Raw genomic sequence first — 69,725 nt, forward strand, 5'->3', positions numbered from 1 at the left:
TATCTTATCCTGAGTTAAAAAGTAACACGTTCATTATTAAGAAACTTTTTTTTTTTTTTGAGGAAGATTAGCCCTGAGCTAACTACTGCCAATCGTCCTCTTTTTGCTGAGGAAGACTGGCTCTGAGCTAACATCCGTGCCTATCGTCCTCTACTTTATACGTGGGATGCCTACCACAGCATGGCTTTTGCCAAGCGGTGCCATGTTCGCACCTGGGATCCAAACCCGCAAACCCCGGGCTGCCGAGAAGCAGAATGTGCGAACTTAACCACTGCGCCACTGGGCCGGCCCCCAAAATTTTCAATATATATGTTTATATATATATATACACATACCTGAGAAACTGAAAACCATCATTCCTTCTCAATTTTTCTCCTCCTACATACACCATAATAATATAATAAATACTCATCTTTAATCAAAAGCATAATATCCCTGAGGTCTAGTCTATGAGATATACATCATGACCACAAAAGCCTCCACAGTGAATAAGAAGATACTCAAATCTGTTCTTTATGAAAGAGTTTTGGACCGATAGGAATGGGAGAAAATCATCAGTGACTATCTATAAAAGAAACAGAAGTCAAGATTTAGCAAACACTGCTCAATATCTTGAGAAAGTACTTATCAAAGATACAATGCAACTAGCAAGTAGACGAACAGAAATGACAGGAAAATGTCTCCAGGGCAGCCAACTTAATCCCCATTCAAGTAAAGACACTTCATAAAGATACGCTTCATATTCTTGATGGGACAGTCTTTCTTGACAATATCAGAAAATTACTGCGAAGCACTGTACTTTCAAATCTTTCTGTTAAAGTCGATAATTACAAAGCACAGAGTTGAAGGCTCTATGAGGATGGATGCCTTCCACCTAGTGATTGGACACCTGCTGTGTTCTAGGCCCCAGAGGAATGAATACACAGGACAGCGCTGTCTCTGACCACAAAAGGCTAAATATCAAGTGTGACCCGACATGAGCAGACCACCAGGTGGCTGGCTCTGTAGAGACGCAATCAAAGCCAAGGTAAACACTCTACCAAAATCTACAGTAGTGGGGACGGCAGTAGTGCGATACATACCGGGCTTCCCAGCACTCTGAGAATGATCATAGACAGCAAAGCCCTGAGGTCTGAGGGTGTCAAGGGAGCAAAATGTGAAGCGATGTCATCACTGTTCTGGTTTTCAACCACATCCTCCTTGGGCCCCCTCTCCTGGTCCTCCGAGGACTTTGCCCAGACTTGTGTAATCCCACTTTGGGGACAGTACTGCAGATTGCTGTGCATGCATCAGCCTCCCTGCAGGTCCTGAGTTATGGAATTCTCCTCATTTAGCCCAATCAAGCATGTTGTATACTGAGTAAATGACACAAACTCATTAGTAAAATTCAAGTCAAAATAATAAGCTGAGCACTGAGCGATTGGGACTGTCACTGATTGGCAGTCCACCCTCTAGCACCCTCACCAAAATCAAAACAAAACATCAAAGTACCGCCAATAATACAATCACTAAGTCTTCCCTTTAGGGTATGTCCCTCAACTTCTGCTGGCATTCTTGTGTGGAAGAACAGAGCTGCAAAGATGAATAAGAGACAGACCCTGCTCACAAACCAGCCAGAAAGATGCAGGGTAAAGAAATAACTCTGGGTCCACGTGCAAAGAGCTCTAAAGAGGGGCAAACCGTCAGGAGCAGAGAGAGCACACGGTGAACCAGCCAAGGAGGAAGCGTCAGGGAAGACGACGGCATCACAGTGGGGCCTCAGAGGTTGAGTAGGAGGCGACAGGCACAGTCTCAGTGGTGAGAAGAGAGATGCATGTCTGAAACATCCAGATTGACAACAACGAAGACCCGAAATACTCTAGCAGCCAGGATGCTCAGTGTCCATCTTATGACACTGAGCTGTGACATTTTTCCTGTCAATTTAGCTGGTGTTACCAGACATTACCACAGTGCGTGTTTGTGTATTGGGGGATTCAGATGTCATTAGCACATTAGGCTGTGATTTGAGCAGCGCGGGCTCTCCACATGTCACTGCACATCTCCCGTAGAACTGCCCGGCCCGGTCCTCGGTGTAGGTTTCCACCTCGGACCCTGTTTTCTCAGGACACAAAGCAGCCATCCCAGCTGCTGGCTCAGGCTGTGCCAGCAGACACACATCCTGACAGGAGAGAAGCGACATGTCCTCCTTTTCCTTCCCTTTACATCCTACGGCGCCGTGATAGTTGGTGCGTCCTTCCGGGCTTCAGAAACAGTTCAGACCTTCACCGAGCCTTTCCAATCTAAAAACTTCTTGCCTTTCCCCTCACTTTCCACCAAGGGGGTCATCTCCTGCTATGTTGATGAGTTAGATCATTACAAGAAATACTTGAGCTCACTGCCGCAAAGTCTACAAATATCCCACCATTCTTAACCATCAATGACTCCTCTCCTGATTCCATTGAAAATTCATCTTGATCCTTGGTTTAGCCTAATTGTCTCCCTTCTTCCTCCTCTCTAGAGAAGTTTTATTATTGATTCCAAAGGTCATGTTCTCTGCTAGCAATCTCCCCTCCCCTCCCCCATCGAATTCCTTTCACTCATTCAATCTCTTCATTGTTGAAACAACAGCCTCTCCTGAACCCATTTCTCTCTAGTTCTCGCCCCACGTCTTCCTTCCCCTTCACAATGAAGCTGAAAGATCAGTGTTCATGGAATTACCAGCTCCTCACTCCCCCACACTTCAGACAATGGTCTGTGTATTAATCAATCTTGATAATATCACAGCTATCTCCCCATAATTAAATCCAAAGAGTGTTTCTGCATCTTTCTATTACTTGGAACAAACGCAGAACCGGGCCACGATTTTCTTTTGGAATGATTCCCTGTCCTCCGTTTCTCGACATCTCAGGCTCCTGACTGCCTGTGAACCAGCTCACACTCCCTGGTGTCCTTCACAGGGTCCTTCTCACACAGCACTATTGCGAAAGCTCAGGACTCAATGTGAGCCCTATTCTCTCCATTGACCCTACGTTGTCTCAGTACTCTTGTGCATTTCTTCTATTGCTTCAATGCCTTCCACTGTTATCTCTATGATGGCGATGTCTAAAAACCACGTCCAGATCTTATTTCTGAGCTATAATGCTCCAGGTGTATGTTATAGGCACCTTAAGCAAACATATTTCCAACGGAAGCTGTTAACTCCCCCTCGCCAACTAGACACCCCTTCACCTCTCGGTCTCCGATCTCGTCTGATGACTACAGTTGACATCCAGGGAGTGATGTTTAACGCAAACTCTCAGAACCACCTGACAGAACAAGCACTGCTGCTGCCAGCACACTGAGCAGTCACCCTTCATCTCCGCCCCAGGATCCACACACGTATTCCTACTCTATACTCCGTTTCAGTTCAAAACGTCAGGTCCTCCGAGATCCCTTTGTTCAAACTGCTGCTGAAGTAAGCCTTCCCTCCCCGCCTGTTGTCTGGTGACTTTCCCTTCAGGCCACTGTGGAACAAATTAGGACATTCTTTTGATTGCATATTGTGTAACCTTTGAAATTGTCTCAAATAATAGTAAAATGATTATAATCACAGTGGATATTTGACAACCGAGATATGAAAGTAGAGAGCAGAATCCTGATTTTATAAAAACAAATGCATGTTGACCTCTGCAGGGAAAGTTCATCCTCTGTCGCACCAAACAGCATCATCCCAGGGGATGAGACAGTGAAGCACGAGGCCTGTGCTCACTAAAGAACAAGGTTCCTGCCAGGAGGCCAGAAAGTTTGTTTTTCCATTGTTTCACCTCACAGTTAGACGCTTTGCGTGCCCTACGTGAGCAATTCATTTGATTTTTTTTGTTTCTTTTCCAGATTGGCGCCTGAACCAACATCTGTTGCCAATCTTTTTCTTCTTCTTCCCCTTCTTCTTCTCCCCAACCTCCCCTCCCCAGTTCATAGTTGTGTATCCTAGTTGTAGGACCTTCTGGTTGTGCCATGTGGGATGCCCTCTCAGCATGGCCTGATGAGCCGTGCCATGTCCCTGTCCAGGATCCGAACCCTGGGCTGCTGAAGCGGGGCACGGGAACTCCACCACGTGGCCGTGGGGCTGGCCCCCCAACTCATTGAATTTAACATGTGCTCTCTCTCTCTCTCTCTCTCTCTCTGGGTTGTCTTGTTTCAGTTTCGATGGGCTGGGGAGTAAGGTGAACATCCCTGAGGACTCCCCTTGCTGAGTGGACATGTGTGGTCCTGGTGAAAGCCCTCACCCAGTGGGGCTCCTAGAGATGTGACTCAGGGCCACTAATTCCCTTTTGGTGCCTGGCAAACTGGGACTCATCTTCCTCTGTCTGCTATTTGCTCTGTATTATGTCTGCTCCTTTGGAAGACAAAAATTTGTGTCCAAAGGGAAAGTTCCAGAAATGCTTCCAGGGATGATGATGGGACTTTGATTTCCAAGTGAGTATTTCTGGCATCTGATTCAATTCCGTTGTCCTTAATCAAAAGCTGGCTCGTTCTGGATTGGTTCCATCCTTTCACAGCGATAGCACCATCTTCTACGGTCATTACCAAAAATGATCATTTCGTTTGAAAGCTCTCCCCTTAGAAGCCACTGCTGTGTTAGTACTTTATCAAGTTAAAACACTTAATTTTACATGCCTGGGTTTCTGTTTTGGTTTTTTGGTTTTTGAAAGCAGCTGAGCATGTTTGAACTGAAAATGAAAAGTATTTATTATGGAAGTACCCATGCTACCTCATTAGGATAGAATAGGACATATCATTTATTTGTTATAAGATGCGAAAATTCAGAAGTTTTCCCTTGATCGGTAAAATTGCCCCTCTCAAGAAAGGTTTTTTTCTTTATGTTCAGTAACTTATTTTGGAGACCCACGGGGTCATGTCCAGTGAGATAGTTCTGTTGGAGTGAGGATAGTGCTGCTACAACCTGTCCTTCGTGCCACCTGCGACATGCCCTACTCTGCACCAAAGACCAAGGACGGTCCTTCTGAAGACAGGGCTATGTTTGCATTATGAGTTGAGAGATGCTGAAAAGACCTCCTATGGTTTCCCTTATACCCTACACTACACAAATAGACACTTATGCTTTTAAGTCTTGACATTTCATCTCGAGTGTCTGTTAAAACGTGAGTATCTAGGATAGAAAGCGGCTGTCCTCCAGAATCTTACCAGGGTTTCCTGCTGGCCACTTTGGAGGACAGAGCAGAGTGACCCACTAGGGGAGGGGCGCATGACTGCCGGGCCTTGGGGAAGAGCTGACCGGAAGCTGACTCACCAAGGACTGTCCATGCTTGTCTTGGTTTGCAGTGACAGCAGCTGAACGCAACTTAAAGGATTTTAATTTGCATGCAGCTTTGCACAACAACTTTCCATCTTACTTCATCCTCCTTGCTTCCTGTGACATTTGGGGATGGGATAGTTTCAGGGATTCACTGAACTCGTTTACAATGTTCAAATAGTCTTGTATGATGTGTGCGCTTGTTAATTGAGGTATAATTGACATATACTTTATATTAGTTTCATTTGTACAATATAATGATTTGCATGTATCGTGAAATAATCACCACGATAAGTCTAACTAACGTCTGTCCCCAGACGTAGTCAATATTCATTTTCTGGATGAGGACATGTTGTGTTTTAAGGTGCAGAAGAATCGGTAATGATGTCATACTTTTCCGTATGCAACTTGATGAATTTGAACATAAGTGTCCACCCATGAGACCATCACCACCATCGAGGCCATAAACATATCCATCATCTACCAAAGTTTTCTCCCACCCCCTTTACTATTATCATTATTTTGCTTTAAGAACACTTAACAGAATATATACTCTGTTAGAAATTTGAAGTACAAAACACAATACCGTGAGATTGCTACATTATACGCTAGGTTTAATTTTTAGAGGAACCTCCAGACTATTTTCCATCATTACAGTATTAGTTTACGTTCCCATCAACAGTTGCAAGGCTTCCTTTTCCTCCACAACCTCACCAACATTTGTCACCTCTACTTTTTTTGATAATAGCCGCCCTAACCGGTGTCAAGTGATATCTCCTTGTGGTTTTGATTTGCATTTCCCTAAAGATTAGTGATGCTGAGCACCTTTTCATGTGGCTGTTGGCCATTTGTGTGTCTTCTTTGGAAAAATGGCTATTCTACTCCTTTGCCCATTTGTTAACTGAGTGCCTTGGTGTTTTTGCTATTGACCCGAGAGATGAAAGAAGAAAAAAAATGTCCAGGCATTATGGATGCTTCCCAGTTGATGCAGATGATTTTGTCTTTATGGTGATGACAAAATATCGTGTTGTGTGCTTTTTCTTCAGCAGTTATCATAAGACTAGCAGTAGAATGGCAAAGCAGATAATCAGGATCTCCCGGGTTTCCAGTTTTACAACACAAATAAGACGAGTGGTAAGGAATTTTTGATTATTTCAAGGAAATTATTGAGATCACAGTCCGTGGAATGTAGGACTGACAGGTCCACGAGGAAATTAAAGTGAGGACATGGTGATCTGGCATCACTTCCGATCTGAAGGAACAGGTATCTTCTGTATGAATGTTTGAAGACATATTGGAAATCAGGAATTTGTGGTGGATGAATACATTTTCTGAAGGGTTTATTTCTTTATTTAGGAGGAAGATTACCCTGAGCTAACATCTGTGCCAGTCTTCCTCTCCTTTGTCCGTGGGATGCCTCCACAGCGTGGCCGATGAGTGGAGTAGGTCTGCACCTGGGATCTGAACCCGCAAACCTCAGGCCCCTGAAGCAGAACACACGCAACTTTAACCACTCAGCCATGGGGCTGGACTCTAACTTATTTAGTTGTGAACATGATCGTTTGGGTTATGTAAATGTCAGGACCTGGGAGTGAGTCGCTAAGAGTGGGGTAGTTGATAATGTCACAATTGATTTAGACCCTAAAGAGGCTAAGAGCAACAACTGGCCAATGGGTTAACCAAAGGAATAGTCAGAAAACACAGAAAGGATGGGAATTGGGATCTATAGTAAGCTGGGGGATCACGTGTCCTCAGAGAGAGTGCCAGGACTTGCACAGATGAGAATGGCAAGAGCAATAAAAGAGAATAAAATCACACTGAAACAAGGAGGGGGTGTTACGAGACGGGGGAGGAAAACTGATCTGGAGCAGTCCTGAGTTTTGACCTTGAGCTTTCTGTCCTTGACCCAAATCTGCTTGACGATGTCCTGGGACACAGGTCAGAAGAGCTCCAGAGGGAGAGAGGAAGGGTGGAAGTACAGGGAAACTGAGATAATTGTCCTAAGAAGCCATGCTTCATTTCTCATTTGGGTCCAGTTTCATGATTACTTTTACAGGATGAGAGGAAAAGAAGTGATGATGGTCAAGTCTTCGCAGAGGAAGCTGCGTGATCGTGGGAATCAACCCAAACCAAAGCCCGGATTAAGAATTCCCATCTCTTTGAGGATGCGCAGTTACATATTCAGAAGGCCAGTTACTAGAATGCCATCCCACCCAGCAGTGAGGGGTCACTGGGAGAGCACGTGGCACCAGCCCCAACAGGTCTGCTGGCAGGAGAGAAGTGGCAAGCCCTTTGGAACTTGCCGTAGCCTTGCAAAATTGCACCTTGCAGCAGAGGTGAATTCCTGCGGGGTGCGCTCGCATGGGGTGCCCCGTCCAGTCCCATACACACCCCTGCCCTTCCTCAGATTTGGCAGAGATGATTCTGGGAACTGGTCTGGGCATCCCATAGCTCCACGGCCAACAATTGCTGGTGACTGTGGAAGATCTGAGCAAACAGGAGGGGACGGGGAAGAGGGCGGGAGAGAGCGATTGTGGACAGGCTCAGCAGCCAGGCAGAGAAAGTGAGCGCCCAAGAAGGATGTGCTGACAGCACCAGGAAAGAGAGGAGACGCTGGTGCCCCTGAGATGGAGCCCGGCACTTCACTGACGTCTCCTTGAAGGGTCCCACGTTTTCTTGCTTGAGCTCTTGCAACTTCAAGACATACCAATCCTTTTCTTTTATTAAACTCCTCTGTGGGACGTAGGAAGCATAGACAGGGATTTCTTGTGGAGGAGAGACTGGATTTCAGCTGAGTAGAGCAAGGAGGGCTTTCCGTTTCACGGTGCTCTCGCATTTTCCTTTCCGAAGTATATTATTTATCTGCGCTTGAAAGTCACAGAGAGTTACCGATTCGCGGGATGATTCCGTTGTCGCCCTCACAGCGACACAGTAAAACCTACCTAGTCGGAATGGATCATTCCTTCTGTGCAATACTCCGGTAGACTCCAAAGATCATTTCAAAAGCGCTGGTATATCTCTGTTCTCAAATAAGAGGTCTGCTTCCAGGTCTCCATTTTTCTGCTCTTTATTGCATGTTAATTCAGAGTTGCAAGGAGGAAAGACCACATTTGCCTCAATCTTTAGATCTCTATGTGCTGGAAATTGGATTCACAGAAATGGACAAGGCCTTTGAGGGATCGTGCTGTCAACAGAGACCTTTTCCGGCATCAGCAACGTGACAATAAACCGCTGCTTGTTAGGACTTGATTGTCTATTGGAGGGATGGAGCTTGCAGTATTATGGAAATCCTCTTTAGAATTGCTTACCTTCACGTGACAGATTTATCAGTTTCTGAGAGTGATGTGTTAAAATAACCTAGGGTGGCGCAGGGCTTAAACTGGCCCACTCCACTTTGGAGGCCCGGCATTGGCACGTTCGGGTCACGGTTGTGGACATTCACACCGCTTATCGGGCCATGCTGTGGCAGACATCCCACGTGTTAAATAGAGGAAGATGGGCACAGATCTTAGCCCAAGGCTAGTCTTCCTCAAGGGAAAAAAAAAAAAAAACCGAGGAAGATTGGCAATGGATGTTAGCTCAGGGTGAATCTTAGCCCTTGGGCATCTTCAGCTGTGGTCATTTGCAAAATATGTAGACCATGCATGTACTGGGCAAGCCCAGGCAGGACAGCGCAGCCGGCCTCCCGCCTGGGTGCTTGGGGCTGCTTGTTGTGGAGCCTCTGCTGGAACCGTCTGGGTGGATTCAGTGCAGCGAATGATGACAACGGACTGCCTTGCTTCACCCTCAGAGTTTCCCCTGAGTTTTCTCCATCTTGACATGCAAAGCAGACACTGTCTGGAGCCCTCGTGTTCCTCTGGGACTCGGGCTTCCCTCTGCTCCTCAGCCTGGAGAGGAGGAAGCCCACGTGTGGACTTCAGGAGATTCCTGACCGAGTTTTGTGGGCTAGCACGTCCTGGGCTTGAAGTCCCCAGGGAATGAGCAGAATCCAATCCAGGTAGGACTGCCATGACCCAGACCCTTCAGGAAGGCAGGTTATGGTCCCCTAACCAGGCAGAGCACCATGACCAGCCGCGGGGTTTGTGGAGGGCGAAGGGAAGATGAAATGGGTCCTGGAAGAAGGTGCTTATAAATACCAGCTACCGAGAGGGAACCAGCTGCAAAACCGTGCATTTGAGGAGTATGAGTATTATTTCTTGATTCTGTTTGGAATAAGTTAGAGTGCATGATATATTTGTGTGTGAGTGAACATATATATATAGCTCTCTCTCTAAAATTTATATCAAAGTAACATAAAGACTGATGAGATACAGGTGCTGCACATGTGGGCCTCTTTTTGCTGGCGATCAGTTCATTTTTGGCCATTGGAAGCCCAAAGAGGCAGCGAGTTATTGTCCTCTGCCGTCTGGTAGGCTCATGACAAACAAAGCGCTGCAACCAAAGGGTCGGCTCTCAGGAGCCTCACGGCCCTGTGAGGGAAACCCCTTGGACACGGTGTCTTCCTCCTGGGCCTGGACTAGCCTTGGGACTTGGCACTTCTCTTTCTCTGTGGCGGGAAGGTACAGCCGGCTCCGGCTTCCATTTAGAAAGTCACCTTCCTGGATGGCTGTGCCATACCAAGAAGGGCCTGGGCTGCTGGGAACCAGCATTTCTCCTCAGCTGCTGGCCGTACTGAGGAGGCCTCCCTGGCAGGGTTCACGCTGCTGTGTGTCTGGGTGACACTTGCAGCCATCAGAAAGGAGGGGAGAACTCAGAAGGGCCAAGCACTTCCTGTGGTCCTAGTCTTACAGGGTCTTTCCCGGGGTGGGGTGGGGGGGGGCGTTCAAAATGCCAGGTGGTAACCCTCTAGCTCCTGGTCACCGGGTGGGTTCTTGGAGTGAGCTCGGAGCAGTGTCTGCTCACCACCAGACTGGAACCATTTAAGTGTTTTAATTTTGTCAGGCTGTGTTTACCCGTCATCCGTTTGCTTGCGTTCCCTGCTGGACCCCTCAACCACCCTCCTCTCACGACTCATCTCTGAAAGCTTCCAACGGGAAAGGTTCACACCCACACCATAAACGGAGCATAAGGCTGGGCAAGAGAACACAGCCCTCCGAGGGGCTGCATGGTTTATAGGCTCAGGTCCTCCTGCCCCGTTAGGATGAGTCAGAAACAACATGCCTGAGTGTGTGAACAGGTGATTGCCTGAGACCACACACCTCAGAACCACAGGGGCCCAGATGTCACCCTGGGCAGCGAGGGAGAGTATAGGTCATTCTTTGGCCAGGATTAGGGTATCTAATGTTTGCAAAGCAGACTCCACCCGTGATCCGTCAGACCCTGCCAGGGAGGAGTGGCCACGAGGTACGGGACAGAGAGGCCGAGGCATTCGAGGGAATTTCTGCCCTTCCAAGAATTGCAGAAGGAAGTGCACGGAGGCAGGAAATCCTGGTGGACAAGGAGCAGTGATGCGTCGGGAAGGATGCCCAGATGTAGCCTTCAAAGCTGCATCACAGATCTGTCCCCCTGGATACCAAACTTGCAGGGAAAGGAATTCAGAGCCGTGGACCAGGATCCCAGAGGATTCCAATCCAGGTGAAGGGTGAACATGGAGCCCCCAGAGGGGCCGGGGGAGGGAGGGTCCTGCCTGCCCTTAGTCCATCTGCACATGACCTTCTCCGGCCTTGACCCTCCACATGCACGTTTTGAGCTTTTACATCGTTCTCTGCACTTAGAGCTGCTGCTGTCCAGAGCCTCATTAGAAAACGACAAGTTCCTAACATCTGGTGAAGAGGAACCTCCACAAGAGAAGCCGAAAACGTGGCCTCTCCTCCAAAGGGGTGGAAAAGCAGCCACTGTCCTGGGGCAGGTCGTGGTGCTGGCCCGTGCCATTTTAAAGACACCCGCATTCCAGTGGTTGTTGCTCTGCCTGTGAAAGTACCTCCACCCTCTAAATGCCAGGAGCTCTGGGTGCTGTCTCTGCTCCTGGCCCACGTGAACCACACTGAAATGAAGCCGTCCTCTGAGTAAGGGGGGGCGCGGAGGTGTCCCTCAGTATCCAGGGAGGGGCCTGGCCCTTCTCCCTTCTCTCACATACAATAAGCCGAGACCCTGCAAGATTTCTTCATTCCAGGAGGAACGCGAGAGTCTGTGTCTCCTTGACACGAGCACAGGAGGGGAAAGAACCAGACCGTGACTCGCAGGCTGGAACAGAAACAGGATTTTAACATCAAATTCAAAACTAGCACTAACTACTAACACGAAAGAAATACGGCCCCTTCCCAAGTGGTAAACAGGCGCTGGGGTGGAGCTGCCAGGCCTGTGGGGTGGGGTCGTCCCCTCCCTCTTGGGCTCCAGGGCTCCCAGGAAAAGGCTTAGAATGTTCTTCTCCCCATCAGCATGGGAGGAGCCGGCCTGGGGCCCCGCGTGTTTCCCAGCCGCGTCCCCGCCGCTGAAGAGCAGGCTGCACTCGAGCTGTTGGAAGGACCGGGATCTGCCACTGTTGCTGGGTTCTGCGTCAGGGGTCTGGTGACTGAAGAGAAGACACTGATGATTGGGGGGGTCACACCAGTATCCCAGCCCAACACCTCAGCCCCACTGCATTCTGCTCCAAACCTTGTCCTGAGTGTTCAGTCAACACTACCCCATTGTCCCTGACATGGGAGCTGGCATTTCGCTTCACCCATTTCACAGAAGAGGAAGCTGAGTCCCACAAAGGTCAAGGGAATTGTCCCTCACAGGCCTGGTCAGCAGTGGAGCTGGGATCCCCGTGCCGGCTGTCCATCTCCCTAGGCCCGTGCTTAGCCCGAAGCTTTCCGGAGCCCCTGGCTTCAGTCCCTGCCTGTCTGGACACTCACCGAGCCCTGAGCTGAGAGACGCGCGGTTCTTCTTGGGCAGGAAAAACCGGCGCATCTTGCCGGCCCTCTCCTGTGGGGGCTCCAGGTGGCAGGACAGGCTGTAGCTAAAGGACAGAGGGGACTTTTCAGCTACCGGGAGCCACACCTCAGGTGACCCTCCCAGAGACGGCCAGCAGTTGGAGTCCCAGGGCCCCACGGGTGACCATGCGACAAGCCCCGGGACTGACCCGGAAGCCACGGGCACGGGCTCCCTGGAGCTGGCCATCAGAGAGAGTCCGCCTTGCCCTCACCAACTCCTGCCCCGCCTCACCTCTCATCCTCGCTGAGGGGCTCCATGGCCTCGAACCAGGCCCCAAATCGCTCCTCAGCCTCAATGTGGTAAAGATGGACTGCCTCCTGGAGCAGGAAGATCTGCTCAGTGACTTTGAATTCCTGGGAGAAAGGACATGATGCAGACGGGGCCTGGGTGGGGGACCGTGCTGGGGACTCAGACAGGTGAGAAGAGGGTCAAGGAGCTGGTCTGGGGTCTTGGCCCACATGGGAACCCTCCTTCCCTCCAATTCCGTGCAGGACTTGCTCGTTCTCACAGTTGGCTTGAAATAGCTCCTCCTGCAGGAAGGTGTCCTTGGTGCCAGCCCCTTCCCCCACGCACCAATGGGACGGCTTTCCCAGCTCTGGGTGCCGAACTCTCCCAAGGAAAGCAAGGCCCAAGGCATCGGGCCAGAGAAGGTCTTCCCCGGAGGAGTCTCTGATTGCCACAGCCCCACCCTCCGCACGGGGAGGCCACAGCTGCTCACCTCACTCCTTTTCTCAAAATTGATCTCATTTCCCTGGAAGGCAGAGAGCCAAAGCCCATGAGCAACAGCCCCCTTAGCCCATAGCTAGCCCCCGTCTCCACCCTTTCTCAGGTTGCACTACCAGCAGGGTCGACCAGGGAGCAGGCGCTACCAGAAACGGGAATGGGTCCCGGGCAAGACTCTGAGCTCCAGAGCAAGGAGGCCACGGGGCTATGGCTCAGGGACATTCTAAGACAGCCCTCTCTGACAGACAGACAGACTGAGGCCTCAGGCAGGAAGGGATGCTCAGCCACTCGTGTGCTTCCTGCCTTGGAGGGGCCTGGCTTCACTCCCTGCAGGGGCGGGGCCTGAGGGAGAGGCTGAGTCCAGCTCAGACACACCCTCCAGCAGCTCCGCAGTCAGGCAGCCTGGACTGGCGGCTCACCTGGATCCTATATTCACTCATCACTAAGATGGCCATGACACCCAGCTCCCGGGGTGGCTGTGAGGCCCTCACGAGAGGACTCTGCCAAGGGTTGTGAGCTCAGGCCTCAGTGCAAGTCTCTCCTCCCAAATCTCCGAATCCTGATCCCCAGCTCCACCTCCAGGCTCACTCACCTCCAGGTAATCCTCCATGTTGGTGTCCAGCAGCAGTAGGTAATTGAGGAATGTGCCAAGGAAGGGGATGAGCCCCTGTGCCAGCGGGGTGGAGACGGTGATGAGATCCCGCTCTCAGGAGCCGTCAAAGACCTCTCCTCCACTCCTCACCCCAGCCTCCTGCCCAGCCCAAGCTACCCACCTAGGCGGCCTCCCCCCAATTTCCTCCTCTTCTCTCCTCCAGGAACCCCAAACTCCTCCAGGCACCTCCCAGCAGCCGGCTCTGGCAAAACCCAGGGTACGTGGTCCCCGCCCCTCCCTGTCCCAAATCCGTTGTGCGCCCATCCGTTCCAGGCCTCCTCCTGGTCACTTCCAATGCAGGCATTTCAGGTCTGTGGCACCAGGAGCAGGGCTGGAGGAGAAAGGCTCCCTCTCTGCTGGTAGAGACCTCCGGCTAGGAAGGGGAGTCCCCTCTCCTGCGACTCCTGGGCCCCTCCTCCACAGGCACCCTTACCTTCTGGGCACCTGTGGGGCCCGTCTCCAGGCTGGTCAACATAGAGGTCGCCTCCTGCCAGGGTGTTGACAGGGCCAGTGAGCCGACGCTCCCCTCCAAGTGTCCTCCCAGACCCCTCCCAGATCGGGGACCCTGGACATGTGGCCCCAGTCACCTGGTGCCCCTGCGGCTCCCGCCTCCAGGGTGCTCTGATTCCAGAGCCATCCCAGCTCCAACACTCACTCCTGTGTGACCTTGGGCCCGCCCAGGCCTCCCTGAACCTGTTACCTCGTCTGGAAGGTTTGACGAACTCTGTCTGCCTCCCACAGTCTCCTGAGGCCCAAGCGTCATCTGACCGTCATCACTGCTCTCCGCTCAAGCCTGCCTCTGGAGCCAGGTCCAAGCTCCCCACATTCCTCCCCACCCTTGAGCCTCGGCACCCACTGTGAGGCCTGCACCACGGCTCATCTCCCTCTGGCTCCCAGATGAGGAGACCAAGGCCCACACAGGGGCAGGGACTTGCTCAGGGGGCCCCAGAGGAGAGGCTGCTCCCCCTCCCAGCCACAGGCCCCTGTCTCCTCTGCCTTCACACCACCCTCTGCCCAGCCGCTGACCACAGTGCTGTCCTCGGGACTCTCAGGCTGTGTTCGGGCCCCCAGCTGGGCCGAGCCACGGATGGAGGGAGATGAGGTGTCTCAGGAGGCCTGGTCAAGAGGCTTCTGCCAGCCCCAACGCCCAGGAGTCTCTGATCCCAGGCCGAGGCCAAGGCCTTGCTAAAGCCCTCAGCTCCCTAGGATCCCCTCAGGGAGTTCCCCTGCACAGAATTCTTTCTTCATGCGCTCAGGATGGGGACCCCGAATGCCACGTCTGACTAGCAGGGGAGGGGGCGACCAGGGCACTGCGGGGTGGCATTTCCTTTCTGTTTTACGAGGAAACTTCTGACGTCTGGGCGGGAAGGATCCCTGAAGAAGCCATCAGTTCCCTGGGCACTTGCCCTTGCCCTCCGGGGCACATGTCATCGCCAACAAGGACCTGGGTGAGCATCCCACTGGGACTGTCTGCAGCGCCCACTTTAGGGGCCAGAGTGGGGAGTCACCGAGGGGACACAGATCTGTCCCAGGTCCAGTGTCCGTCCCAAGGCTGGGAAGCCCCTGAGTGCCTCCGGCCCGTGGGATCCGGCAGTGCCCATCCCTCAGGCAGGCAGGGTGCCCTTCTTGCGAGGCACAGTGAAGACAGAAGGAGCAGTGGGGCCCTGGCTTCCTGAGCACAGACTGGGCTGACTTCGGAAGAAAGGAAGCCCGCCCACTCGCTCCAGCCAGTGGCCAGGAGGAAGATGCAGGGCAGCTGATGGAGCAGCATGGAAGCCAGACACCGGCACCTTCTGCCAGGTCCTCAGCCTCCTGGAACAGTCCAGCCCGCACCATTCTATCCCATGCCCCTGGCCTCCTGTCCCAAACTGCCCCCACCTGCCCATGGAGCTAGCACATCCCTCTTCCTGTCCATCTTTTCCTGACCAACTTCACGTGACAGGAGAACCAAAGCTCATCCTGCCGGGTCCCCTCCCCTCTCGCTCCCCCTCCTTCCAGATGTGCAGCCTCCGTCTTACCTTCACCAGCTGCCTCCTGCTCACCCACTGGTCTTTGATGAACCTCTTCAACTTTCGAGAGCTCTTCCTGAGGGGAGAGGAAAGGAGGAAAGAAAACCCGGGGCGGTTGAAGGCGAAATGCCTTTGGCTGAGAACCCGGAAGGTTCAAAGGGCCTGGGGCCTGGACGAGGGTTTTCCCCGGGTTCTTCGGAGCTCTGAGGTCACCGTGGGACTCGGGTGGAGGCTCTCCTGCGGTCACCTGGGGCCTCCATTCCCACTCCGACTGAGCACATTGTTTCTAACAGCGTTGGTTGCCGATGAGGGCTCCGTTGCTGCGAAGTACACCCTTGGAAATCTCCAGTGTGGCTCAATCCAGGATGTGACAAGGGGGGAGCCACTGCCTAGGGTCTCAGAGAGTCTCAGAGACCCGAGCAAGGAGGCCAGTCCCCATCCCTAGGGTCCGCTGCCTCCCAGATGGTCCTAGCTGAATGAGGGGTCCATGGCAGTCGCACGGGGGATGTCTGGTCCGCCCTGGTGGTGCTTGGATGGAGCACGGCCTACCCACCTGGCAACTCGTCCCCATGTCTTTTGCAGACGGCTGATGGAGGGGCTCTGCAGAGCAGACACGATGGCACGCAGGGACGCATAATTTCCAAGGACTCGGCACTCCTGAGGAAGGGAAGGGAATGAGCTGCGACGGCGGGCTGGAGCCCTGCTTCCTCTGGCTTGTGTCCCCTCGTGGGCTTCTGCTGTCCTGGATGAGGCAGATGCCCAGGGAAGCGAGGGAGGGCACACCTGGGAGCTGATGAGTAACGCTCGCGGGCAGGAAGATTTTAGCTCAACCCAGGGCGGGAAGGGAGCTTCCCACCACTGGGACCAGCACTCAAGGTCAGCAGGCCCTTGGCAGCAAGGGGCCTAGGACTTTGCCGAGGCCCAGACCACCGACTTCAAGGCTGAAAGCTGCGAGAGGAGAAGGGGCAGTCCCCCTGACTCCAGGGAGGGGCTCCCTGGGCCCTGCCACTACTGACCTTGGCCACCTGAATCCACAGCTCGACGACTCTGGCCCTGTCCTGGGCCGTCATGCTGAGGTCCCCAAGGCACGTCGTGATGACGCAGCCGGACACGTGAAGAAACTGGTTGATAGTGGCCCGAACCGTGGGAGCCAGGTACTCCTTGCTCCCATTGGGCCGCTGGCACCACACAAAACCCAGGCAGTGGCGGGGCTCCACCTTCTTGAACAGCTCCTGGGGAGGATGGGGACTGTCACCTGACCCTGCCACACCCGAGCTCAGAGTCTGCAGGCCCCCGCAGCCCCAGGCAGGAGGCACTGGTCAGCTGCAGCTCAGGAACCTGAGGAGGTGGCCTGAAGCTTCTGGGAGTCTCTGGGTTTTGTCTGTGTCCGCTGAGGCCGCCCAGCGCAGGATGACCGAGGACCCAATAGGGGCGGGGAAGAGAAGTCCCATTGGCTCGCAGCCCAGTCTTGCTTCCCCCAAGCACCAGAACACGGCTCACACCTGCCCATCTCAAGGGGCATCTTCCACCCGTTCTCATCACCCCCTGGTCCCACTCCCCTTTCAGCTGCACGTTCCCCCCGAGGCAGCAACAACCATGGGCTTTGTTTGCCTGTCTTCCATGTAGGTAAGGACGCACTAGGTGTCTAATAAGTACGGAGGCTGTTGAGGCCTCCTGGGCCGATGGGTGAGTGACCCAGGACTTGGCAGCACTCCAGTGAGCTTCCCTCCCCCACCAGAGGGCTATTCTCTGCCCCGCTTCCTCTCTGTTCGACCTCATCCATCCGCACAGCCACTCTGCCCAGCAGGTGCCCGCCCTTGGTGTGCTCTCTACTGTCCATGTGGGGACAGCAAGGACTTGGGGGCCAGAAGGTGGCCCAGGTCACCCGGTGGGTAAGTGGGGGAGCTGTGACTTGCACCCACATCGTTGGATTGCGGCTGAGGGAACAGGAGGTCTGGGGCAGCTGATGGCCCACCAAGGCGGGCCCCACCTAGCCCAAGAGCCCCGCTGCTCACCGCATCCATCCGGGTCAGCTGCTCGGCCACCAGCTTCGGAGGGAAGTCCAGCAGCTTAGGCCTCTCCTCTCTCAGCTCGGCGCTCACTTCTGCGGTGACTTCGGCAGCTGGAGGCAGAGATCGTCCAAAAGTCAATGGCGCATCTTGCTCCAGCTCAGAAGCTGGCACTGGGGCTGAAGCTGATGGCGCTCGCTCCGGCCCTGGAGAGGCCGATGGAGGTGAGGCTGCTGGTGGTGAGGCCGCCTCCAGCTCCGGCGCGGACGGTGGAACTACAGCTGGAGCTGCCTCTGGCCCCGGAGCTGGCCCTTGCTCTGGCTCTAGAGCCGGCAGGAGCTCTGGAACTGGCGCTGCAGCGGGAGAAAGAGAAAGTTTCACCTACGTACCCGACTTTACAAGACAGGAGAGACTCCGCTGTCTTGAAGGGAACCCCAGCCCGTGAACCCCACCGCAGACAGTCTTCCCAGACTGCTGTGCCCTCACCTTCCAGCTCTGCCCTCCTGGGCCCCAGATGTTGCAGCTGGACCTGGGGAAGGTAGGCAGGGCCTCCCAGGTGCGACCCAGGCCAGATGACACGCAGAGAGGCCAGCCGCATCCTGAAAGAGGGAAAGGGCGTGGGCTCCCAGAAATCCTGCATTGGGTCCAGCCAGGTTCCCACCATAGAAGACGCGGTACTGGGCGGAAGCAGTTGGGCCACAGAGCCAGAGGCCTGGCCGTCGCTTCCACACTGTCCTCCCAAGGCACCCTGCTTTGGGTCTGGGCCCTGTGCCTGCCCCTTTCCACCAGGGGGGAGTCCCACCCCGGCGCTGACTCCTGTGTGGCCATCCTGGCAGTGGCAGGCCTGCTCATCCAGCAGGTGGAACACGGGGTTTGTGTGAGTCTCTTCTTCCCACTGCCACTCTTCTCGCAAAGAGGCTGGACACAGTCCAGCCCAGCCCTCCACGCCCTTGTGCAAGTGGACTGAGGACTGAGGCCGATGTGTGAGCGGCTCGCTAACACCCCTTCTCTTCTGGGCCTGCTGGTGGTGGTCAGAAGGGGTGGATACGGAGAAGGGGAAGCGGAGGGAGACGGGACTGTGGTGGGGATGGGTCGCCAGGGAACAGCTCAAGCCAGCCTCCCCTCTGGTTCCCAGGGGCTCTGGGACCCCACCCACAGCTCTCTTTCACTCCTATCCCCTTGCAGTAGAAGCCATCAGACCTCAGCCCTCCCAGAGGAATCAAAAGATGAGTGAGATCAGAGTTGTGCCGGGCCCGCCCCAGCCACAGTCCTCTGTCCTCTTGTTCTCCCCCAGCCCTGTTCTGTGGAGACAGGAGGCCCTCGTCTGGCACTCAAAGAACACTCAGGTCTTTAGTTGGCGCTGGGGTCCATCATGCATGAGAACGTGGGAAGAGGCCTCCAGTCGTAAAGGAGCATAGGAGGGCATCCCCTGGGACAGGCGGGGGGCAGGATCTGTGGATGATATGGTGTGTGACTATCTGAGTCTCAGGCTGCTGCGGGGGTCCAGGGGCTGTGTCTGCTTCATTCACTGCGTTGTGCCAAGTGTCTCTAAAGCTCCCGCATGTCACAGGTGCTTAATATACAGTGTTCTCGAATGAACTCCAACCAGAAGCATCCCCGGTAGCTGAGTGGGCCTGGGGCCCCTCTGCGGCCCCGGAGACCCCTCCTTGGCTACTCCAAGGACCCGCCCCACGACCAGCTGGATGGAATCCCACACTCCCTGCCAGAGTGCTTTCCGTGTGCCTTTGCAAACTCAGAAAGGCCCCATCCCAGCGATGGGGGAGCAGACTGCTCTTCATCGGGGAGAGGGAAAGAATAACCAGGAACAACCACGGCACGTCTCTCAGCCCCTTCTGTAGAGCCAGGCCCCAGGGAAGCACCTGCCGTGGCTCATCCCATTCGTGCCCACCAGAACCCGATGAAGTTTATCCTCTCCCACTCCACTTTGCAGAGGAGCAATCGAAGCTCAGAGAGATGGAGGGCCGTTTCCAAGACACACAGCTGGCAGTGGGCAGAGTCACCACTGTGCTGAGGAGGGGCTGGGCACTCACGTAGCAAGTAGGTGGTCCAGGACCCCGTGGGAGGTGAGGACAGCCGCGCAGTCAAACACGATGGTGGTGACGTTGGCCATGTTTCGAGGCGCCAAGGCTGGTCCTATGGACGGCGGCAGCCTCTCCAGCAGGCCTGCCTGGAGGGCCCGCATCCTGCAGGCCTCATTCCGCTGCCCGAGTGACTCTCCGCGCTGGGTGAGATGAGGAAGGACACAGAGTCACCAGCACCAGCGTGAACCTCCAGGAAGTCAAGGTCTGGAGGTCCCCCAGGAACTGTGAGCCCCTCAGGGATGTGTGCAGAGGAGGGACAGGATTGCCCACAGCCAACCGGTTTCCAGGCTTGAAAAGTCCAATTTGAGTTTGGGCGGGGGGAGGATTATACGATGAGTTCCTCAGGACACTTGGCTGGCTTGGCAAGGACAGACCGCCCCGCACCAAAGCGTGCATTAAGAGCACTGACCAGCGAATCCAACACAAACATCCCCATTCTAGAGATGAGAGGACGGAAGCTTCGGGCTGCCAAGTGGCTGCTCAGGGTCCTGTGGGTCGGAACTGAGAACCGCCCTAAGCCAGGGCTGCAGGACTCCCCCGCTCCCCCACCTGAGGCTTCATGTGCTCCTGACATGAAGGGAAATGTCTGGTGGGAACCTCAGCCCTCCCCAGTCGGGAGACAGTGCACGGGCAGACAGACGCTGTGAGGATCTGGCTGACTACAAGAAAGGACGCTGGTTTTTCTTTCTTTTACACGAAAGGGAGGTTTGAGACCCTCGTTACAGAGGTTTCAGATTCAGAAAATGGCAGATTTCAAAGATGCCCCTGGCCGAGTGTGAAGCGCAAACATCAGTGTTTTGTCTACTCCGCCTAGGGTTAGGAAAGAGCGACTTCCCACCCTCCTAGGTAGCTGGTGAGGAGGCGTGGAAGTCCAGATTCCTTTGGGACTGGGCCCTTGGGACACTCCAGTGGGAAAGCCCTGGGCGGGTCCAGGGGAGGGCTCCAGATTTGACTCTGGATTGTGGACACACCCCGGTGATCTCAGGGCCCCGGGTGTCACTCACTCTCCCCTCAGTCCAGCCCCGGGCAAGGTCGGTGGTCTGCTGCACTTGCCCCCTGTCCAGGGAGATGGAGCCGTAGGACCCATGCGCCAGCTCCTGGACCATCTCCTGGGTGGAGCTCTGCAAAGACAGCGTCCGGTGGCCGCGGCGGCAGGTAGCAGGGGCCTGCCTGCACTTGCCCACAGGGGGAAAACTCTCCCGCACACCGAGCACAGACAGAGGGGCATCCGCATAGACCTCCAGACAGGGAGCGAATGAGATGACACCTCACGGGCTTGGGATTCACCTACGGGTAGGGCGGCTTGGCTCCCAGCACTCACCTTCCATCCTGCCAGCCACCACCTGGGATATGAACACGACATACCGCCAGGCTTCCAAGCCCTAACCGTCTGCTCCCGTCCAGGGTAGCTCCACGCTCATCCCTGCCTTCCGTCACTCCATGCCCGCCAACACACACACACAATAAGGGTCAAGGGGTGTGGGGCTGCCCGCATGGGAGGGTGGGATCACACTTGTGGCCTGACCCGGAGTGGCCCGCCCTGGGCTGCCTTGTGTTACCTGAGGGTTCCTTCTTCCGAATGGCCTGAGGTCTTGGAGGTGCGGTCTCAGCCAGTGTCGACAGCGCTGGAGAAGACTGTCATTGTTGGCTCTCTGTGCGCCAGAGCCTCGCAAAGAGGGGATACATGAACACATCCTCCTGTGTCGAGTGTCTCTGGTCAAATGGGCTATGTGTACAAAATGGCTGCCTGGTGACCAGAGTTCTAAGCTCTGTTGGGGTCGGTCGCCAAGGAAGTGAGGTCATGTCTCCAAGGTTCCAGGATGGGGGGCCCTTCCCTCCATCAGACCCACCCAAAGCCCCCTCGGGGCTGTTGACCGCTCACCCTCCTTGCCCGTGTCATCTCCCGAGCTGTACAGAAAGTTCCATCACAGCCCTCCCCACAGCTCCTTGGGATCGGAACCAGCGCCCCAGCTTTGAAGAGAGAGCGCCCAGTTCGGATCTCCTTTTTCCTAGCAGTTCTGTGTCCTGGAAAAGCCACTGTGCCTCTCAGGGCCTCCCCAGTCTCCCAACCTGCACGATGGGATGGCGCTAGAAACACATTCCCAGGGACGTCTTCGGGTGGACATGTGATAACGCCTCCCATATCTGGGAGGTGGTGCCGCCTGGGTCTGGTCCCCGAACTTAGAGGTGGAAGAATTACAAGAAGGGGTGGATGCAGTCGGGAATACCTCTCCAAACAGGCCTGGATTCCAGCCGTGTGATTTGGGAAAAGTCACTGCCCCTTGGGGGCTCCTTGTCAGGTCTCTGCACCTTCAAGGGTTGGAAGTTCGAGGAAATTCAGATATTGTCATTCACTAGCATTCAACCTTTCCCAGTCTCCTGTTGGCCTTAGAACCAGACCCAAGCGCCTCATTGTCGGCCTATGTGGTGGGCAGCCTCCACCAAGGCTCCCAGCGCTCCCTCCCTCCTGCTGTGCACATCCTTGTGGAACCACTACATCCTGAGTAACTGGTTTCTGAGCAATAGAATACAGCCCAGCTGATGGAATGTCACATCCAAGTTTTAATTACAAAAACTCTGTCACTTCCCTCTTGCTTGCTTTCCTGAGTTCCCTCCCTTTATCTCCCCCTCTGTTTCCATCTCTTGCGCTCTCTCTCTGTCACATTTCTGGAAATGAGATAGCAAGTGGCGATGATTTCAGTTGCCCTATGTAGAGGCCAAGGGAGGCGAGATCTGAGGGAGCGCCCAGCCAACAGTCACATGGAGACTCAGACTCTCAGTCCCAATGACTCCTGACACCACCCGTGTGAGTGACTTGGGAGCAAATCCTCCCCTAGTCTAGCCTCAGTTGAGACTGAAGGTCCTGCTTCACGGAGACCTGGAGGCAGAGGCTCCCAGCTAAGCCGTGCCCAATGCCTAGACCACGGAAACCGGGAGAAGTTCAATATTCGTACTTCAGAGGTGCAACTTTTGGGAGCAGTGTTGTGAGAGAGAAACCCAAATGAACGCAGACTACCGGGTTCCCCGGTCTGGCCCCATTAACCGCCGCCCCTGCCGCAGCTCCTGTTGCTTCTCAGGCTCCCTCCAGCCGCCTGGGCAGCTTTCTGACCTCCTCTGCTCACGCTCACTTCTGCCCCAGAGTCTCAGCACCAACAGCGCCTTTCCCCCGACTCCCTGTTCCCGGACCTACGCAGGCGTGGCTCAGTCTTGTCCTTCTGGTCACAGCCTAGGTCACTTCAGTGAGGCCTTTCAGAATCTCCCAGGCACAGTCTCTGCCACCACACATCTCACATCTGGAAGCGTCTTCAATTGTTTCCTCCTTCTTGCTCCCATTTGGATAAAGTGAGCCCAGGACGAGGGGCTGTCTGCTTCGGCTGAAGGAGACGTAATTCCTTCTGGTTACCCCGGGCACACGGCTGTCTCCTCCAGGCTGAGTTTTTCCCACCACCAGTCCGTCGGGAAGGCGCACTAGCCTTCCCTCTCTCCCGTGGGGCAGGTGTCCCAGGAACACGGTGAGCCGTCCTCTCTCCCTGTCATGCAGCACCAGCCCCTCACCCCACGGCCAGAGAACTAGCACCCGGTCTGAGACTCCACCACATCCTGAATTCAGTTACTGCTGAGACCCTCCCATCCATTTGGGGATTCCCTGGTACCTCCTGAGGGCGTCTTTCCCTGAGACCCCACTCCCAGCCTGCCCTTGCTTATTCCAGTAACAATGGCCTTTCCTCAGAGCCCCCCCAGTCTGGAGAAGAAAGGTGTTGAAAGGTTCTCCGTGTTAATTTTCAGGGCCGGGGGAAATTGGTAGAAGTAATTTGGGTGTTTCTGTGCAATAGTTCCCAGGAAGAAGATTCAGCCCTAAAAAGAAATGAACTTCTGACACATGGTACAACGTGGATGAACCTTGCAAACCTTACGCTCAGTGAAATAAACGCAACCCAGAAAGACACCTATGATACGGTTCCCCTTACATGACGTGCCGAGCACAGGCAAATTCATCGAGATGGAAGGAAGAATAGAAGTTCACAGGGGCTGGAGCTGAGGGTCATGGGGAGGCAGTGTTTAATGGGGACAGAGTTTCTGTTTGAGATGATGAAAAGAAGTCTTGGAAATGAACACGGTGATGGTTGCGCAGTATTGTGAATGCATTTGATGCCACTGAATTGTCCACGGAAAAATGGTTCAAATGGCCAAGTCTAGGTTATGCATACTTTGCCACAATCAAAAGGCACTTAAAAATGCAGCGGGGGGTCAAGATGCAGGTTCTGGGGCCCTCAAGTCAGCATATGGGCCAGGTAGGTGTCCAGGGTCTGAGATCTTGGACCCTGGTGAGGCTCTGGAGTGGTCCTGATTGATGCTAGTTTACAAGTTCAAAGTAACAGGATTGGAGCAATTTCACCGATTGGGGGATAAGAAAGGAAACAACTGCATTCAGTCCCATCCAACGTGGAAGAGACCTTTTTCTTAATGGGAAGCAAATGTCAGTCCTTCAAGGAAGTCACTTCTCAACGTCTCTACCCCTCCCCAACCCCACCCGCTACTCCCAGAAAGACGCCGCAGTGCAGAGCTCGGGTACCGTGGTTGTGGCCTCATCCGTGAGTCATGTTTGGGGTCAGATCCCCTGTTTTCCTTCCCCAGCCGTGTGACCCTGGGCATGTCACTCAACATGACTGAACCTCCATTTCTTCAACCATAAAATGGGGAGAATCATCCTGGTAGGGAAATTATGAAGGTCACAAGACTTTCTCAGAGGAGGTAGCACATGGCAGAGGCATTATGCTGAGAGCCGCGCCCCACAGGTCACACGTTTTCTGATTCTGTTGATACGACCTTCTCAAAACAACAGCATTATAAAGATGGAGAACAGATGAGTGAAGGCCAGGGGCTGGCCGGGCAGATGTGACTATGAAAGAGCAGCACGAGGGAGGGCTTGTGGGGATGGGACAGTTCTGTGTGTGGATTGCAGTGGTGGTGGCGCAAATCTGCATGTGTCATAAAATGGCATTGAACCGCGCGCGCGCGCATACACGCACACGCGCACACACACACACACCGCCCAGTGAGCTCATGTCAAACTAGCGACATCAGAAGTCTGCGGTCTGTGGGTTTAACACTGTCAATTCATGTCCTGGTCGTGACACTGTACTAGAGTCCCGCAAGATGTTAACCCCCGGCGGAAGCTGGTGGAAGGGTCCAAGGCACTCTGTACTATTTTTGTTGCAACTTCATGTGCTTTCATATTTATTCAAAGGGAAAAGTTAACAGTGAAAGACACAACAGGACACAGCCTGGCACGTAGTAAGTGGCAAACAACACGGTTCTCGGTGACAATTCTTTGCGATTGTAATTGCACGTTCATTTCCAGTCTCTCTCCATACACAGTGACCTTGGTGAGGGACGGACACACCTCACTAACGTCGTCTGCCCTCTGCCCAGCACAGAGCACGCGCCCACTCAATATTTGTCCACTAAATCCCCCGTGGTCCCTGCGCCAGGTGTTCTTACGTCCACGTTCACGGACCCTCCACGACAACCTTAGGCAGTGTTATTCTTCGTGCTGGGCAGGTGAGGAAACTGAGGCACAGAGAGGGAAAGTAAATTGTTCCAGGTCAACACACTGGACCGACGAGGAGGTGCCATGCCCTGCTCTGGAGGAGAGCAGAGGCTGTCCATGGCAGCTCCAGGGTCCCTCACGGCGGCTCCTCTCTGCGACTGCCAGGTCCTAACTTTGAGGCCAAATTGCTTGACTTCCTAGAGGGAGCTGGAGAGAGAAGTGACCTACCTGTGGCGCTGGGGGGGGGGGGGTCGGTGGCACCAGTGGGTTCTGTGGGAGGAGCATGGAGGTCACAGCAGCTGAGGAGAAATGGTCTGGAGTGAGACCGGGGACTCCGAGGGGGGGCATGGAGGCCACCGCGTGCATCTTTCCTATCCAGCCTGAGCCACTGATTGCGGGTCCTCTGGCTTCTTCTCCCGTGGGTGCCCTGGGATGAGGAGATCAGTCGCTCTCCCTAAGGGGCCTGCAGCACACGGTCATCAGAGCCCTGAGGACTCACCGCGGGGAGTGAGGGCTGAGGTCCGATGTGTAACCTGCTGTGAGAAAAGGAGACAGAATTGGCATGCAAGAGGGGCACGAATGTCCAAAATACAGCCCGAGGACCAGCAGCCCCACCCACAACTGACACTTCCAGTCTACACGGTTCCACATTAGGATTTAGGAGCAACTATCTCTTATTCCTAAAAGGCTGACAAATCAAAGATCCAGTCCCTGTTTTCATGAGTTTGCAATTTATGTGTGAGATCAATGCGCTAACCTTGCTCGAACATGGGTTTGCAAATTGTGCTCTTCAGGTTCCAGAGGTATTTAGAGGTGCTGGCAGGGAGAGAGAGGAATAGCCAGACTCTTGAATGCCCATTGGCTTCAGAGGGATACTCTCTTTCATCTGACTGGAGAAAGGCTTCTGTGCCTCAGGCAAGGGGACGAATCACAGCCCCAGAGTGCAGAGCTGCAAAGGGAAGAGAAGGATTCACAAAGTGCAGGGCCTTGGGGTCCCTGAGCCTTGAGGGAGGTTGCTCAGCTGGAAGACTAGACACACAGGATGGCTCCTGAGGAACACTGGAGAGTGCACATCCTCCTGGGGCCCGTCCTTAGCTTCAGTATGGGGTTACCAAATAGATGCTCCCCAACGACGTAGAGGCTGTCGCTGTCCAGGATGAAGGAGCCCAGCTGAGTGCCCCCACAGGTCTCATGTCTCAGCTTCCGTGACAGCCCCTCTTTTTCCAGCTTAAGGCCCACAGTGTCAGGATGGTGAGTGAGGACAGTATCATCTCCGCCGGCTGTTGCAGTTTTCTCAGGCCTGGAGCTGGAGGGACACAGGCATGGGGAGGTGGGGACTCCAGGCAGGGGCGCTGAAACGCCTCCCTGAGGGAGGGGACAGAGACAGCAGGAAGACTGACGGGCAGCTTGGAACAGCCTTGGTGCTGGGGGAGGGTTGTAAGTGAATAGGACAGCCAAGGTCCCTGAACACAGAGGACGTAGCACCTCCAAATGTTGGTGTCGGTGCTCAACTCTGAAAGGACGTTCATGATACGGCAACGCACACCCTAACAACAAAGCATGCGGCAGCGAGCGGAGGAGGACTCTGGGCACAGGACCAGGTGAAGCAAGGCAACATCAAGTTGCTTAAATTGCAGCTCTGCCACTCACTTTCTGCATGCCTCTGGGTAAGTCTCCCAACCCCTCTGGCTCCTTTTCTTCATCTGTCCAGTGAGGTAAGAGTTCAGACCTCACAGCACTTAGCACTAGTAACCGTTCGATGAAAAGCGGCCATTTTCCTTAGGTATTAATAGGGCCCGCATTCTTGGTGTCAATGGACCTGGCAGGGAGAGAGACTGAGCCTTTTGAAGGCAACACTTAGGGCAAGCAGCCGTCCTGGGATGGAGGCGGCGATTGGGCTGTGTGGGATCTCAGAGCCAGAAACATCTCAGGGCCAGTGGAAAGGGAAGACACGCTGCATCACGGCTGCAGGACAATGGCGAGGACCTTTGGAGCTGGGTCGTTTCATCCTCAGACAAACGGGTTCACGACTGGGAGGTTCACACGAGGGCTGAGGCCACCCAAGTGCTCCTGCGGGGGTTCCCACGTTGAAACAATAGATAATGCTTCTAAAAGATTGATCAACATGCTCTTGTCCTGAGAAGAGTGGGGAGAGGCTCAGTAGCTGTGCACTGTTTCCTCATGAGATGCCTCTGTCCTTCGTAGTCCTTTTGGGGTTGCTTAACACTTGTCGTTTCAGCAGGTGCCCTTGCCCTGGAGGGAAGAGATAGCAGGGCTGCTGAGCGTTGGGCTAGAGTTTCAGTCTAGGGGGCCGGCCCCGTGGCCAAGTGGCTGAGTTTATGTGGTTTGCTTTAGTGGCCCAGGGTTTCACCCGTTTGGATCCTGGGTGCGGACCTGGCACCACTCATCAGGCCACGCTGAGGCCGTGTCTCACATAGTGCAACTAGAAGGATCTGCAACTAGAATAGACAGCTATGTACTGGGAGGCACTGGGGAGAAGAAGAAGAGGAGGAAAGAAAACAACGTTTAGCAAAAGAATTTCAGTCTTGTCTCTCCTGTGTGTGAGGACCTCCACATTCCCAATCTTTGTTCCTCATAGCTGTCTCATTTCATCTTTTCTCTCGGTTTCTTTCTGTCGTTAACCACTTCAGACACTTGTCTGTTCTACTAATGTCCTAACCTCTATCAGGCCTTTATCCTGCCTCTTCCTGCAGAGCAGCTATGCCTGGCACCTCACTGCCGTTCAAATCTCAGCTCAACCATCAGCTGCTCTGAAAGACCTTGCCAGACCACCTTCTATGAAGTAGCACTTCTGAATACACACCTGGCCCTCAGGTTTTCTCTTCCCATATCACCCTGAGTATTTCTTTCATGGAATTTACTATCATTTGCTGTATTCAGTCTTTATGCATTTGTCACCTTGGCGCCGAGTACCTAGTTGACACTCGCTTTATGCTGCTTGCTGGAATGAATGCATGAATGTAGCAATGTCTGTACGTGTCCACATTTGTGGGTTCTATTTGAACAGACAGAAAATCTTTCTGGATCTTAGTCATGACTTTGACTCTAGCCCTGTCTCCTCATCTGGCCCCAATGTGGATCTGAGAGCCCCTGAGTTTCCAGGAACCTGATATAGAGGCTTGATTGATGCCGTGGAACCTGTCGTACCCCAGCTCTGAAGATTCATTTTTAAAATTGAGTCCATGGGGGCTGGCCCGGTGGCGTAGCAGTTAAGTGTGCACACTCTGCTTCAGCGGTCTGTGGTTCCGGTGAACTGGCCCACTCAGCTCCCAGGCGTGGACCTATGTACCACTTCTCAAGCCACGCTTTGGCAGGCATCCCACGTATAAAATAGAGGAAGATCAGCACAGATGTTAGCTCAGGGCAAATCTTCCTCAGCACACAAGGAGGATTGGCAGTGCATGTTAGCTCAGGGTTAATCTTCCTCAAAAAAAAGAAGAAAAAAGTCAAGTCTATGAGTCTTTTTCATGCTTGTGTCCTGACCCAGGCTGGGCCTCCCCATCCCTTAATCCTGCCATGTGAGTCTGGAGTCATGGGATATAAACTGGAGTCCTGAAATTTGAATTCCGCCTTCAGGAATTCTTTGTTTCGTGAGTCAAGACCCTGCACATTTTCTACATGCTGTAGACATGATGCACACTCTCCACTTCCTCACCGCTCCGTCCTGACCAGCTCAACCATTTGTGTAACATGCCTAGTTCCAGCAGAATGTTAAATATGTGACATGTGCTACAGACCAAGTTATGTCTGCGTGCCCCCAGAAGGATTCCTGAGCAGTAGAGCACAGTGGTCACATGGTTTTTGGGGGGTCTGACAGGCCTGTGTTCCGATCCTAGTTCCCTGCTTCAAGACTGTGTGTCCCTGACCAGTTGCTAAACATCTCTGTGCCTCGGCCACCTCATCGGTCAATCGGAAGGGCTCAGTTTGCTTTTCTGAAGAACCAATTTAGCCCACATTCTGCTGGATAGTGATTTGTTCTGAATGCTGCTGGGAAGTTCTCCTGCCGGGGCTGGCTCAGCTGATCTCAGCTGAGGCTCACTGATGTGCCTGCGGTCGGCCGCTGGCTGGCGGACCTCGGGTCTCCCGCACATTCTCTCATCCCCCAGTGGGCACCTTGGGCTCATTGAGCTGCTCCGAGTTCCAGGAGCAGCAAGAAATGGCAAGCCCTAGTGTACACGTGCTTCCCAAGCCTCTGCTTCCGTCACATTCACTAACATCCATTAGCCAAGGCCTGTCATGTGGCCGAGCCCAGATTCAAGAGATGGGGAAGTAGACTCTGCTTCTCACTGGGGAGAGGAATTTGTGTGAGGATGAAAATGAAAAGTGCTTAGCAAAGGTCCCGACATGTAGACAACAAGCGGTAAAGGACTCGCACCCTTTCTTACACCCAACTGTGAGAAGGACCCCAGCACGTGGGAACCCCCGCAGGAGCACTTGGGTGGCCTCAGCCCTCGTGTGAACCTCCCAGTCGTGAACCCGTTTGTCTGAGGATGAAACGACCCAGCTCCAAAGGTCCTCGCCATTGTCCTGCAGCCGTGATGCAGCGTGTCTTCCCTTTCCACTGGCCCTGAGATGTTTCTGGCTCTGAGATCCCACACAGCCCAATCGCCGCCTCCATCCCAGGACGGCTGCTTGCCCTAAGTGTTGCCTTCAAAAGGCTCAGTCTCTCTCCCTGCCAGGTCCATTGACACCAAGAATGCGGGCCCTATTAATACCTAAGGAAAATGGCCGCTTTTCATCGAACGGTTACTAGTGCTAAGTGCTGTGAGGTCTGAACTCTCACCTCACTGGACAGATGAAGAAAAGGAGCCAGAGGGGTTGGGAGACTTACCCAGAGGCATGCAGAAAGTGAGTGGCAGAGCTGCAATTTAAGCAACTTGATGTTGCCTTGCTTCACCTGGTCCTGTGCCCAGAGTCCTCCTCCGCTCGCTGCCGCATGCTTTGTTGTTAGGGTGTGCGTTGCCGTATCATGAACGTCCTTTCAGAGTTGAGCACCGACACCAACATTTGGAGGTGCTACGTCCTCTGTGTTCAGGGACCTTGGCTGTCCTATTCACTTACAACCCTCCCCCAGCACCAAGGCTGTTCCAAGCTGCCCGTCAGTCTTCCTGCTGTCTCTGTCCCCTCCCTCAGGGAGGCGTTTCAGCGCCCCTGCCTGGAGTCCCCACCTCCCCATGCCTGTGTCCCTCCAGCTCCAGGCCTGAGAAAACTGCAACAGCCGGCGGAGATGATACTGTCCTCACTCACCATCCTGACACTGTGGGCCTTAAGCTGGAAAAAGAGGGGCTGTCACGGAAGCTGAGACATGAGACCTGTGGGGGCACTCAGCTGGGCTCCTTCATCCTGGACAGCGACAGCCTCTACGTCGTTGGGGAGCATCTATTTGGTAACCCCATACTGAAGCTAAGGACGGGCCCCAGGAGGATGTGCACTCTCCAGTGTTCCTCAGGAGCCATCCTGTGTGTCTAGTCTTCCAGCTGAGCAACCTCCCTCAAGGCTCAGGGACCCCAAGGCCCTGCACTTTGTGAATCCTTCTCTTCCCTTTGCAGCTCTGCACTCTGGGGCTGTGATTCGTCCCCTTGCCTGAGGCACAGAAGCCTTTCTCCAGTCAGATGAAAGAGAGTATCCCTCTGAAGCCAATGGGCATTCAAGAGTCTGGCTATTCCTCTCTCTCCCTGCCAGCACCTCTAAATACCTCTGGAACCTGAAGAGCACAATTTGCAAACCCATGTTCGAGCAAGGTTAGCGCATTGATCTCACACATAAATTGCAAACTCATGAAAACAGGGACTGGATCTTTGATTTGTCAGCCTTTTAGGAATAAGAGATAGTTGCTCCTAAATCCTAATGTGGAACCGTGTAGACTGGAAGTGTCAGTTGTGGGTGGGGCTGCTGGTCCTCGGGCTGTATTTTGGACATTCGTGCCCCTCTTGCATGCCAATTCTGTCTCCTTTTCTCACAGCAGGTTACACATCGGACCTCAGCCCTCACTCCCCGCGGTGAGTCCTCAGGGCTCTGATGACCGTGTGCTGCAGGCCCCTTAGGGAGAGCGACTGATCTCCTCATCCCAGGGCACCCACGGGAGAAGAAGCCAGAGGACCCGCAATCAGTGGCTCAGGCTGGATAGGAAAGATGCACGCGGTGGCCTCCATGCCCCCCCTCGGAGTCCCCGGTCTCACTCCAGACCATTTCTCCTCAGCTGCTGTGACCTCCATGCTCCTCCCACAGAACCCACTGGTGCCACCGACCCCCCCCCCCCAGCGCCACAGGTAGGTCACTTCTCTCTCCAGCTCCCTCTAGGAAGTCAAGCAATTTGGCCTCAAAGTTAGGACCTGGCAGTCGCAGAGAGGAGCCGCCGTGAGGGACCCTGGAGCTGCCATGGACAGCCTCTGCTCTCCTCCAGAGCAGGGCATGGCACCTCCTCGTCGGTCCAGTGTGTTGACCTGGAACAATTTACTTTCCCTCTCTGTGCCTCAGTTTCCTCACCTGCCCAGCACGAAGAATAACACTGCCTAAGGTTGTCGTGGAGGGTCCGTGAACGTGGACGTAAGAACACCTGGCGCAGGGACCACGGGGGATTTAGTGGACAAATATTGAGTGGGCGCGTGCTCTGTGCTGGGCAGAGGGCAGACGACGTTAGTGAGGTGTGTCCGTCCCTCACCAAGGTCACTGTGTATGGAGAGAGACTGGAAATGAACGTGCAATTACAATCGCAAAGAATTGTCACCGAGAACCGTGTTGTTTGCCACTTACTACGTGCCAGGCTGTGTCCTGTTGTGTCTTTCACTGTTAACTTTTCCCTTTGAATAAATATGAAAGCACATGAAGTTGCAACAAAAATAGTACAGAGTGCCTTGGACCCTTCCACCAGCTTCCGCCGGGGGTTAACATCTTGCGGGACTCTAGTACAGTGTCACGACCAGGACATGAATTGACAGTGTTAAACCCACAGACCGCAGACTTCTGATGTCGCTAGTTTGACATGAGCTCACTGGGCGGTGTGTGTGTGTGTGCGCGTGTGCGTGTATGCGCGCGCGCGCGGTTCAATGCCATTTTATGACACATGCAGATTTGCGCCACCACCACTGCAATCCACACACAGAACTGTCCCATCCCCACAAGCCCTCCCTCGTGCTGCTCTTTCATAGTCACATCTGCCCGGCCAGCCCCTGGCCTTCACTCATCTGTTCTCCATCTTTATAATGCTGTTGTTTTGAGAAGGTCGTATCAACAGAATCAGAAAACGTGTGACCTGTGGGGCGCGGCTCTCAGCATAATGCCTCTGCCATGTGCTACCTCCTCTGAGAAAGTCTTGTGACCTTCATAATTTCCCTACCAGGATGATTCTCCCCATTTTATGGTTGAAGAAATGGAGGTTCAGTCATGTTGAGTGACATGCCCAGGGTCACACGGCTGGGGAAGGAAAACAGGGGATCTGACCCCAAACATGACTCACGGATGAGGCCACAACCACGGTACCCGAGCTCTGCACTGCGGCGTCTTTCTGGGAGTAGCGGGTGGGGTTGGGGAGGGGTAGAGACGTTGAGAAGTGACTTCCTTGAAGGACTGACATTTGCTTCCCATTAAGAAAAAGGTCTCTTCCACGTTGGATGGGACTGAATGCAGTTGTTTCCTTTCTTATCCCCCAATCGGTGAAATTGCTCCAATCCTGTTACTTTGAACTTGTAAACTAGCATCAATCAGGACCACTCCAGAGCCTCACCAGGGTCCAAGATCTCAGACCCTGGACACCTACCTGGCCCATATGCTGACTTGAGGGCCCCAGAACCTGCATCTTGACCCCCCGCTGCATTTTTAAGTGCCTTTTGATTGTGGCAAAGTATGCATAACCTAGACTTGGCCATTTGAACCATTTTTCCGTGGACAATTCAGTGGCATCAAATGCATTCACAATACTGCGCAACCATCACCGTGTTCATTTCCAAGACTTCTTTTCATCATCTCAAACAGAAACTCTGTCCCCATTAAACACTGCCTCCCCATGACCCTCAGCTCCAGCCCCTGTGAACTTCTATTCTTCCTTCCATCTCGATGAATTTGCCTGTGCTCGGCACGTCATGTAAGGGGAACCGTATCATAGGTGTCTTTCTGGGTTGCGTTTATTTCACTGAGCGTAAGGTTTGCAAGGTTCATCCACGTTGTACCATGTGTCAGAAGTTCATTTCTTTTTAGGGCTGAATCTTCTTCCTGGGAACTATTGCACAGAAACACCCAAATTACTTCTACCAATTTCCCCCGGCCCTGAAAATTAACACGGAGAACCTTTCAACACCTTTCTTCTCCAGACTGGGGGGGCTCTGAGGAAAGGCCATTGTTACTGGAATAAGCAAGGGCAGGCTGGGAGTGGGGTCTCAGGGAAAGACGCCCTCAGGAGGTACCAGGGAATCCCCAAATGGATGGGAGGGTCTCAGCAGTAACTGAATTCAGGATGTGGTGGAGTCTCAGACCGGGTGCTAGTTCTCTGGCCGTGGGGTGAGGGGCTGGTGCTGCATGACAGGGAGAGAGGACGGCTCACCGTGTTCCTGGGACACCTGCCCCACGGGAGAGAGGGAAGGCTAGTGCGCCTTCCCGACGGACTGGTGGTGGGAAAAACTCAGCCTGGAGGAGACAGCCGTGTGCCCGGGGTAACCAGAAGGAATTACGTCTCCTTCAGCCGAAGCAGACAGCCCCTCGTCCTGGGCTCACTTTATCCAAATGGGAGCAAGAAGGAGGAAACAATTGAAGACGCTTCCAGATGTGAGATGTGTGGTGGCAGAGACTGTGCCTGGGAGATTCTGAAAGGCCTCACTGAAGTGACCTAGGCTGTGACCAGAAGGACAAGACTGAGCCACGCCTGCGTAGGTCCGGGAACAGGGAGTCGGGGGAAAGGCGCTGTTGGTGCTGAGACTCTGGGGCAGAAGTGAGCGTGAGCAGAGGAGGTCAGAAAGCTGCCCAGGCGGCTGGAGGGAGCCTGAGAAGCAACAGGAGCTGCGGCAGGGGCGGCGGTTAATGGGGCCAGACCGGGGAACCCGGTAGTCTGCGTTCATTTGGGTTTCTCTCTCACAACACTGCTCCCAAAAGTTGCACCTCTGAAGTACGAATATTGAACTTCTCCCGGTTTCCGTGGTCTAGGCATTGGGCACGGCTTAGCTGGGAGCCTCTGCCTCCAGGTCTCCGTGAAGCAGGACCTTCAGTCTCAACTGAGGCTAGACTAGGGGAGGATTTGCTCCCAAGTCACTCACACGGGTGGTGTCAGGAGTCATTGGGACTGAGAGTCTGAGTCTCCATGTGACTGTTGGCTGGGCGCTCCCTCAGATCTCGCCTCCCTTGGCCTCTACATAGGGCAACTGAAATCATCGCCACTTGCTATCTCATTTCCAGAAATGTGACAGAGAGAGAGCGCAAGAGATGGAAACAGAGGGGGAGATAAAGGGAGGGAACTCAGGAAAGCAAGCAAGAGGGAAGTGACAGAGTTTTTGTAATTAAAACTTGGATGTGACATTCCATCAGCTGGGCTGTATTCTATTGCTCAGAAACCAGTTACTCAGGATGTAGTGGTTCCACAAGGATGTGCACAGCAGGAGGGAGGGAGCGCTGGGAGCCTTGGTGGAGGCTGCCCACCACATAGGCCGACAATGAGGCGCTTGGGTCTGGTTCTAAGGCCAACAGGAGACTGGGAAAGGTTGAATGCTAGTGAATGACAATATCTGAATTTCCTCGAACTTCCAACCCTTGAAGGTGCAGAGACCTGACAAGGAGCCCCCAAGGGGCAGTGACTTTTCCCAAATCACACGGCTGGAATCCAGGCCTGTTTGGAGAGGTATTCCCGACTGCATCCACCCCTTCTTGTAATTCTTCCACCTCTAAGTTCGGGGACCAGACCCAGGCGGCACCACCTCCCAGATATGGGAGGCGTTATCACATGTCCACCCGAAGACGTCCCTGGGAATGTGTTTCTAGCGCCATCCCATCGTGCAGGTTGGGAGACTGGGGAGGCCCTGAGAGGCACAGTGGCTTTTCCAGGACACAGAACTGCTAGGAAAAAGGAGATCCGAACTGGGCGCTCTCTCTTCAAAGCTGGGGCGCTGGTTCCGATCCCAAGGAGCTGTGGGGAGGGCTGTGATGGAACTTTCTGTACAGCTCGGGAGATGACACGGGCAAGGAGGGTGAGCGGTCAACAGCCCCGAGGGGGCTTTGGGTGGGTCTGATGGAGGGAAGGGCCCCCCATCCTGGAACCTTGGAGACATGACCTCACTTCCTTGGCGACCGACCCCAACAGAGCTTAGAACTCTGGTCACCAGGCAGCCATTTTGTACACATAGCCCATTTGACCAGAGACACTCGACACAGGAGGATGTGTTCATGTATCCCCTCTTTGCGAGGCTCTGGCGCACAGAGAGCCAACAATGACAGTCTTCTCCAGCGCTGTCGACACTGGCTGAGACCGCACCTCCAAGACCTCAGGCCATTCGGAAGAAGGAACCCTCAGGTAACACAAGGCAGCCCAGGGCGGGCCACTCCGGGTCAGGCCACAAGTGTGATCCCACCCTCCCATGCGGGCAGCCCCACACCCCTTGACCCTTATTGTGTGTGTGTGTTGGCGGGCATGGAGTGACGGAAGGCAGGGATGAGCGTGGAGCTACCCTGGACGGGAGCAGACGGTTAGGGCTTGGAAGCCTGGCGGTATGTCGTGTTCATATCCCAGGTGGTGGCTGGCAGGATGGAAGGTGAGTGCTGGGAGCCAAGCCGCCCTACCCGTAGGTGAATCCCAAGCCCGTGAGGTGTCATCTCATTCGCTCCCTGTCTGGAGGTCTATGCGGATGCCCCTCTGTCTGTGCTCGGTGTGCGGGAGAGTTTTCCCCCTGTGGGCAAGTGCAGGCAGGCCCCTGCTACCTGCCGCCGCGGCCACCGGACGCTGTCTTTGCAGAGCTCCACCCAGGAGATGGTCCAGGAGCTGGCGCATGGGTCCTACGGCTCCATCTCCCTGGACAGGGGGCAAGTGCAGCAGACCACCGACCTTGCCCGGGGCTGGACTGAGGGGAGAGTGAGTGACACCCGGGGCCCTGAGATCACCGGGGTGTGTCCACAATCCAGAGTCAAATCTGGAGCCCTCCCCTGGACCCGCCCAGGGCTTTCCCACTGGAGTGTCCCAAGGGCCCAGTCCCAAAGGAATCTGGACTTCCACGCCTCCTCACCAGCTACCTAGGAGGGTGGGAAGTCGCTCTTTCCTAACCCTAGGCGGAGTAGACAAAACACTGATGTTTGCGCTTCACACTCGGCCAGGGGCATCTTTGAAATCTGCCATTTTCTGAATCTGAAACCTCTGTAACGAGGGTCTCAAACCTCCCTTTCGTGTAAAAGAAAGAAAAACCAGCGTCCTTTCTTGTAGTCAGCCAGATCCTCACAGCGTCTGTCTGCCCGTGCACTGTCTCCCGACTGGGGAGGGCTGAGGTTCCCACCAGACATTTCCCTTCATGTCAGGAGCACATGAAGCCTCAGGTGGGGGAGCGGGGGAGTCCTGCAGCCCTGGCTTAGGGCGGTTCTCAGTTCCGACCCACAGGACCCTGAGCAGCCACTTGGCAGCCCGAAGCTTCCGTCCTCTCATCTCTAGAATGGGGATGTTTGTGTTGGATTCGCTGGTCAGTGCTCTTAATGCACGCTTTGGTGCGGGGCGGTCTGTCCTTGCCAAGCCAGCCAAGTGTCCTGAGGAACTCATCGTATAATCCTCCCCCCGCCCAAACTCAAATTGGACTTTTCAAGCCTGGAAACCGGTTGGCTGTGGGCAATCCTGTCCCTCCTCTGCACACATCCCTGAGGGGCTCACAGTTCCTGGGGGACCTCCAGACCTTGACTTCCTGGAGGTTCACGCTGGTGCTGGTGACTCTGTGTCCTTCCTCATCTCACCCAGCGCGGAGAGTCACTCGGGCAGCGGAATGAGGCCTGCAGGATGCGGGCCCTCCAGGCAGGCCTGCTGGAGAGGCTGCCGCCGTCCATAGGACCAGCCTTGGCGCCTCGAAACATGGCCAACGTCACCACCATCGTGTTTGACTGCGCGGCTGTCCTCACCTCCCACGGGGTCCTGGACCACCTACTTGCTACGTGAGTGCCCAGCCCCTCCTCAGCACAGTGGTGACTCTGCCCACTGCCAGCTGTGTGTCTTGGAAACGGCCCTCCATCTCTCTGAGCTTCGATTGCTCCTCTGCAAAGTGGAGTGGGAGAGGATAAACTTCATCGGGTTCTGGTGGGCACGAATGGGATGAGCCACGGCAGGTGCTTCCCTGGGGCCTGGCTCTACAGAAGGGGCTGAGAGACGTGCCGTGGTTGTTCCTGGTTATTCTTTCCCTCTCCCCGATGAAGAGCAGTCTGCTCCCCCATCGCTGGGATGGGGCCTTTCTGAGTTTGCAAAGGCACACGGAAAGCACTCTGGCAGGGAGTGTGGGATTCCATCCAGCTGGTCGTGGGGCGGGTCCTTGGAGTAGCCAAGGAGGGGTCTCCGGGGCCGCAGAGGGGCCCCAGGCCCACTCAGCTACCGGGGATGCTTCTGGTTGGAGTTCATTCGAGAACACTGTATATTAAGCACCTGTGACATGCGGGAGCTTTAGAGACACTTGGCACAACGCAGTGAATGAAGCAGACACAGCCCCTGGACCCCCGCAGCAGCCTGAGACTCAGATAGTCACACACCATATCATCCACAGATCCTGCCCCCTGCCTGTCCCAGGGGATGCCCTCCTATGCTCCTTTACGACTGGAGGCCTCTTCCCACGTTCTCATGCATGATGGACCCCAGCGCCAACTAAAGACCTGAGTGTTCTTTGAGTGCCAGACGAGGGCCTCCTGTCTCCACAGAACAGGGCTGGGGGAGAACAAGAGGACAGAGGACTGTGGCTGGGGCGGGCCCGGCACAACTCTGATCTCACTCATCTTTTGATTCCTCTGGGAGGGCTGAGGTCTGATGGCTTCTACTGCAAGGGGATAGGAGTGAAAGAGAGCTGTGGGTGGGGTCCCAGAGCCCCTGGGAACCAGAGGGGAGGCTGGCTTGAGCTGTTCCCTGGCGACCCATCCCCACCACAGTCCCGTCTCCCTCCGCTTCCCCTTCTCCGTATCCACCCCTTCTGACCACCACCAGCAGGCCCAGAAGAGAAGGGGTGTTAGCGAGCCGCTCACACATCGGCCTCAGTCCTCAGTCCACTTGCACAAGGGCGTGGAGGGCTGGGCTGGACTGTGTCCAGCCTCTTTGCGAGAAGAGTGGCAGTGGGAAGAAGAGACTCACACAAACCCCGTGTTCCACCTGCTGGATGAGCAGGCCTGCCACTGCCAGGATGGCCACACAGGAGTCAGCGCCGGGGTGGGACTCCCCCCTGGTGGAAAGGGGCAGGCACAGGGCCCAGACCCAAAGCAGGGTGCCTTGGGAGGACAGTGTGGAAGCGACGGCCAGGCCTCTGGCTCTGTGGCCCAACTGCTTCCGCCCAGTACCGCGTCTTCTATGGTGGGAACCTGGCTGGACCCAATGCAGGATTTCTGGGAGCCCACGCCCTTTCCCTCTTTCAGGATGCGGCTGGCCTCTCTGCGTGTCATCTGGCCTGGGTCGCACCTGGGAGGCCCTGCCTACCTTCCCCAGGTCCAGCTGCAACATCTGGGGCCCAGGAGGGCAGAGCTGGAAGGTGAGGGCACAGCAGTCTGGGAAGACTGTCTGCGGTGGGGTTCACGGGCTGGGGTTCCCTTCAAGACAGCGGAGTCTCTCCTGTCTTGTAAAGTCGGGTACGTAGGTGAAACTTTCTCTTTCTCCCGCTGCAGCGCCAGTTCCAGAGCTCCTGCCGGCTCTAGAGCCAGAGCAAGGGCCAGCTCCGGGGCCAGAGGCAGCTCCAGCTGTAGTTCCACCGTCCGCGCCGGAGCTGGAGGCGGCCTCACCACCAGCAGCCTCACCTCCAGCAGCCTCACCTCCATCGGCCTCTCCAGGGCCGGAGCGAGCGCCATCAGCTTCAGCCCCAGTGCCAGCTTCTGAGCTGGAGCAAGATGCGCCATTGACTTTTGGACGATCTCTGCCTCCAGCTGCCGAAGTCACCGCAGAAGTGAGCGCCGAGCTGAGAGAGGAGAGGCCTAAGCTGCTGGACTTCCCTCCGAAGCTGGTGGCCGAGCAGCTGACCCGGATGGATGCGGTGAGCAGCAGGGCTCTTGGGCTAGGTGGGGCCCGCCTTGGTGGGCCATCAGCTGCCCCAGACCTCCTGTTCCCTCAGCCGCAATCCAACGATGTGGGTGCAAGTCACAGCTCCCCCACTTACCCACCGGGTGACCTGGGCCACCTTCTGGCCCCCAAGTCCTTGCTGTCCCCACATGGACAGTAGAGAGCACACCAAGGGCGGGCACCTGCTGGGCAGAGTGGCTGTGCGGATGGATGAGGTCGAACAGAGAGGAAGCGGGGCAGAGAATAGCCCTCTGGTGGGGGAGGGAAGCTCACTGGAGTGCTGCCAAGTCCTGGGTCACTCACCCATCGGCCCAGGAGGCCTCAACAGCCTCCGTACTTATTAGACACCTAGTGCGTCCTTACCTACATGGAAGACAGGCAAACAAAGCCCATGGTTGTTGCTGCTTCGGGGGAACGTGCAGCTGAAAGGGGAGTGGGACCAGGGGGTGATGAGAACGGGTGGAAGATGCCCCTTGAGATGGGCAGGTGTGAGCCGTGTTCTGGTGCTTGGGGGAAGCAAGACTGGGCTGCGAGCCAATGGGACTTCTCTTCCCCGCCCCTATTGGGTCCTCGGTCATCCTGCGCTGGGCGGCCTCAGCGGACACAGACAAAACCCAGAGACTCCCAGAAGCTTCAGGCCACCTCCTCAGGTTCCTGAGCTGCAGCTGACCAGTGCCTCCTGCCTGGGGCTGCGGGGGCCTGCAGACTCTGAGCTCGGGTGTGGCAGGGTCAGGTGACAGTCCCCATCCTCCCCAGGAGCTGTTCAAGAAGGTGGAGCCCCGCCACTGCCTGGGTTTTGTGTGGTGCCAGCGGCCCAATGGGAGCAAGGAGTACCTGGCTCCCACGGTTCGGGCCACTATCAACCAGTTTCTTCACGTGTCCGGCTGCGTCATCACGACGTGCCTTGGGGACCTCAGCATGACGGCCCAGGACAGGGCCAGAGTCGTCGAGCTGTGGATTCAGGTGGCCAAGGTCAGTAGTGGCAGGGCCCAGGGAGCCCCTCCCTGGAGTCAGGGGGACTGCCCCTTCTCCTCTCGCAGCTTTCAGCCTTGAAGTCGGTGGTCTGGGCCTCGGCAAAGTCCTAGGCCCCTTGCTGCCAAGGGCCTGCTGACCTTGAGTGCTGGTCCCAGTGGTGGGAAGCTCCCTTCCCGCCCTGGGTTGAGCTAAAATCTTCCTGCCCGCGAGCGTTACTCATCAGCTCCCAGGTGTGCCCTCCCTCGCTTCCCTGGGCATCTGCCTCATCCAGGACAGCAGAAGCCCACGAGGGGACACAAGCCAGAGGAAGCAGGGCTCCAGCCCGCCGTCGCAGCTCATTCCCTTCCCTTCCTCAGGAGTGCCGAGTCCTTGGAAATTATGCGTCCCTGCGTGCCATCGTGTCTGCTCTGCAGAGCCCCTCCATCAGCCGTCTGCAAAAGACATGGGGACGAGTTGCCAGGTGGGTAGGCCGTGCTCCATCCAAGCACCACCAGGGCGGACCAGACATCCCCCGTGCGACTGCCATGGACCCCTCATTCAGCTAGGACCATCTGGGAGGCAGCGGACCCTAGGGATGGGGACTGGCCTCCTTGCTCGGGTCTCTGAGACTCTCTGAGACCCTAGGCAGTGGCTCCCCCCTTGTCACATCCTGGATTGAGCCACACTGGAGATTTCCAAGGGTGTACTTCGCAGCAACGGAGCCCTCATCGGCAACCAACGCTGTTAGAAACAATGTGCTCAGTCGGAGTGGGAATGGAGGCCCCAGGTGACCGCAGGAGAGCCTCCACCCGAGTCCCACGGTGACCTCAGAGCTCCGAAGAACCCGGGGAAAACCCTCGTCCAGGCCCCAGGCCCTTTGAACCTTCCGGGTTCTCAGCCAAAGGCATTTCGCCTTCAACCGCCCCGGGTTTTCTTTCCTCCTTTCCTCTCCCCTCAGGAAGAGCTCTCGAAAGTTGAAGAGGTTCATCAAAGACCAGTGGGTGAGCAGGAGGCAGCTGGTGAAGGTAAGACGGAGGCTGCACATCTGGAAGGAGGGGGAGCGAGAGGGGAGGGGACCCGGCAGGATGAGCTTTGGTTCTCCTGTCACGTGAAGTTGGTCAGGAAAAGATGGACAGGAAGAGGGATGTGCTAGCTCCATGGGCAGGTGGGGGCAGTTTGGGACAGGAGGCCAGGGGCATGGGATAGAATGGTGCGGGCTGGACTGTTCCAGGAGGCTGAGGACCTGGCAGAAGGTGCCGGTGTCTGGCTTCCATGCTGCTCCATCAGCTGCCCTGCATCTTCCTCCTGGCCACTGGCTGGAGCGAGTGGGCGGGCTTCCTTTCTTCCGAAGTCAGCCCAGTCTGTGCTCAGGAAGCCAGGGCCCCACTGCTCCTTCTGTCTTCACTGTGCCTCGCAAGAAGGGCACCCTGCCTGCCTGAGGGATGGGCACTGCCGGATCCCACGGGCCGGAGGCACTCAGGGGCTTCCCAGCCTTGGGACGGACACTGGACCTGGGACAGATCTGTGTCCCCTCGGTGACTCCCCACTCTGGCCCCTAAAGTGGGCGCTGCAGACAGTCCCAGTGGGATGCTCACCCAGGTCCTTGTTGGCGATGACATGTGCCCCGGAGGGCAAGGGCAAGTGCCCAGGGAACTGATGGCTTCTTCAGGGATCCTTCCCGCCCAGACGTCAGAAGTTTCCTCGTAAAACAGAAAGGAAATGCCACCCCGCAGTGCCCTGGTCGCCCCCTCCCCTGCTAGTCAGACGTGGCATTCGGGGTCCCCATCCTGAGCGCATGAAGAAAGAATTCTGTGCAGGGGAACTCCCTGAGGGGATCCTAGGGAGCTGAGGGCTTTAGCAAGGCCTTGGCCTCGGCCTGGGATCAGAGACTCCTGGGCGTTGGGGCTGGCAGAAGCCTCTTGACCAGGCCTCCTGAGACACCTCATCTCCCTCCATCCGTGGCTCGGCCCAGCTGGGGGCCCGAACACAGCCTGAGAGTCCCGAGGACAGCACTGTGGTCAGCGGCTGGGCAGAGGGTGGTGTGAAGGCAGAGGAGACAGGGGCCTGTGGCTGGGAGGGGGAGCAGCCTCTCCTCTGGGGCCCCCTGAGCAAGTCCCTGCCCCTGTGTGGGCCTTGGTCTCCTCATCTGGGAGCCAGAGGGAGATGAGCCGTGGTGCAGGCCTCACAGTGGGTGCCGAGGCTCAAGGGTGGGGAGGAATGTGGGGAGCTTGGACCTGGCTCCAGAGGCAGGCTTGAGCGGAGAGCAGTGATGACGGTCAGATGACGCTTGGGCCTCAGGAGACTGTGGGAGGCAGACAGAGTTCGTCAAACCTTCCAGACGAGGTAACAGGTTCAGGGAGGCCTGGGCGGGCCCAAGGTCACACAGGAGTGAGTGTTGGAGCTGGGATGGCTCTGGAATCAGAGCACCCTGGAGGCGGGAGCCGCAGGGGCACCAGGTGACTGGGGCCACATGTCCAGGGTCCCCGATCTGGGAGGGGTCTGGGAGGACACTTGGAGGGGAGCGTCGGCTCACTGGCCCTGTCAACACCCTGGCAGGAGGCGACCTCTATGTTGACCAGCCTGGAGACGGGCCCCACAGGTGCCCAGAAGGTAAGGGTGCCTGTGGAGGAGGGGCCCAGGAGTCGCAGGAGAGGGGACTCCCCTTCCTAGCCGGAGGTCTCTACCAGCAGAGAGGGAGCCTTTCTCCTCCAGCCCTGCTCCTGGTGCCACAGACCTGAAATGCCTGCATTGGAAGTGACCAGGAGGAGGCCTGGAACGGATGGGCGCACAACGGATTTGGGACAGGGAGGGGCGGGGACCACGTACCCTGGGTTTTGCCAGAGCCGGCTGCTGGGAGGTGCCTGGAGGAGTTTGGGGTTCCTGGAGGAGAGAAGAGGAGGAAATTGGGGGGAGGCCGCCTAGGTGGGTAGCTTGGGCTGGGCAGGAGGCTGGGGTGAGGAGTGGAGGAGAGGTCTTTGACGGCTCCTGAGAGCGGGATCTCATCACCGTCTCCACCCCGCTGGCACAGGGGCTCATCCCCTTCCTTGGCACATTCCTCAATTACCTACTGCTGCTGGACACCAACATGGAGGATTACCTGGAGGTGAGTGAGCCTGGAGGTGGAGCTGGGGATCAGGATTCGGAGATTTGGGAGGAGAGACTTGCACTGAGGCCTGAGCTCACAACCCTTGGCAGAGTCCTCTCGTGAGGGCCTCACAGCCACCCCGGGAGCTGGGTGTCATGGCCATCTTAGTGATGAGTGAATATAGGATCCAGGTGAGCCGCCAGTCCAGGCTGCCTGACTGCGGAGCTGCTGGAGGGTGTGTCTGAGCTGGACTCAGCCTCTCCCTCAGGCCCCGCCCCTGCAGGGAGTGAAGCCAGGCCCCTCCAAGGCAGGAAGCACACGAGTGGCTGAGCATCCCTTCCTGCCTGAGGCCTCAGTCTGTCTGTCTGTCAGAGAGGGCTGTCTTAGAATGTCCCTGAGCCATAGCCCCGTGGCCTCCTTGCTCTGGAGCTCAGAGTCTTGCCCGGGACCCATTCCCGTTTCTGGTAGCGCCTGCTCCCTGGTCGACCCTGCTGGTAGTGCAACCTGAGAAAGGGTGGAGACGGGGGCTAGCTATGGGCTAAGGGGGCTGTTGCTCATGGGCTTTGGCTCTCTGCCTTCCAGGGAAATGAGATCAATTTTGAGAAAAGGAGTGAGGTGAGCAGCTGTGGCCTCCCCGTGCGGAGGGTGGGGCTGTGGCAATCAGAGACTCCTCCGGGGAAGACCTTCTCTGGCCCGATGCCTTGGGCCTTGCTTTCCTTGGGAGAGTTCGGCACCCAGAGCTGGGAAAGCCGTCCCATTGGTGCGTGGGGGAAGGGGCTGGCACCAAGGACACCTTCCTGCAGGAGGAGCTATTTCAAGCCAACTGTGAGAACGAGCAAGTCCTGCACGGAATTGGAGGGAAGGAGGGTTCCCATGTGGGCCAAGACCCCAGACCAGCTCCTTGACCCTCTTCTCACCTGTCTGAGTCCCCAGCACGGTCCCCCACCCAGGCCCCGTCTGCATCATGTCCTTTCTCCCAGGAATTCAAAGTCACCGAGCAGATCTTCCTGCTCCAGGAGGCAGTCCATCTTTACCACATTGAGGCTGAGGAGCGATTTGGGGCCTGGTTCGAGGCCATGGAGCCCCTCAGCGAGGATGAGAGGTGAGGCGGGGCAGGAGTTGGTGAGGGCAAGGCGGACTCTCTCTGATGGCCAGCTCCAGGGAGCCCGTGCCCGTGGCTTCCGGGTCAGTCCCGGGGCTTGTCGCATGGTCACCCGTGGGGCCCTGGGACTCCAACTGCTGGCCGTCTCTGGGAGGGTCACCTGAGGTGTGGCTCCCGGTAGCTGAAAAGTCCCCTCTGTCCTTTAGCTACAGCCTGTCCTGCCACCTGGAGCCCCCACAGGAGAGGGCCGGCAAGATGCGCCGGTTTTTCCTGCCCAAGAAGAACCGCGCGTCTCTCAGCTCAGGGCTCGGTGAGTGTCCAGACAGGCAGTGACTGAAGCCAGGGGCTCAGGAAAGCTTCGGGCTAAGCACGGGCCTAGGGAGATGGACAGCCGGCACGGGGATCCCAGCTCCACTGCTGACCAGGCCTGTGAGGGACAATTCCCTTGACCTTTGTGGGACTCAGCTTCCTCTTCTGTGAAATGGGTGAAGCGAAATGCCAGCTCCCATGTCAGGGACAATGGGGTAGTGTTGACTGAACACTCAGGACAAGGTTTGGAGCAGAATGCAGTAGGGCTGAGGTGTTGGGCTGGGATACTGGTGTGACCCCCCAATCATCAGTGTCTTCTCTTCAGTCACCAGACCCCTGACGCAGAACCCAGCAACAGTGGCAGATCCCGGTCCTTCCAACAGCTCGAGTGCAGCCTGCTCTTCAGCGGCGGGGACACAGCTGGGAAACACGCGGGGCCCCAGGCCGGCTCCTCCCATGCTGATGGGGAGAAGAACATTCTAAGCCTTTTCCTGGGACCCCTGGAGCCCAAGAGGGAGGGGACGACCCCACCCCACATGCCTGGCATCTCCACCCCAGCGCCTGTTTACCACATGGGAAGGGGCCGTATTTCTTTGGTGTTAATAGTTAGTGCTAGTTTTGAATTTGATGTTAAAATCCTGTTTCGGTTCCAGCCTGCGAGTCATGGTCTGGTTCTTGCCCCTCCTGTGCTCGTGTCAAGGAGACACAGACTCTCGCGTTCCTCCTGGAATGAAGAAATCTTGCAGGGTCTCGGCTTATTGTATGTGAGAGAAGGGAGAAGGGCCAGGCCCCTCCCTGGATACTGAAGGACACCTCCGCGCCCCCCTTACTCAGAGGACGGGTTCATTTCAGTGTGGTTCACGTGGGCCAGGAGCAGAGACAGCACCCAGAACTCCTGGCATTTAGAGGCTAGAGGTACTTTCACAGGCAGAGCAACAACCACTGGAATGCGGGTGTCTCTAAAATGGCACGGGCCAGCACCACGCCCTGCCCTAGGACAGTGGCTGCTTTTCCACCCCTTTGGAGGAGAGGCCACGTTTTCGGCTTCTCTTGTGGAGGTTCCTCTTCACCAGATGTTAGGAACTTGTCGTTTTCTAATCAGGCTCTGGACAGCAGCAGCTCTAAGTGCAGAGAACGATGTAAAAGCTCAAAACGTGCATGTGGAGGGTCAAGGCCGGAGAAGGTCATGTGCAGATGGACTAAGGGCAGGCAGGACCCTCCCTTCCCATGGCCCCTCTGGGGGCTCCATGTTCACCCTTCACCTGGATTGGAATCCTCTGGGATCCCGGTCCATGGCTCTGAATTCCTTTCCCTGCAAGTTTGGCATCCAGGGGGACAGATCTGTGATGCAGCTTTGAAGGCTACCTCTGGGCTTCTTTCCCAAGGATCACTGCTCCTTGTCCACCAGGATTTCCTGCCTCCGTGCACTTCCTTCTACAATTCTTGGAAAGGCAGAAATTCCCTCGAATGCCTCGGCCTCTCTGTCCCGTACCTCGTGGCCACTCCTCCCTGGCAGGGTCTGACGGATCACGGGTGGACTCCGCTTTGCAAACATAAGAGACCATAATCCTGGCCAAACAATGACCTATACTCTCCCTCGCTGCCCAGGGTGACATCTGGGCCCCTGTGGTTCTGAGGTGTGTGGTCTCAGGCAATCACCTGTTCACACACTCAGGCATCTTGTTTCTGACTCATCCTAATGGGGCAGGAGGACCTGAGCCTATAAACCATGCAGCCCCTCGGAGGGCTGTGTTCTCTTGCCCAGCCTTATGCTCCGTTTATGGTGTGGGTGTGAATCTTTCCCGTTGGAAGCTTTCAGAGATGAGTCGTGAGAGTAGGGTGGTTGAGGGGTCCAGCAGGGAATGCAAGCAAACGGATGACGGGTAAACACAGCCTGACAAAATTAAAACACTTAAATGGTTCCAGTCTGGTGGTGAGCAGACACTGCTCCGAGCTCACTCCAAGAACCCACCTGGTGACCAGGAGCTAGAGGGTTACTACCTGGCATTTTGAACGTCCCCCCCACCCCCACCCCGGGAAAGACCCTGTAAGACTAGGACCACAGGAAGTGCTTCGCCCTTCTGAGTTCTCCCCTCCTTTCTGATGGCTGCAAGTGTCACCCAGACACACAGCAGCGTGAACCCTGCCAGGGAGGCCTCCTCAGTATGGCCAGCAGCTGAGGAGAAATGCTGGTTCCCAGCAGCCCAGGCCCTTCTTGGTATGGCACAGCCATCCAGGGAGGTGACTTTCTAAATGGAAGCCGGAGCCGGCTGTACCTTCCCGCCAAAGAGAAAGCGAAGTGCCAAGTCCCAAGGCTAGTCCAGGCCCAGGAGGAAGACACCGTGTCCAAGGGGTTTCCCTCACAGGGCCGTGAGGCTCCTGAGAGCCGACCCTTTGGTTGCAGCGCTTTGTTTGTCATGAGCCTACCAGACGGCAGAGGACAATAACTCGTTGCCTCTTTGGGCTTCCAATGGCCAAAAATGAGCTGATCGCCAACAAAAAGTGGCCCACATGTGCAGCACCTGTATCTCATCAGTCTTTATGTTACTTTGATATAAATTTTAGAGAGAGAGATATATATATGTTCACTCACACACAAATATATCATGCACTCTAACTTGTTCCAAACAGAATCAAGAAATAATACTCATACTCATCAAATGCACGGTTTTGCAGCTGGTTCCCTCTCGGTAGCTGGTATTTATAAGCACCTTCTTCCAGGACCCATTTCATCTTCCCTTCGCCCTCCACAAACCCCGCGGCTGGTCATGGTGCTCTGCCTGGTTAGGGGACCATAACCTGCCTTCCTGAAGGGTCTGGGTCATGGCAGTCCTACCTGGATTGGATTCTACTCATTCCCTGGGGACTTCAAGCCCAGGACTTGCTAGCCCACAAAACGCGGTCAGGAATCTCCTGAAGTCCACACGTGGGCTTCCTCCTCTCCAGGCTGAGGAGCAGAGGGAAGCCCGAGTCCCAGAGGAACACGAGGGCTCCAGACAGTGTCTGCTTTGTATGTCAAGATGGAGAAAACTCAGGGGAAACTCTGAGGGAGAAGCAAGGCAGTCCGTTGTCATCATTCTCTGCACTGAATCCACCCAGACGCTTCCAGCAGAGGCTCCACAACAAGCAGCCCCAAGCACCCAGGCGGGAGGCCGGCTGCGCTGTCCTGCCTGGGCTTGCCCAGTACATGCATGGTCTACATACTTTGCAAATGACCACAGCTGAAGATGCCCAAGGGCTAAGATTCACCCTGAGCTAACATCCATTGCCAACCTTCCTCGTTTTTTTTTTTTTCCCCTTGAGGAAGACTAGCCTTGGGCTAAGATCTGTGCCCATCTTCCTCTATTTAACACGTGGGGTGTCTGCCACAGCATGGCCCGATAAGCGGTGTGAATGTCCACAACCGTGACCCGAACGTGCCAATGCCGGGCCTCCAAAGTGGAGTGGGCCAGTTTAAGCCCTGCGCCACCCTAGGTTATTTTAACACATCACTCTCAGAAACTGATAAATCTGTCACGTGAAGGTAAGCAATTCTAAAGAGGATTTCCATAATACTGCAAGCTCCATCCCTCCAATAGACAATCAAGTCCTAACAAGCAGCGGTTTATTGTCACGTTGCTGATGCCGGAAAAGGTCTCTGTTGACAGCACGATCCCTCAAAGGCCTTGTCCATTTCTGTGAATCCCATTTCCAGCACATAGAGATCTAAAGATTGAGGCAAATGTGGTCTTTCCTCCTTGCAACTCTGAATTAACATGCAATAAAGAGCAGAAAAATGGAGACCTGGAAGCAGACCTCTTATTTGAGAACAGAGATATACCAGCGCTTTTGAAATGATCTTTGGAGTCTACCGGAGTATTGCACAGAAGGAATGATCCATTCCGACTAGGTAGGTTTTACTGTGTCGCTGTGAGGGCGACAACGGAATCATCCCGCGAATCGGTAACTCTCTGTGACTTTCAAGCGCAGATAAATAATATACTTCGGAAAGGAAAATGCGAGAGCACCGTGAAACGGAAAGCCCTCCTTGCTCTACTCAGCTGAAATCCAGTCTCTCCTCCACAAGAAATCCCTGTCTATGCTTCCTACGTCCCACAGAGGAGTTTAATAAAAGAAAAGGATTGGTATGTCTTGAAGTTGCAAGAGCTCAAGCAAGAAAACGTGGGACCCTTCAAGGAGACGTCAGTGAAGTGCCGGGCTCCATCTCAGGGGCACCAGCGTCTCCTCTCTTTCCTGGTGCTGTCAGCACATCCTTCTTGGGCGCTCACTTTCTCTGCCTGGCTGCTGAGCCTGTCCACAATCGCTCTCTCCCGCCCTCTTCCCCGTCCCCTCCTGTTTGCTCAGATCTTCCACAGTCACCAGCAATTGTTGGCCGTGGAGCTATGGGATGCCCAGACCAGTTCCCAGAATCATCTCTGCCAAATCTGAGGAAGGGCAGGGGTGTGTATGGGACTGGACGGGGCACCCCATGCGAGCGCACCCCGCAGGAATTCACCTCTGCTGCAAGGTGCAATTTTGCAAGGCTACGGCAAGTTCCAAAGGGCTTGCCACTTCTCTCCTGCCAGCAGACCTGTTGGGGCTGGTGCCACGTGCTCTCCCAGTGACCCCTCACTGCTGGGTGGGATGGCATTCTAGTAACTGGCCTTCTGAATATGTAACTGCGCATCCTCAAAGAGATGGGAATTCTTAATCCGGGCTTTGGTTTGGGTTGATTCCCACGATCACGCAGCTTCCTCTGCGAAGACTTGACCATCATCACTTCTTTTCCTCTCATCCTGTAAAAGTAATCATGAAACTGGACCCAAATGAGAAATGAAGCATGGCTTCTTAGGACAATTATCTCAGTTTCCCTGTACTTCCACCCTTCCTCTCTCCCTCTGGAGCTCTTCTGACCTGTGTCCCAGGACATCGTCAAGCAGATTTGGGTCAAGGACAGAAAGCTCAAGGTCAAAACTCAGGACTGCTCCAGATCAGTTTTCCTCCCCCGTCTCGTAACACCCCCTCCTTGTTTCAGTGTGATTTTATTCTCTTTTATTGCTCTTGCCATTCTCATCTGTGCAAGTCCTGGCACTCTCTCTGAGGACACGTGATCCCCCAGCTTACTATAGATCCCAATTCCCATCCTTTCTGTGTTTTCTGACTATTCCTTTGGTTAACCCATTGGCCAGTTGTTGCTCTTAGCCTCTTTAGGGTCTAAATCAATTGTGACATTATCAACTACCCCACTCTTAGCGACTCACTCCCAGGTCCTGACATTTACATAACCCAAACGATCATGTTCACAACTAAATAAGTTAGAGTCCAGCCCCATGGCTGAGTGGTTAAAGTTGCGTGTGTTCTGCTTCAGGGGCCTGAGGTTTGCGGGTTCAGATCCCAGGTGCAGACCTACTCCACTCATCGGCCACGCTGTGGAGGCATCCCACGGACAAAGGAGAGGAAGACTGGCACAGATGTTAGCTCAGGGTAATCTTCCTCCTAAATAAAGAAATAAACCCTTCAGAAAATGTATTCATCCACCACAAATTCCTGATTTCCAATATGTCTTCAAACATTCATACAGAAGATACCTGTTCCTTCAGATCGGAAGTGATGCCAGATCACCATGTCCTCACTTTAATTTCCTCGTGGACCTGTCAGTCCTACATTCCACGGACTGTGATCTCAATAATTTCCTTGAAATAATCAAGAATTCCTTACCACTCGTCTTATTTGTGTTGTAAAACTGGAAACCCGGGAGATCCTGATTATCTGCTTTGCCATTCTACTGCTAGTCTTATGATAACTGCTGAAGAAAAAGCACACAACACGATATTTTGTCATCACCATAAAGACAAAATCATCTGCATCAACTGGGAAGCATCCATAATGCCTGGACATTTTTTTTCTTTTTTCATCTCTCGGGTCAATAGCAAAAACACCAAGGCACTCAGTTAACAAATGGGCAAAGGAGTAGAATAGCCATTTTTCCAAAGAAGACACACAAATGGCCAACAGCCACATGAAAAGGTGCTCAGCATCACTAATCTTTAGGGAAATGCAAATCAAAACCACAAGGAGATATCACTTGACACCGGTTAGGGCGGCTATTATCAAAAAAAGTAGAGGTGACAAATGTTGGTGAGGTTGTGGAGGAAAAGGAAGCCTTGCAACTGTTGATGGGAACGTAAACTAATACTGTAATGATGGAAAATAGTCTGGAGGTTCCTCTAAAAATTAAACCTAGCGTATAATGTAGCAATCTCACGGTATTGTGTTTTGTACTTCGAATTTCTAACAGAGTATATATTCTGTTAAGTGTTCTTAAAGCAAAATAATGATAATAGTAAAGGGGGTGGGAGAAAACTTTGGTAGATGATGGATATGTTTATGGCCTCGATGGTGGTGATGGTCTCATGGGTGGACACTTATGTTCAAATTCATCAAGTTGCATACGGAAAAGTATGACATCATTACCGATTCTTCTGCACCTTAAAACACAACATGTCCTCATCCAGAAAATGAATATTGACTACGTCTGGGGACAGACGTTAGTTAGACTTATCGTGGTGATTATTTCACGATACATGCAAATCATTATATTGTACAAATGAAACTAATATAAAGTATATGTCAATTATACCTCAATTAACAAGCGCACACATCATACAAGACTATTTGAACACTGTAAACGAGTTCAGTGAATCCCTGAAACTATCCTATCCCCAAATGTCACAGGAAGCAAGGAGGATGAAGTAAGATGGAAAGTTGTTGTGCAAAGCTGCATGCAAATTAAAATCCTTTAAGTTGCGTTCAGCTGCTGTCACTGCAAACCAAGACAAGCATGGACAGTCCTTGGTGAGTCAGCTTCCGGTCAGCTCTTCCCCAAGGCCCGGCAGTCATGCGCCCCTCCCCTAGTGGGTCACTCTGCTCTGTCCTCCAAAGTGGCCAGCAGGAAACCCTGGTAAGATTCTGGAGGACAGCCGCTTTCTATCCTAGATACTCACGTTTTAACAGACACTCGAGATGAAATGTCAAGACTTAAAAGCATAAGTGTCTATTTGTGTAGTGTAGGGTATAAGGGAAACCATAGGAGGTCTTTTCAGCATCTCTCAACTCATAATGCAAACATAGCCCTGTCTTCAGAAGGACCGTCCTTGGTCTTTGGTGCAGAGTAGGGCATGTCGCAGGTGGCACGAAGGACAGGTTGTAGCAGCACTATCCTCACTCCAACAGAACTATCTCACTGGACATGACCCCGTGGGTCTCCAAAATAAGTTACTGAACATAAAGAAAAAAACCTTTCTTGAGAGGGGCAATTTTACCGATCAAGGGAAAACTTCTGAATTTTCGCATCTTATAACAAATAAATGATATGTCCTATTCTATCCTAATGAGGTAGCATGGGTACTTCCATAATAAATACTTTTCATTTTCAGTTCAAACATGCTCAGCTGCTTTCAAAAACCAAAAAACCAAAACAGAAACCCAGGCATGTAAAATTAAGTGTTTTAACTTGATAAAGTACTAACACAGCAGTGGCTTCTAAGGGAAGAGCTTTCAAACGAAATGATCATTTTTGGTAATGACCGTAGAAGATGGTGCTATCGCTGTGAAAGGATGGAACCAATCCAGAACGAGCCAGCTTTTGATTAAGGACAACGGAATTGAATCAGATGCCAGAAATACTCACTTGGAAATCAAAGTCCCATCATCATCCCTGGAAGCATTTCTGGAACTTTCCCTTTGGACACAAATTTTTGTCTTCCAAAGGAGCAGACATAATACAGAGCAAATAGCAGACAGAGGAAGATGAGTCCCAGTTTGCCAGGCACCAAAAGGGAATTAGTGGCCCTGAGTCACATCTCTAGGAGCCCCACTGGGTGAGGGCTTTCACCAGGACCACACATGTCCACTCAGCAAGGGGAGTCCTCAGGGATGTTCACCTTACTCCCCAGCCCATCGAAACTGAAACAAGACAACCCAGAGAGAGAGAGAGAGAGAGAGCACATGTTAAATTCAATGAGTTGGGGGGCCAGCCCCACGGCCACGTGGTGGAGTTCCCGTGCCCCGCTTCAGCAGCCCAGGGTTCGGATCCTGGACAGGGACATGGCACGGCTCATCAGGCCATGCTGAGAGGGCATCCCACGTGGCACAACCAGAAGGTCCTACAACTAGGATACACAACTATGAACTGGGGAGGGGAGGTTGGGGAGAAGAAGAAGGGGAAGAAGAAGAAAAAGATTGGCAACAGATGTTGGTTCAGGCGCCAATCTGGAAAAGAAACAAAAAAAATCAAATGAATTGCTCACGTAGGGCACGCAAAGCGTCTAACTGTGAGGTGAAACAATGGAAAAACAAACTTACTGGCCTCCTGGCAGGAACCTTGTTCTTTAATGAGCACAGGCCTCGTGCTTCACTGTCTCATCCCCTGGGATGATGCTGTTTGGTGCGACAGAGGATGAACTTTCCCTGCAGAGGTCAACATGCATTTGTTTTTATAAAATCAGGATTCTGCTCTCTACTTTCATATCTCGGTTGTCAAATATCCACTGTGATTATAATCATTTTACTATTATTTGAGACAATTTCAAAGGTTACACAATATGCAATCAAAAGAATGTCCTAATTTGTTCCACAGTGGCCTGAAGGGAAAGTCACCAGACAACAGGCGGGGAGGGAAGGCTTACTTCAGCAGCAGTTTGAACAAAGGGATCTCGGAGGACCTGACGTTTTGAACTGAAACGGAGTATAGAGTAGGAATACGTGTGTGGATCCTGGGGCGGAGATGAAGGGTGACTGCTCAGTGTGCTGGCAGCAGCAGTGCTTGTTCTGTCAGGTGGTTCTGAGAGTTTGCGTTAAACATCACTCCCTGGATGTCAACTGTAGTCATCAGACGAGATCGGAGACCGAGAGGTGAAGGGGTGTCTAGTTGGCGAGGGGGAGTTAACAGCTTCCGTTGGAAATATGTTTGCTTAAGGTGCCTATAACATACACCTGGAGCATTATAGCTCAGAAATAAGATCTGGACGTGGTTTTTAGACATCGTCATCATAGAGATAACAGTGGAAGGCATTGAAGCAATAGAAGAAATGCACAAGAGTACTGAGACAACGTAGGGTCAATGGAGAGAATAGGGCTCACATTGAGTCCTGAGCTTTCGCAATAGTGCTGTGTGAGAAGGACCCTGTGAAGGACACCAGGGAGTGTGAGCTGGTTCACAGGCAGTCAGGAGCCTGAGATGTCGAGAAACGGAGGACAGGGAATCATTCCAAAAGAAAATCGTGGCCCGGTTCTGCGTTTGTTCCAAGTAATAGAAAGATGCAGAAACACTCTTTGGATTTAATTATGGGGAGATAGCTGTGATATTATCAAGATTGATTAATACACAGACCATTGTCTGAAGTGTGGGGGAGTGAGGAGCTGGTAATTCCATGAACACTGATCTTTCAGCTTCATTGTGAAGGGGAAGGAAGACGTGGGGCGAGAACTAGAGAGAAATGGGTTCAGGAGAGGCTGTTGTTTCAACAATGAAGAGATTGAATGAGTGAAAGGAATTCGATGGGGGAGGGGAGGGGAGATTGCTAGCAGAGAACATGACGTTTGGAATCAATAATAAAACTTCTCTAGAGAGGAGGAAGAAGGGAGACAATTAGGCTAAACCAAGGATCAAGATGAATTTTCAATGGAATCAGGAGAGGAGTCATTGATGGTTAAGAATGGTGGGATATTTGTAGACTTTGCGGCAGTGAGCTCAAGTATTTCTTGTAATGATCTAACTCATCAACATAGCAGGAGATGACCCCCTTGGTGGAAAGTGAGGGGAAAGGCAAGAAGTTTTTAGATTGGAAAGGCTCGGTGAAGGTCTGAACTGTTTCTGAAGCCCGGAAGGACGCACCAACTATCACGGCGCCGTAGGATGTAAAGGGAAGGAAAAGGAGGACATGTCGCTTCTCTCCTGTCAGGATGTGTGTCTGCTGGCACAGCCTGAGCCAGCAGCTGGGATGGCTGCTTTGTGTCCTGAGAAAACAGGGTCCGAGGTGGAAACCTACACCGAGGACCGGGCCGGGCAGTTCTACGGGAGATGTGCAGTGACATGTGGAGAGCCCGCGCTGCTCAAATCACAGCCTAATTTGCTAATGACATCTGAATCCCCCAATACACAAACACGCACTGTGGTAATGTCTGGTAACACCAGCTAAATTGACAGGAAAAATGTCACAGCTCAGTGTCATAAGATGGACACTGAGCATCCTGGCTGCTAGAGTATTTCGGGTCTTCGTTGTTGTCAATCTGGATGTTTCAGACATGCATCTCTCTTCTCACCACTGAGACTGTGCCTGTCGCCTCCTACTCAACCTCTGAGGCCCCACTGTGATGCCGTCGTCTTCCCTGACGCTTCCTCCTTGGCTGGTTCACCGTGTGCTCTCTCTGCTCCTGACGGTTTGCCCCTCTTTAGAGCTCTTTGCACGTGGACCCAGAGTTATTTCTTTACCCTGCATCTTTCTGGCTGGTTTGTGAGCAGGGTCTGTCTCTTATTCATCTTTGCAGCTCTGTTCTTCCACACAAGAATGCCAGCAGAAGTTGAGGGACATACCCTAAAGGGAAGACTTAGTGATTGTATTATTGGCGGTACTTTGATGTTTTGTTTTGATTTTGGTGAGGGTGCTAGAGGGTGGACTGCCAATCAGTGACAGTCCCAATCGCTCAGTGCTCAGCTTATTATTTTGACTTGAATTTTACTAATGAGTTTGTGTCATTTACTCAGTATACAACATGCTTGATTGGGCTAAATGAGGAGAATTCCATAACTCAGGACCTGCAGGGAGGCTGATGCATGCACAGCAATCTGCAGTACTGTCCCCAAAGTGGGATTACACAAGTCTGGGCAAAGTCCTCGGAGGACCAGGAGAGGGGGCCCAAGGAGGATGTGGTTGAAAACCAGAACAGTGATGACATCGCTTCACATTTTGCTCCCTTGACACCCTCAGACCTCAGGGCTTTGCTGTCTATGATCATTCTCAGAGTGCTGGGAAGCCCGTTATGTATCGCACTACTGCCGTCCCCACTACTGTAGATTTTGGTAGAGTGTTTACCTTGGCTTTGATTGTGTCTCTACAGAGCCAGCCACCTGGTGGTCTGCTCATGTCGGGTCACACTTGATATTTAGCCTTTTGTGGTCAGAGACAGCGCTGTCCTGTGTATTCATTCCTCTGGGGCCTAGAACACAGCAGGTGTCCAATCACTAGGTGGAAGGCATCCATCCTCATAGAGCCTTCAACTCTGTGCTTTGTAATTATCGACTTTAACAGAAAGATTTGAAAGTACAGTGCTTCGCAGTAATTTTCTGATATTGTCAAGAAAGACTGTCCCATCAAGAATATGAAGCGTATCTTTATGAAGTGTCTTTACTTGAATGGGGATTAAGTTGGCTGCCCTGGAGACATTTTCCTGTCATTTCTGTTCGTCTACTTGCTAGTTGCATTGTATCTTTGATAAGTACTTTCTCAAGATATTGAGCAGTGTTTGCTAAATCTTGACTTCTGTTTCTTTTATAGATAGTCACTGATGATTTTCTCCCATTCCTATCGGTCCAAAACTCTTTCATAAAGAACAGATTTGAGTATCTTCTTATTCACTGTGGAGGCTTTTGTGGTCATGATGTATATCTCATAGACTAGACCTCAGGGATATGATGCTTTTGATTAAAGATGAGTATTTATTATATTATTATGGTGTATGTAGGAGGAGAAAAATTGAGAAGGAATGATGGTTTTCAGTTTCTCAGGTATGTGTATATATATATATAAACATATATATTGAAAATTTTGGGGGCCGGCCCAGTGGCGCAGTGGTTAAGTTCGCACGTTCTGCTTCTCGGCAGCCCGGGGTTTGCGGGTTTGGATCCCAGGTGCGAACATGGCACCGCTTGGCAAAAGCCATGCTGTGGTAGGCATCCCACGTATAAAGTAGAGGACGATAGGCACGGATGTTAGCTCAGAGCCAGTCTTCCTCAGCAAAAAGAGGACGATTGGCAGTAGTTAGCTCAGGGCTAATCTTCCTCAAAAAAAAAAAAAAGTTTCTTAATAATGAACGTGTTACTTTTTAACTCAGGATAAGATAAAATTTAAAAAAAAGAAGCTTGTTTATGATATAAAGGTGGAGTTGAGAACTGGGATATAATGCAGGTAAGTCATACCCAATGGAATTTACTGCAGAGCCGTGTGTTTTCATCCCTCCATTGACAAGGTGGACATTCACGCGGGTCCAAGTCAGGCTGAGTTTGCCTGGTGACCAGCTCTTTCTTCTGACCATCACCTCTGGGATGTGAGTTGCTGTCAGTGGCCCTGCTGTGGGGACCAGAGCCGGTCACAAGGTCTGCTGCAAGCCCAGGAGAGTCCCCAGTGATCCTGCTCCAGGGCCAGAACATCAGCATACTGGTGACTCCGTGTGGCTTTGTTTCCTGGGTGTATCTTGTAGGTAGCCTTGTAGACTCATCGGGTCATATTCTGATCCCTGGAATCTATGACCACGTGGCTCCTCCTACTGAAGAGGAAAAAAAAAATGTACGAAGCCATTGACCTGGACCTAGAAGAATACCGGAATAGCAGCCAGGTTAAGAAATTTCTGTTTGACACCAAGGTATGATCACAAGTTGATGGATAATCTGAACAAAGAATGATGGTAACAAATATTTTCCCAAGGCTTAATTTACTGTGTCCTGTTTATCTGCACATCTTAGAACTGAAAGCAGATGTTAATTCCAAGGGGGACTTTCACTTTCAAGGCCACTTCCCTGTGGTCTAGATCAAGCAGACCTTTATCTGGGGTCCCACTGGCACCGGACTCAGGCACCTAACCGTGGAGCAATTGCTCATTTCACAGATGCGTTTTTCCAAATCAGTTTTCTGGACTCAATCCCAAGCCGGCCTGCAGCCGGTGAGCTGGGCTCCCTAACTGTTTAAAGATTGAGAATAGTCTGAGGTTATTCCAGCTCCATGACGCTAATTGTTCATTTTTCTAGACAAAACCAAGAGACTTAGGGGCTAATCTGTAGACTGCCACGTCACTGCTGCCTTGGTGTAATAAGTAGACCCAAAGCCGAAAGCGTTACTGGCAAATTTAGATTTTTTCCTTTTCCCTTCTCCTCCTCCTCCTCCTCCTTTCTAAAATGCTTGCCTGCTAGGGTGTTTGCTAGCTATGGCTGGTTCCTGGGGGAACAGCCAAGAGAGGGAGAAGCATGCAGAAGAGAGCGATAGAGTTTCTTATCATGAAGTGTAGCTCTTCCTCAGACTAGCTCTACAGCGGCCATAGCAAGATTGAAAACTGGCTCAAACATCTGCAGAGTTCTTTGAAGCCTTCTGAAAAATAAAATACATTTAGCACACAAATTATCATTGCAATGACTGGGATAGAAATTTATAACTGAACCCAAGTTTCTGAAAGGGCCCCTTTGCCATCTAGTAACTGCAAACTTCAGCGACGAGGGGCCCTCGCCAATGGGAGTGGCTTGGGCAGGCGAAGGCAGCAGAGATCTCGTGTCCTGAGGGGAAAGTCCACTTGTACTGTTTGTCCAGACATATCTAAGTGAGGCGATAATTAGCTTGCCATTAACCGTGTCACAGATGTACAGAAATTGGTGATGCAAGCAATACAATTCAACTGAGTTTTAATTAAACATTCTTTCATATAATAAAATACTTTTATTTCAATTTAGGAGGAAATTCTAATGCACCTATGGAGGTACCCATCTCTTTCTATTCACGGGATTGAGGGCGCCTTTGAGGAGCCTGGAGCTAAAACAGTCATACCTGGCCGAGTTGTAGGAAAATTTTCAATCCGTCTAGTCCCTCACGTGAACATGTCCGTGGTGGAAACACAGGTAACAAACGTGCATTGTTCTTCTGTCCAGCAGCGCCGTTCCTGAGAGCCACATGCCACACAGTAGTGAGCAACTCAGTTGTTAGCATTGAAGTATCACTTTTTTCCAATACAGAAGGGACTGGAACAAATGTCAAGAAACCAACAGGATTTTTGTTCAGTAAAAATCTCTTCCCTCAATTATATGCAATTACAGTCATCAGACAAATAACCATTTGGAGTTGGAGTGATGGGAAATTTTTGAAAACTAAATGGTGCATAAAAAGGCAAGATGGGTTTTACACACAGACGGAGAAGCTACTTGTCTACGGCTGGACTGAGCCGGAAAATCTTTACCCCCAGCGTTGGTTCGTCCATGATGTCTGAAATGAACCCCCTGAAAGCAGCCACCTTAATGAAAATGTTTGTGTCTGGAAGGAGGTGCGTGCCTGAAGTATCGACCTATCATCAGTGTACCTCAAGTTGCACAGAAGGTAGACTCTGAAGAAGGGAGCTCAAGGAATACCTCGGCGCCCTCTCTCCATCCACTGTCCGCTTTTATCGTCGTCTTAGCGCTAATTACATTCTCAAAGATCCTCCTTCCCCTCTGCGTCCCTCCGTCTTTTTGTTTCCATCTTCCTCCCTCCTTCCCTTTCTGGATGGACTGTTCCTCCTCCTCACAGCACACACTTTACATGAGCGCAGGACGGTCTTCGTCTTGCTCACAGCTATGTCCCAGCACCTAGAACAGTTCCTGCCACGTGACAGGTGTGCCTTAAATGTTTGTCGAAGGGATGAATATTTCAGAGTATGGAGTTTTTCTCTGGTGGATTTCCATAATGGCAACCGGAATGGAGCCCAGGGGAGAGAGAAAGATGCTGTCAATGAGCCTCCTTCACAGCTTAGCGTGAAATTGCTCCCACTTTTTGGAAATTTCCAAGTGTGTAATGTTCCCAAAATATTCCTTAAGATACTGATAAGTCCAAAAAGAGGGATATTCAAATTGAGAAGTTCTACTTGTATTGTGTTTCATAATTACCTCAAACATTCATCATATTTGTATTACCCACAATATCATTCAAGGTTTCATAATTACCCAAATTCATAATAAGCCGACATTAACAGTGAGACACTGTGGTCGGGGAGGGGTGGGGACGGGAGGGGGGATTGGGGGGTCTCGGGAGGGGTGGGAGTGAGAGCAAGCATTCCTCACACTGGGCGCAGCTCTCCGTCCTGGAGACCCGGCTCACTCCGCATCCTCCCTCTGGAAGAGCTGAGGGAAAATCAGAACGCTTGAATGCGTCAGCTTGGGATTCCAATCAGTTTCTTGATACAAGGCTATGAGAGCTACTCAAAATTTTCTCTTACAACTGAAAATGTTACCTTTAGGTAAAGCAGCATCTTGAATATATATTTTCCCAAAGAAATCGTTCCAACCAGATGGTTGTTTCTATGGCACTAGGACTACACCCATGGATCGCAAATATTAAAGATAATCAGTATCTTGCAGCAAAAAGAGCCATCAAAACAGGTTAGACTTATGCTATTTTGATTGCTGGTTTACACTGGGAACAAGGGGTGGTACCCGGTGGGGCTGTAGATAAAGCAGACACTTTTAAAACTTCACTGTGGACTCTCCTTTTATATGGGCTGCATTACTGACGGTAAACGGTGTGGTTCAGGGCTCTTTACACACACTGTCTCATGAATCCTCCCAACAGCCCTCCCCGGGGTGCAGATTAAGGCGAGAAGAGATTAAATAATTTGCTGGAGGGCACTCAGCTAGAAGTAGCAAAGCCAGGGTTCAAACTCACGTTCTGGAGACCTGAATTTGGGGGAAAATGATGGACTTGGAAACCTCCCAACCCTCCTTCTGCAAAACTCATGGAAATATTGGCCGATACATAAAAACTTTTAAAAGCACAGCTGAACTTGCACGAAAGTAAAGGAAGTCCTCTGGGGTTAAAAATGAAGAAGCTAAACTGTAGTGGAGCGAGCAAGCTGGCACCGGGCTGCCCTGTGGGGACTTGCTCTTCCCGGTCACAGAGCTCTGGGTTTAATGGCCTCCAGACCTCCTTGGAGCACTAACTCTCTGCGTCTATGAGTACAAGGGACACAGACATCAAAAATTAGAGGACAAGTCCAACACCGAGAGCCATACTTCTCTACACAATCATCCCCACTGCCCTCAGTTGTAGCAGTATTTTACCAGTAAAATTTGGGGGTGAAGAAAAGAGGAAGAAGGGTTAGGAAGTTAAATGGAATGCCAGCTGAAGAGAGATGTGTGATTGAAATGTCAAATTCAACAGTAAAGACATGAAATACAGGAAAATGCAGGAATGCATAAGGCACCTTTTTGTCTGTCTGTGTGCTAAACCAGTCCTGCCAACAAAGGACAGTCGTCTGCCACATAATGAGTTTTTCGTCAACAACGGACTGCATGTATGACAGTGGTCCCATAAGATTAGCACCATATCACCTAGGCGTGTGGTAGGCTATACCACCTAGGTTTGTGTGAGTACACAACAATTAAACCATCTAACAATTAAATCACCTAACGATGCATGTCTCAGAATGTATCCTGTCGTTAAGCAATGCACGAGTGTACATCATCTTTATTCACATTCACGCCTTGCTCTGTGGATCCAGAAGACACGGCATGTTCTCTTTTGTGTCTTCATTTATTTTTCATTCCCACTCCATCTCTGGCAACTTTCCCTATAGCCTAGAAGGTTTCAACTCATCTCTTTCTAGACCCCAGGATATCCATTAAAACTGTTTCCTGGGATACCTTGAAAGTTGAGTACAAACACTGCAACATTCAGGTGAAAGTTGAGTACAGCGATTTATTCATATGTTGGTTACAAAAGAAACACAAAACACCAAAGAAATGTGTTCCTAATATTTAATATTAGTGTTTCTAATACTTAATTCGTGAAGCAACCATAAAAGTAGGTAGGTACATCTTCTGTGGTACTCTGGCCAAAAACACATGACCTCTTCCAATCGTGAAAAAACGTCAGATAAACCCAAACTGAGGGACATTTTACAAAACAACTGATCAGTACTCTTCAGCAGGGTCAAGGTCATGAAAGACAAGGGAAGACTGAGAAACAGTCACAGACAAGAGGAGACTAAGGAGCAATGACAAAATGCCGTGTGGGATTCTGCATTGGATCCTGGTACAGCAGAAGGGAAAGAGTGAAATTCAAATAAAGGCTGAGTCTAGTTAATAATATTATCCAATGTTAATTTCCTATTCTTGATAATTGTACAATAGTTATGTAAGATGTTAACATTAGGGAAAGCAGAGTAAGGAATATATGAGAACTCTCTCTGTACTACTTTTGCAACTTTTCTGTAAGTCTAACGTTACTTTAAAATATTATTTAAAAATATTTTTTGAAAGTAGATAATAGTAAATAAGGCAACCACAGTTTTCCTCTTGACTCTATTGACTATTTTAGAATATAAATTGCATGATATCAAGACGCTTACTTATCCCAGCCACCAAATTTCATGGTGGGAAAAAAAAAAAAAAGAAAGAAAGATAAAGTGAACACGACATTTGCGGAGATCACTGGGGGTAGTCTTCTCATTAATTTATTCAATGCCTTCTTTTCCTGTGTTTCAGTGTTTGGAACAGAACCAGATATGATCCGGGATGGATCAACCACACCAATTGCCAATATATTCCAGGATGTTATCCAAAAGAGTGTGATGATGCTCCCGCTGGGCACTGTGGACGATGGAGAGCACGCACAGAAGGAGAAAATCAACAGTGAGCAGGTTCTTGAGGGGGCTGATCTCTCAGTGTGCAAACCACAGGGTGTCCACATCAGTAACCTTCCGACATGCTGCATATTTTAGATTGAATTTATGTCATCAAATCTTCCTGTTTAAATTGTAGACTACTTTTCCTCCATTATTTGAATGGAAATAACAGTTTCTCTTTATTTCTTCTTTTGTTAGGTGGAACTACATAGAAGGATCCCAATTATTTGCTGCCTTTTTCCTAGAGACGGCTAAGCTGCATTAACAACGACGGGAACCTTCCAGCTTACATCTGAGCTGCTGACATATCCCCTCTCTCACATCCCTGGACAGGAATAGAATCTAAATATCCAGAGAATTTCTGTCCAGTAAATAATATTTTCCCTCTTTAATACGTCTTTGGACATTTGGACCAGTAATAAACTATTTTAAAGGTAGAGACACTGGAAATGGCTTAATGTCTCTGTTGCACACCTCTCTAAAGTCACAGCTACCTTCAACAACTTGATTTCCCCAAGTCTGGCCCCAGTAGTCCCCGGACTGGACTCATTCTGCCCTTCCAGCACAAGGATGGTTCTTCGATTAGACTTCTCTTGCCATTTGATTGGTGGAATTGCTCTAGTTTGCTGTGTCCTGAGGTGCTCAGGACACATAATCATTCATCCACTGACTGTCAGTACTTATGTCACCGTTGCTTTCACCACACATTCCTTTTATATTGTTAATAAAAACATTGGTCTACCCCACCGGCTACCATGATTTCCCTGGGGGTTCATTTTCAGATGAGTTATTGAAGCGTGATACATATTCACTTCTTGCCTCCCCTTCACTTTTTCCTTTCTTGAAAAGTTTTGAAACAGAAATGACCAATATTCACACTCTTATGCCATTTGGGATTCCTTGTGAGAAGATGCGTCTATCTTTATTCTAAGCCTCTTTACCTTTGCTGTGAGTGACGCCAGCCCACCGCCCCTCCTGCATCCTGTTCTGTCTCACTACCCCATCGGGAGAGGCCACTCTCCCTCTGACACCTGCGCACGTGGAAATTCACCACAGCAGAATCAGCCCTGATGGAATTCTCTCACCCCGTTGGGATTTTACTCAGTGACTACATCTAAATTGTTCAAAGCTTTAAATAGCATCAATTTTAGACAGAGAACTGATCAACCTGACATCAGTAACACATCCCAAATTTGAAGCTGTCAGCTCAGGTTGCATTCATCAGTCATTTCAGTCGACCATCTTGTTTGGCTTGATTGGATTTGATGGTGTAAACAAATAAACAAAAGCACATAAGTTTTCTACAGCTAAGTATAAGTAAACAAATCACTTCAGTCTTTATGAATTCACTATTTAAATAGCATTAATGGAGAAGAAGTTAAGGGTTTATTAAAAATGTTTCTCTTATGATTCCAAATAAAAACAAAGTGCCACACATTCCATCTCTTTGTGGGTGCTTGAAATGTCAGTTTTAAAGCTTGCTGCGTCATGTCTAAAACGGCTGGATCATGGGGCCAGCTTACCCTGCCTCTTGTCACAGAAACGGGACCCACCTGTGGCATCAGCCTCGCTGAGGCATCCATAAGGAGCCACTTCTTCTCTGGTGCTGGACAACATCAAGTCCTCTTGGTTAAATATTCGCAGGTGTTTGGTACTCGTCACTATTTAAGCACAGTCCATGCTCGCCAGATTTGGTTGAATCTTGTGAGGTTTTCGGATTCCGTGGACCTACCTGATGTATTTGGCAGAGGTCCCAAGGACTAACTGTACACGAGGTTTCTGACGCCAATTTATATTTTAACAAGGGTGTTCATAGTAGTCAATTAACAAAAGTTGGTTGTAAAATATAACCATTTCTGAGCAAGGGAACATCAGTTTTACCAAGTCACTAAATAAGAAGATGTATTTGCTGATCTGCATTCCTGCTGAATCTCTGAGACCTGCAGTGTCTTGGTCAATTATTCAGCTGCCACCAGGTGAGGAGAGGAGGAGGACGAATGAGGTCATTGAATCTAGGAGATTCCAACCCTGGGATGCCTGAGTCCAGAGCCGTGGTTTTCTGCCTCCCCGGGTCATGATGGGTCTCCCCAGCTCTCATTGATGGGTCCACGTTTTCTACCCAAACCCAAGCCATGTGGCTACCTGGGTCTTGCTGTGGTTTGGGAGCCAGATAGGAAGTATTTTCCAGATAGATTACATTCAGAGGGATGACAGAAATCCGCCCAGTGATTAGCCAGAAGACCAATTAACTAGTAATAAGAAGACAAAGAGGTTGGGGATAGAGAAATTTAAGTATTTGCTTTAAAAAATTTTACCAAAGAAGCATATGCCCATGGATAAAGATGACCACCCAGTATACTTATTGGGAGTATATAGTGACATGATCAGGAGGGGACGTCATCGTATTGAAGGAGGGCAACATGTCAGGTTTGGGACTGTCCAGGTTTGGACTGTCAGTTAGATTTGGTAGATGCTCTTATGGAAGATAACGAGGACTGGGAATGTTCTTGGTTTTACGTTGTATTCATAAAAATAAACCTTGCGTGAGTGTGTGCTGGACAGTGCAAGAGCCCTGTGGTGACACACGTTCTCTGCACTTGCAGCTGGAGGAAGGCAGTCGGCCACAGACACACAAAGAACCTGGTCTGGGCTTCTTCTCGCTCCACATGTTCATTCCAGCGCATCCCTCCCTCAGCCTCTGTGTTAGCCAGACACCAGCCCAGCCCAGCGCAGCCCAGCCCCCTCTTCTGAGAACTGGACCCCGATCCTCCTGCATTTTTCATTAGAACCCGTTAGAATCCGAATTCGGCTCGTGGCTTCCTAGGGTCTGCGACTCTGAGGACCCCTGCTAGGAGCATCCAGAGGCTGTTCTCCTAACCCGGAGGTGCGCACGCGCCTGGCACAGCAGGAAAACCTCGCTCCGTTAGAGGAGGCCTCAGAGGCGCCGGGCATCGCTTGGGCCGGTGGAGGCGGAGGCCGGCCGCCCGGCCCGCAGGCCTCCGGCTCCCGCCCGGCCCGGGCGCGTCCGTTTCTCCCGCACCGCCCTCGGGGTTCTTTACCGCGGGCGGGCGAGCGAAGGGGTGGAGTGAGGAGGGATGGAGAGGGAGGAGGCGGGATCGCCCGGGGGTTACCCGCTCGGGGAGCCGCTGGAAGTGCCAGGTGGCCTTCCCGGTCAGACGCCGCCAGGCTCTCAGCCTGACGCGCGTCTCCCCTTCCTTAGATTGACTCCTTCGGCTTTCCGTTTTCCTCTTGGGGAGGGGTGGGACTTCCGGTTTCATCACCGGAAGACGACGAGCCGGAGGAGTCCGTCAGAGGGGCCAGCAGGAGCGATTGCGTCGGCAAACGGGTAAGTTATTCTCTGACCGGGCCGGGGGGGGGAGGTTTGGAGGCGGGGACCGTCCAGCGTCTGCGCGGGGCCTGGGGGCGGTGGCTTGAGGGCTCGGGCCGGGCAGCTGGGCGCCGGGAGTCCCGCCAGGGCCCTTCGCTCTTCCTCCTCCCTCCTCCCCCCGCCTCAGCCCCTCCCCCGCTCGCCGGTCCCTCCCGACGCCGCCCAGACTCGCCCGACACCCGCCCGCCGCCCGCGCGGCGTCGCAGCCGCCCTGCCCCCGCCGTCACCTGCTCGCTCCGCGAGCCGGGCTCCCGGGGACCCGGCGGGCCTCCGTTTCCCCGCGGGCCCGGGCTCTCGGCGCGGAAGCGGCGCCCCGGGCGCCCCACGCAGCCCTGCACGCAGTCGGGGCCCTTCCGACCGCCTGGCTTCTCCGACTGGAACGCGGGCGCCCAGGCGGGGAGCTGCCCGGTGGGGGGGGGTTTCTAGTCCGGGCGGTGGTGTCCGTGGCTGCCCGCCCACGCCCTGTTTTCCCCAGCGCACCGATGCGCTGCTGCCACCCGCGCCTCCTTCGGTTGAGGATGCTGGTGCCCGAGAGCACCCCGCCTGGAAGTGGACGGTCCTGGCCACTCAGGGTCCAGCTGCTCTCAGCAACTAGCGGGAGACCCCAGGCTGCCGCACGTCGCTGTTGGCAGCAGCGGGATCGTCCCTGGAGATACCCACCTCTTCCTAGTGGGCGAGCACGGCCTGAGTGTGCGTGCCCGCTTTCTGGAGCTTAGTCGGGGGGAGGTGGGTGCCAGGAGCTGCTGACCCCTGCGGTTGCGTTGAGTTTTGAATAGCCTGTTTATTGGGTTGGGGGGTTCTGGACTAGGACATCTTGGCAGGGTTGGCATCTGTGGACACATATGTAGGATTATTTTCTAGGTAATCATAGCCCGAATGGTGATTGTGTCGGGACTTTACAGTCCGTGCCGGTGGAACTAGTTACAGTATACAGTTTGCGGTGAAGCGTTAGTCCAGATGCAGCACTGCCTGGGGAAGGTCACTAACACGTATTGATTAGAACATCGTTAGGAGAGATTTTGATGCCTTTTGCTTTAATTAGCAAAAGGGAATGAACAGATATAATTGGGTTTTGAAATAAGCCTGTCACTATCAACAAGCATCCTGTTTCCTCCAACTTTGTTAAATGTACTTCTAGAGGCAGAATTCTGTGGAGGGAATGACGTTTTTCTGTTATTGTCCACATTAAAATGTTGCCATATTAACATTAATGCAAATTTTTGAACACTTCAAATAGTTATATTTTAACAGAATTTTGACCTGAAAAAGTGTATAACTTCCGTTCAAAGAGGTGATAATTATTTTGTTTGTTCATGTGAATATACCAAAGATGGAACTTTCACTGCAATTTTGTACTTGTATATTTGTGATAGATTTTTAACCCAGTTTTCAATTAGGAAAGATAAATTTTAGCTTTTAAAAGTTTACCAAAATGTATAAACTTTCATGATTTTTGGATATTATGTCTATTTTATTTAATTACTTTGGCTAGTTCTACAGAGTTTACACACATTAATAGAAAAATGAAATTGAAGAAATGGTATAAACTTTTCCAGTGTGGTATGAGATTTCTAATTTTCATTTTTTCTAGTGTAGGAGTATTGATTTTTGTTTTAATATTTTCAATTTAAAATTCTAATTAATTCAGATTTCTCTTACTGAGTAGAAATGTGTAATTATACATTTTCTTCATTTTTTTTTCTAATGATCATATCTAAAATAATTGAATAGTGTAGTTTGGGGAAATGTTATAATGTTTTTACTGAATTTAGGTTTTCCCCCTCTATCCTTAATAGGTACTATTCTTTTTCCCACAGCTATTCAGACAGTGTGAATACTGTCCTCATGGGCCGAGGCAGCTGTACACTTAATAACTTTGGGATTGTCAACATCACCTCTCTTCTCTGAGTGTTATTGAAAAATTTGAGTAATATTTCTGTAACTATACCTCACAGTGATGCTAGCGTCAAATGAGATAATAAGAATGCTTTTTAAGTGGTAAAGAGCTATAAGTTTTACTACTGTATTTTTAGTATCTAATATGTTTACTAATGTTCACTAGCTTACAAGTTGACAATCAAAATGAGTTAGTCATTGTCTTTGAGTTTTGCCCTCTGCATTTTAAATCAATGTAGTGAACCTGAGTGGAGAAGGGAAAAACAGTCTCTGAAAATAAAAGTCAGAGCAGTCAAACTTAGTTGTATAAGAAGGAATAGTTCCAAGTTCAATGAATGTGATAAATCCTTCATTTTACTGGGTAATTGGGCAGAGTCTTTTAAAGTAGCACTCTTGTTATTTTATCTGATGTCCTGTCAGAATTAGACAAGTGGATATGAGTTGTTTCTGTCCATTCCTCATGGACCCATTTCATGGAGAGGGGGCACAAAACTTCAAAATTAAATTTGGATTTTAATTAGTATCCAATTGTAATCTTGCTTATTTTGGTTGGCAGAATAATGCAACTCCTCCTTAGCCCTATCCCTCCCAATACAAAAGATTCCACGTCCTAGTTGCTAGAATCTGTGACTATGTTATGTTACATAGTCTATGGAATATGTAGTAACGTGTAAAATGTAATAATATGTAGTGTTATAATTTAAAGCAAAGTTATTCGTTAAGGTCTATTTCAAAGTGAAATATTTTTTTTGGTAAGGTTGATTGGCCCTGAGCTAATGTCTGTTGCCAATCTTCCTCTTTTTGCTTGTACACTTAATAACTTTGGGATTGTCAACTGACCTAACGTCTGAGCCCATCTTCCTCTATTTTATGTAGGATACTGCGAAAGTGTGGCTTGACAAGTGGTGCTAGATCCGTGCCCAGGATTGGAACCTGCGAACCCCTGGCTGCTGGAGCAGAGTGTATGAACTAACCATTACACCACTGGGACGGCTCCAAAAGTGAACCATTTTATTAATGTTCATTCATTCTGTTTTTTATTGTGAACTTCAGAAGAACGCTAGGTGAGTGGTTTGGCCCTGGCATGCATCATGTATGTGTCCTGGGTTAGTGTTCTGAGGCCTGTATTGGACATCTTTAAAATGTGGTTGTTAGGGAGGCAATGTAGTTAGTGTTAGAATTCTTGGGGGTTCATATTCCAGCCTCTATGTATTAGTTGTAGGAAAATGGCCTTAGTTTCTTCCTCTCCAAGTGGAGAAATGATGTGTCTTTGAGTAGTTGATGAGATAATGTGTGTGAGCGTGGCTTAGAAACTATAAAATGCTGTCTCTGCACAGATTATTAAGACTACTCTACAGTCTTTAAATCCAGCCTTAATACATGCAACGTGAGAGTTCTGCACAACAAGAGGTCGGAAACATGGATTCTGTACCATGGGTTCTGTGGAGCAGGCAGAACCTTACCTTGCTGCCATATTGGTTTTGCCTTCTCTTACTTGAAAAACCAGACAGGCGCTTCCTTCCTTCTTTTTAGTCCCATTTGTAAGATTGATTCAGAATGGGAGTATAGGAATTAGTTTGCATTTTTCCAGAACTAATTTGTTACCTTTTTCATTTCTTGTCAAACATTTTAAGTTTAAAGAAAATGATTATTTTCCGTTTATTTAAATTCCCAAAATGCTTTATGTTCCAACAAATTCACTTCATTTAAAATTAATGAAGTTTTTGAAAAGTCTTTGTGCTAGGCACAAAAGGTAAACCATCCCACTTCTTGTCCTTGTAATCTTCAGTAACCCCAGCAGTCAGTCCCAAGATACTGGCTGTAACAGAACATTTGTCAGTGCCAGAGGTGCACGGCGGAGTAATTAGCTTGGCCTGGAGAAGTCACAGAAAATATCACAGCAACGTGGAAGACCCATGGGAGTTTTCTGTGCGGATGTAGG

At 52.3% G+C, this 69,725-nt stretch overlaps 2 protein-coding genes and 1 long non-coding RNA gene across 3 annotated transcripts; 1 reads left to right on the plus strand and 2 right to left on the minus strand.

Moving 5' to 3' along the window:
- Window positions 1–11,456: 11,456 nt before the first annotated feature.
- On the minus strand, window positions 11,457–21,440 carry LOC138915527 (ral guanine nucleotide dissociation stimulator-like). Its single transcript, XM_070222237.1, has 14 exons — window positions 21,242–21,440; window positions 20,687–20,803; window positions 19,632–19,822; window positions 18,067–18,179; window positions 17,587–17,933; window positions 16,588–16,803; window positions 16,125–16,228; window positions 15,581–15,647; window positions 13,996–14,049; window positions 13,503–13,577; window positions 12,906–12,938; window positions 12,419–12,540; window positions 12,109–12,212; window positions 11,457–11,783 (listed from the first exon to the last, which is right to left on the minus strand). The coding sequence occupies exons 1-14, from the start codon at window positions 21,374–21,376 to the stop codon at window positions 11,626–11,628; spliced, it is 1,836 nt and encodes a 611-aa protein (XP_070078338.1). The 5' UTR covers window positions 21,377–21,440; the 3' UTR covers window positions 11,457–11,625.
- Window positions 21,441–35,548: 14,108 nt separating this feature from the next.
- LOC138915396 (ral guanine nucleotide dissociation stimulator-like) lies at window positions 35,549–45,541 on the plus strand. The gene is made up of 14 exons (XM_070221542.1): window positions 35,549–35,743; window positions 36,182–36,298; window positions 37,163–37,353; window positions 38,806–38,918; window positions 39,052–39,413; window positions 40,196–40,411; window positions 40,771–40,874; window positions 41,352–41,418; window positions 42,950–43,003; window positions 43,422–43,496; window positions 44,061–44,093; window positions 44,459–44,580; window positions 44,787–44,890; window positions 45,215–45,541. Exons 1-14 carry the CDS (start codon window positions 35,609–35,611, stop codon window positions 45,370–45,372), a joined length of 1,851 nt encoding a protein of 616 aa, XP_070077643.1. The 5' UTR covers window positions 35,549–35,608; the 3' UTR covers window positions 45,373–45,541.
- Window positions 45,542–63,866: 18,325 nt separating this feature from the next.
- Window positions 63,867–65,745, minus strand: LOC138915541 (uncharacterized). The gene is made up of 2 exons (XR_011421592.1): window positions 65,631–65,745; window positions 63,867–64,748 (listed from the first exon to the last, which is right to left on the minus strand). It is a non-coding gene; the product is annotated as an uncharacterized lncRNA (long non-coding RNA).
- Window positions 65,746–69,725: the final 3,980 nt, after the last annotated feature.

Source organism: Equus caballus, chromosome 9, assembly GCF_041296265.1.
Source record: "Equus caballus isolate H_3958 breed thoroughbred chromosome 9, TB-T2T, whole genome shotgun sequence".
NCBI lineage: Eukaryota > Metazoa > Chordata > Mammalia > Perissodactyla > Equidae > Equus > Equus caballus.

Bases quoted from the DNA above. Each gene is read 5' to 3' on its own strand.
- LOC138915527 (XM_070222237.1), bottom strand. From the start codon at position 21,376: ATGTGTTCATGTATCCCCTCTTTGCGAGGCTCTGGCGCACAGAGAGCC. The intron at 18,180-19,631 runs GTGAGTGCCCAG...TCCCTCTTTCAG, and splicing joins CTGGACCACCTACTTGCTAC to GATGCGGCTGGCCTCTCTGC. The intron at 16,804-17,586 runs GTGAGCAGCGGG...CATCCTCCCCAG, and splicing joins AGCTGACCCGGATGGATGCG to GAGCTGTTCAAGAAGGTGGA.
- LOC138915396 (XM_070221542.1), top strand. From the start codon at position 35,609: ATGTGTTCATGTATCCCCTCTTTGCGAGGCTCTGGCGCACAGAGAGCC. The intron at 39,414-40,195 runs GTGAGCAGCAGG...CATCCTCCCCAG, and splicing joins AGCTGACCCGGATGGATGCG to GAGCTGTTCAAGAAGGTGGA. The intron at 43,004-43,421 runs GTAAGGGTGCCT...CCGCTGGCACAG, and splicing joins GCCCCACAGGTGCCCAGAAG to GGGCTCATCCCCTTCCTTGG.